The sequence below is a fragment of the Nesoenas mayeri genome, assembly GCF_963082525.1.
Source record: "Nesoenas mayeri genome assembly, chromosome: 1".
NCBI lineage: Eukaryota > Metazoa > Chordata > Aves > Columbiformes > Columbidae > Nesoenas > Nesoenas mayeri.
In genome coordinates, this window is record NC_137541.1 from 67838050 (window position 1) to 67898997 (window position 60948).

The window sequence follows — 60948 nt, forward strand, 5'->3', positions numbered from 1 at the left end:
ATTTCATACTTGACTGTATTCCTGTATGACTGAAACAGATGCAATCATCTTGAAGGAAAAAAAGTTAACTCAATGACATGCATTCAATACCCACTAAATTATTATTTCTTTATAATAACCAATATGGCTTTAATTTTCAGGGTCTGTGACAATGGAAATGTAGTTTTTAAAGAATAAGAAAAAGAATTGATCACATCATTCTCTTGGGACAATTTGAGGCAGGTTAACTTCAGTTTACTTAAATGGGTTCACTAAGAGGATACGTTACAGCATTTACAAAAGTAGCCATTGTACCCATGGGCTAGTGTTGTCCTTTACTATTTTAAAGTATTTTGTAAAAATGATGAGCAGTGCTCAAACATTATTATAAAAACCATAAAAGTTGCATGTTTGTTTATTAAAAAAAAAAAAAAAAAGCCCTCTTCAGATTCTACCAGAATCCTGGCAGAAGCCTGGTTACAACCATTTAGGAGCATATAACCAAATTAGCAATTTGGAAGACAAGCTCAGATCAATAAATGTCAAATCAGTAGGGTCTCTTGAAAAAAAATTAGATGGAAGGAACAACAGAGATGTGTCTTTTAATGGATTACAAAGGTGAAAGTGATTAGAGATAAGATTATTCTGAGCCTCCTTTGATAAATTGTGCTCAATGCCTTCTTGACAAGGTGATTACTAGTATGGAATATTATGGAATTATACTTCCAAATATTTCTAGAATATATGCTAGCACATATGTTTGTGTATGTGTGTGTGTGCATCTATATGTACAAACAGACACACACACTTTAAACAATATAATGTTGCAGAAAGTGTTGGATTCAGTCTCCAGATTCCTGGATTGTATTCACTGTGGTGCTGCCAGAGAGATGAGCAACCTTGAATCAAACTCTGTTACTTCTTTGTGCCTCAGTTTCCCCATTTGCAAAATGATGCCAATCATACTGACTATGTCATGAAATCTACTGACATCTACTGATGAAAAATATTTCGTATTAATGGACTGTAAATTGTTTACAGCTATTTCTCACAACTATGAGTTAGTCAAAATAACAGCCATGAGCTCGATTTGAAAATAAAAGTCTGTGTCAGTGGCAGTGTTTTTACCTCTTAGTCAGCAGGCTGCTTTTTGCTGTACTTATCTTTTCTTTCCATTGGCATTGTGTTACAATTTAGAAGTCTTATCAGGTCACAGCACTCGCATAGAAAACACAGAAAGGTTTCATTGCCCCAAAGAACTCAGGGATCTGTAACAGGAGTTTTCAATGCATTCATGTCAGTTGCGTTTGTACCCTTCAGCATTGCTTTCTCCATAACATTTCCAATATTGCTAAATTTCCTGCTGTTAGTGTTTTTTCCTCTGAGGCTCAGAAATATGAGGGGAAAGTAAAAGGGAGAAGAGAAACTCTCCCTCTGGATCCACGAGCCTATTCACCAATTGCTTTTCACACTCTCACTCTAGCAGTTCCTGAACAACTACCTGCCTGTCTGTCCTAATTATTTTGATGCTCATGAAAAGCTTTATTGCAGGACGACTCTTTGGTATCTTTTAAAATGTTACCATACATCTCTCTCAAAGCAAAAAGGAATCTGAATAATACCTGACAGCCAACAGATGTGCAGTCTGCAGACACAAAATGGTTTTGAAATTCTGCTACTAACAACCTGACAACTGCATAACTTCTCTTTGTTGGAAGATATTCAAAGCAAACAGAGGTTAGAACACATGCATGAAATGGACCTTCTTTTCAATAGTCAAATTTTCTGAGAAATGAAGAGCCTTTTATATCCATTACTCATCTACAGCTTGTAATTGTGGGGTTGGGGGGTGAAGGAACTAATCAGGCTGATTTTGTACCTTCTGCGTTTCGTCCATCTCATTATTTTACCAGAGAATCAAAGAAACAAGACATAGATTGGTTCATTTGCTGCTAAGGTTGAGAGGAACTGTGCCTAACCGTGCAGTTCCGTGATAGTTTTATGCCATTCTAAATGTGGCACCATCTTGCTCTTCCTCCTGGCTGCATGCTTGTACCTTTCTGATCCCATGAGCTGGTTCGGGGAAAGAAACCAAATGAAAACTTGCCCTGGAAGAAAAGCCTGAATTTCCCTGGTTTAATTTTTGAACCAGGTCACTGCAGGACCAAATGCGTGGTGACGTTAGATGGTGCAAATACAAACCTAAGATAAGGTATAGTGCCCCTTCAGCACCCTCATTACCTAAGCCATTTCTGACTACACAAGCAGTTGAACACCCTTCAGCACCCTGATCCGTGACACTTCCACAGCATAAGAACCCTGTTTCTAAAGCCAAACATTCAAATCTTGCCGCTCCTCTCTCTCTGTAAAGTCACAGGCTACTGGGAAGTGGCCTCTGACTACAACAAGCTCTTGAGCTCATGTCTTAGACTCAAATGTCTTGAAGAGTTTTGCTAGATTACAGAGCTCATGACTGCAACTGTGTGCAATCCTCAGAACAGGATTTTCTGCTTTCTCTTGAAGTACAATGCTACAGGGGTTGGCTTGAAAAAAAAAAATAAACGAAGGACCACAAAATGAATAAAAAACATCATAGCCATTATTGCAATCTCTATGAAGAAAACCTTGTGATGGCACTTTGCCTGTGTCTAGTTTACTGTCTCCTTTGAAGAAACATATTCAAATACCAGGGAAGAACATTCTTGTTTTGCCTAGTCTACAGCCTGAGTTTTGCAGCAAAGGTTATTCCCAGGGTTTCTGAGCTTTAGACTTTAACCTGTGTCAAGGAATAAAGGAGGTGGAAATGGTGAGGTAGAAAGGTCAGGGCAAACTGTCTGGGGCCCTCAGGCAGAGGGACTGGAGATAATGACGGGAGAAAAATGCTTAATTTGAATGAAAGTCGAAGATAAATTATGAACAATAGCAACAAAACAGTTTCTCCAAATAAGACTTATTCTCATATTTCTCTTATTTTTCTGCTGTTTCTACGTGTCTTTTTATTTGAGGTAGAATGGGACTTTGAAAATCGTTTACCTTGTCCTGAGGCATTCACATAATAAATAATATACCACATGCAAAATAATTATATATTTCACTGAAAAATCAGAGACTACTAGGATTAAAGTGGTCTTTTCAACTGTGCTTCTTCCCTTTGTGCAATTCTGCCCCTGCATAGCCACATAAGTTTTCATTTCATGCTTACATACTGTTTTACTCAGCAGGTGCCCTTCTCCTATAAAGAAGTGTCAAGGTTCTCTGAAGAATGTGTTTAAATGTTCCTACCAGGGGTCCAGGCCATCAACTCAACAGAGCATTCAAAATGAACTTGTTTTGTATGTTGCTACACGTCAACAGCCTTAGCAGGGCCATGTGGCATGACACAGCTGTGCTCTTCTGAATGCTATAGACAGAAGGAAAATGAAACTTTGGAAAACCCAAAACAAGATTCTGAAAGGAAAAAAGATACAGATCTGGTAAAATCTAAATAAGTGGACAGTATCTAGTAAGGCTTCACTGATTCTGGGGTATACTAATGCAAAGTGCTCTGATTGGTAATACAGCTCCAGCAGATGCACTTTGTACACTGCAACCTGTGACATATTGAAGTGCAGCTTTCCTATTTATAACTGCTTCTTACCAGGGTTTCTCTGCTAGCACAGGTCTGTTGCTCAGGGATCACACTTCCTCATAAGCCTGAACAATGCCAGCACAAATCTGTAGTGTAGATTTGACTTCTGTGGAGCTCATCTGATATCAGGTCTTTCAGGGACTACTTCAAGAAGACATGAAGGGAGAGCAGTTTAATTCCCTTTCTCCCTTTATATCTTTAAGATTTGAGTAACAGGGTAGTGTGAAAAATTCCCTAAGTACAGAAGAAGCTCCAACTGCAGCATAACATTGGTTCTTTCTTTGTTTCCTACTTTAAGCTTTGGCTTAATTCTCTTCATGCTTCAGCGGATGTGAACCATAATAATTAGAGCTAGCTTTTGGAATGAGCATCGAGGATAATTGCCTGGGCATCCTGTGTATGGAGAGAGGACAGAGGGACCATTAAGTTGTCTAAGGCTGTGCCTGTACTGAGAGGCTGGTGTGTGCTATGGTGTCTACTGCAGCTCCTTGTCTCCCAGCCTCCCGGACCTTATGTGACCCCTTTTGGCCTGAATGCCGGGATTTTCTTCTTCTTGGAAATCCATCTGAGAGGAGAATGAGAGGAGGGGCTGTTGTATAAAATGAAAATTGTTCCTAGTTCTACAGTCACCATCTGGAAATTTCAGAAAGGAAAAAGACATCCATGAGTTACTTACTCTCACACTAAGACTGTCTTTGCTTTTTGCCAGTTGTTACCTGCCGTTTCCTGTTCTTCTACAGAGAGCTGGTGTGTACTGAAGGTTCCACTGAAGAAAGATGTTAAAAAGTGGAAGAGGTATATATCTAGCCATCTTTCTTAACGATTAAGTGGACTATGTGTGCAAGTAGCTATATGATGTAAATAAGGGACAGGAATGGGAAAATAATATGATCATTTTTTTGCTAACCACTTTGCTAAACAGACATCGATAAGCTCAGAACAATATTTATTTAACTATGGGTTTCCACAGAAACCTATCCTTAGATATAAAGTGATTTTTAATGAGGCTTTTGACCCTAATGTAGGGTTCTTAAACAAAAACGGTAAGAGAAAGTGTCCTGTTCTTAGGGTATTGAACAGGTGAACAGTGAAGTCAGCCAAAGATCTGCTATGATGTTACAAATTAGCTACTATTTCTTCCAGCAACTTAATTCAGGTTCTAGGAAACATTTCCATTTACTATGATAGGGAAATACCTGAATAGTTGAGGGTTAAATTTGCATTGAATATCAGGTTAAGTTAAATCCTCAGTAGGGAACGAATAGTTACTAAGGCAACAGGAGCATGTATTCAATACCTGTTATTCAAGTCTATATCCTCATGCTCATTAACTATCACATTGTTTATTATATTCACCCTAAAATGGACATTGCCACAGCCTCTTTGCTTTGACCTAAGTAGCAAGACATGAATTAATGTGAAAAGAACTCATGACAACTCTCAATATATTAAGATGCCTCTCGAGAAGCATAGATCTTTTTATCTGAAAAACAACTTTTGCTTCCATATAATAAAACATTAAAAAAAAAAAAAAGCATTTGTAAACAGAATTATGAACAGAGTTCAGCAGGACCTACTACGAACACCTGAAACAAGCAGTACAAAACTAGCAAGAAAAGCCAGGCCAAAATACTCGAAGATCATGACCAATGTGAAGTGTTTTACGTGAAGTTGAAGCATATGTGTCTCCTTATTTTTTTCTTCTGTGATAAATAAGAATAATATGTTCAGAAAATACATGCTAGTTTTGGCTTATGATAGTTTGCAGAGGCCAGGAACATAATGAAGAGTTGCAAGAACTAGTACACATTGTACAACACAATAACACTTCACAAAGCTCTTAAGACACCTTTGTACAGCCTCCCACAAGAACACAGAATCAAATACACACAGCGATTCATCCCTGAGCTTACTCATTCTTTTTCCATTCAGAAATTAAATATCAACAGTGATAGATGCTTCAGCCTGAAACAAAGCAAAAAAATTTACAGTGATTTCTTGAGAGTGAAAATTCTTCACATTCAGAATCATCAGAGCATGTTATTTAATTTCCTTTAGATTTTTACACCATGTTAAAACATACACAATATTATATGAAGCTTACATGACACTTATACATGAGCATGGTGTGTCATTTTAATAGTAGACAAATGTGACAGTGTGACTAAAAATGTGTGCTTCTGGACAGCATGAGCTTGCCTTGCTGTTTCCTGAAACACTACTAGAGAGAATTTAGGGTCAGCTGGATCGTCTTGGTTTGTTACTTCAGGAACCTTTAATTTGGTCCTAAATGCCCAGTGCTTTTCATAATTTGGCATTAAGTTTTTCAGGCTACCATATTTCCTCATCCACAGAGTTTACAACCTATGCAGCTTCAGTGCTCCCAAGAGTAACAGAGACATATCAGTCCATCTTAAAAAAAAGATGCTATTGAAGTAAAGGATCTGATTCTTCACATCTAAATTAGTCTATGAATGCAGAAGCACTCATTTACCAAATCACCTGTTCTACATAACATATTGCAAACAAGTATAGAGCACAGAGTTGATATTACATTGATCAATCTGGCAAAAAAATTTTTCTTAAGCTAGAATCTCATATCCCACAATATCCTTGACTTTAGCTATCTGAAACCACAGTAATTTGTATACTCCATGTAACATCATTTTGGCTTAAACAGAAGAATCATTCAAAGGATTAACACAATCATTGTAGGAAAAATGTTGTACAAAGTATGAGTTTCAGGCTTTTTTTTATTTTTTAATAAACTATTGTAAATTTTCCATTCTGTAAAGGCAGCTGCCACATAAGACTTACTACACCCTAGACAACTATGGAAAAGAGATCAAAATATCCTCATAGTTAGAATGCTTTTGAAGATCCTATGGGATAAAAATAATCATTATAAATTAAAAATTAAAATCTATGGGGGGAAAGGTAGTTCTTACAGGGACTTAAGAAGTGTCTAAGTTTTTCACTTGAAGCATTTTTTACTTTTGTAATTTTTGCGAACCTCATATGTTGGCTTTCTCAGATATTATAGTGATAAGAATGAGATTAGCCCTTATGCTAAATACCCAAGCACCTCAACACGGAATCTGAAGTCTTTTGGATTTTACCAGTGATTGAAACTCTAAATCCTCCTTGGGCTCCTTTAAAATTCTTAGCCCAAATCCCAATGCCAGGAGAAGGCTTGAGATGCTGCAGCATTGTGATTCCTCAACACGAGGACTCTGAGGCTCAAAGATGCAGCAGGCATGGGTAGGGCCACCAAAGAGCATTCATACAAGTTCTGCTTCCAGATTTAGTTGAATGCATTGTCTTGTCCAGTGACGGAAACTTGTGAAGTGCCAAATTCTTGCTAACTTGATAACTGGAAGCATTTGAACTCTGATGGCTTGCCAGAGAGTATGACAGTCATCAAAGAAAGACAGAAAGAAAGTGAATATCAAATAGCTGTAATCAAGTAAATGAGGTTTCTCAATTCTATGTGATGTGCAGAGGTTTTTCATTTCCATTGAAGACTAAAAATAAATATAAACAGGGCTCAGCAGAAAGCATCACTGTTGATTTTCTTGCATCAGAGATTAATTGAATATTTAGAGCCACAGTCCTGCAAAGGCATGACTTCTATGAGTCATCCCGTAAAGACACCTAAACTTCTCACAGTGGAAATCTGTTTTGATTTACTTTGAGAGCACCAAAAAATGTCTTCTTGACATGACTAGTGCAAGAAGAATTGGTGGTAAAATATTCTGACCCTACAGCTGATCTCTATATTCATTGATTATTTTAATAAACTGAAGAAATGAGGTCTAAGAAAATAACACCAGATAGCAAGTGTTTTTTATTTAAACCAAATATCTCTCTGTCTGTTATGAAATATAGTGAAAATATTGAGTGACTTTTGGAAGGAATAAAGTATTTGGAACTTAATTTTTAATAAATATTATTGGTGAGATAAAAATATCATAATAAGTTGATAATATTTTTGATAATTTGAAAATATTTCTTAAATTCTTACTCTGGAATAGAGCACCATCTACTGATCATCACTCTGAAATTCCAGTAAGATGTTTCATTTACATGGGTTTTACTTATGTAAATATCATAATCTTCATTCCAGAAGCTCTGGATGACTCTTGAATATGTGTGAAAGAACGCTTATGTATCTTCAGCTACTAGCTAATATCATTATAATGTTTCATTTTTATTAGCAGCCAGCAATACTATGGCAACAGAAAGCATGCTTAAGAACTTCAGAATCTATGGTGATATCGATAAACCCCTATTATCACTAAAAGGATGGTAATGCTTTCCTAGAACAGTTTCTTATTACAAATGCTTGCTTCTTGCTGGCACAAGTAACTTTTTAGTCATGTGAAGAGCTAACCTAAGCAGGGGACAGGCTGGTTTCTTTTAAGGAAGATCTGGTTTTGAGCTGCCACAAGAGTTAGAGGACAAGGACTGACCCTTCCAGTCCCAGCACAGATTTATGCCAATTTACAACATCATTTAATATTGCCTTAAAAACGTGCAGCTTTTCTGCACTAAAGAGAACAGTGAGCTCTTGAGTTCACCTGTAAAGCTTTTTTTGAGCTTGCTTTTCTGCCAGAGAACCAGCTGTGACAAAGAACGTCACACCAAGGAATAGTCACTGGAGAGAGAAAGACTCATCCAATGCCATAAATACTCTCCCCACTCACACCCAGAAGATGTAGCTATACTTAAATCTCAGGTCAATACTCAGGTGTTCTGCCAAACACATTCTAATTATATTCTTTTAATTATATCACATAAGTCTTCTTTTTATAGGTTCTCTGAAGGCACTGACTTTTGCTCCACAAAGGTTGCTTGGGCAAGTTCTTTTCCTCATTTTTTTTTTTTTTTCTGTCAGGATAAGTGATTGCACTCCAGCTAGTTAGAATGAAGTAGTGTTCCAGGACCAGTGGTTTAGGCTGCCCAGTAGGTGTGGGCAGGAGGATGCTGGGCACTGAGGGTGCTGGTCCAGTGGGCCCTAGTGGGGCACAGATCTGGCTGACTAGGCAGCTGGGCTGTGACAGTGACCATGACAGTTCAGCACTTCCTCTGGACAGAATCAAGGACTGGAGTACCTGCATAGTCCCTGACCCAAGGCACGGAGTGCCTCGGGGAGGTTTCTCCCTCCCAGCTCTGTCTCACAGCCTGGCAGTGGCAGCAGAGACTGCAGAGCCTGATGGTGCACTCAGGGCCCTAACAGCAGCAAGTAAGCTTAGCTATAAATAACAGGTTTTTCTTTACTCATTTTCCTGCACATTAGATAGAACTTGAATTCTTAAAAAGCTCTAGTGCTGTTCTGAAAAGCAATTTCAGAAAATTGGTGGGCTGGTGATTGCTGTCATCCTATGAGTGATGGGGCTATTTTCTGATGTCTCAGGTCTGATGTGATTGTGACGCTTGTCTCTAAACCAGAATGTGAGGATCTGAACCAGAAGCTTCCACAGCTACAGCTTGAAACTGCCAGCTAAATCTCCATGACTGGCACTTGTGCCCTCTTCAGGTCTGGCACAGAAAGGAATTCATAGCGCATCTTTTAATTATGCCTCTCTGTGACAACAGGAGCATTAAGATCTCTCCCATGCTACTGCCCTTGTAAGGCCATAGCCCAGCAGACAGAGCTGAAAAGTATAATTCCTCCATAATTTCTTGCTTGACTCAGCATTTAGTGTTCTTGAATTCCTTGTCCCAGGGGCATGTGACCATGGGAAACTCTCAGCTGAGGTAGGAGTTGCTTAGAGAACATTCTAGATCTTGTAGCTTCAGGGAAAAACTTTAAACCATGACACATTGGCACTCAAAATGTGCCACCACCCTGCCTAAATATAAAATTATCAGTCTTTTGGGTTTAGGGTTTTTCTTTCTTTATACACTGCAACTTTTACTGGACAGGTTTCTACTTTGACTGGCAGGGTAAATGATTTCATGATTTTTGGATGCAAGGCTTGGCAACACTGAATAATCTGTCTCCTCCATTAAAAGGAAGAAGAAATGAATGACTGTGCATAGACAGAAAGCACAGTAAAATCATAGGATAGGATAATTCAAGTGGGAAATTACCTCAGAAGGTCTCTAGTCCAACCTTCATCTCCAAGAAGCAGCTTTGAGCTTAGACCAGGTTGCTCAGGGCTTTATGTAATTGAGTCTAGAAATCATTATAAGAGATGGTATAGCCTCTCTGGACAACTTGCTCCACTGCCTGGCTGACCTCATGGTGAAACAGGTGAAAGTTAAGTTAAAGTATGAGCTGCCTATACATACATAAAAGTACTGAAGGAATGGAGAGAAAAGAATAAAGCATAGCCATTTACAAGGGGGGAGCCAGAGCTACTGGGGCATATAAACAGATATTAAGCAGGTAAGCTAGAACTATCTGTAGGCTATGCTAATGCTGTATCAGTTGGTGACATAATTCAAAGGTACATGATCTATTAATAGATAGAGATTGCAAACATCCTTTTGTGGAAATGCAAGATTAAATTCCAGTGCTAGGGTGGAATGAATGGCTGAACTGGTCAGGAAATGCATTTCCATACATCTACAAGAAAGAAAAAGGAGTAGATTTTTTTTTCCCCATAGTATTTCTTTGAAATTCACGTGGTTGGTTTGGCTTTGGAGCATCTCATTATTATTATTTTGCACATAAAGAACATCCAGCTGGTATTATGGTTTTGTTTCCTAGCTATTTCTCAAATCCCTCTGAGTCCCTCTCTTTGTGCCCAGCAACTTCTAGGGTTATTTTAAGCAGGGACAAGTCTTACATTTTTAGGTTAATAGACTGAATCATGACATCCAACATCCACCATCCACACTATGCCACCAGAATAAGGAGCAATTTCTCATTTTATTGGAAAATGCAGAAACAATCTTCAATGAAGCTAGGCCAGGCTCCTGTATGTCACCACAGGACTGCAACTGACTTCTCAGTTCTGAATTGGGAGTCATGCTGACCTTCAGCTCTGCTGCTCAGGGACCTTCTGTAGGTTTTATTTTCTGTATTCCTCCTCGGGCTCATGCTTCCCATGCTCTAAAGTTTCCCTTTTACTGGAAAAGATAACTCTTAGGGCAAGAGAGAGCTCTGGAGTTCACTCTGGAGATCCCTGGGACATGGAATGTCGGATACAGTCTCCCTGTTCCAGCTGTGGCTCTGATGAGGGCCCATTGTTGCTGAGGGAAGCAAACACTTACAGGTTGTCTGTGGGCTGACAGGAATTTCTAAGCTGCTCTCTCTGCCGCGAGAAATCAGTCATACAGAGCTGAGAAAAATCAAGTGTACAGCTAACATAAAGAAGACTTTAATATTTTCACATAAATTATGAGGAAAATTTTCTAAAAATCCTTTTTCTCTTTTCTTTTTTTCTTCTTTTCTTTTCTTTTCTTTTCTTTTCTTTTCTTTTCTTTTCTTTTCTTTTCTTTTCTTTTCTTTTCTTTTCTTTTCTTTCTTTTCTTTTTTTTTCTCTTCTCTTCTCTTCTCTTCTCTTCTCTTCTCTTCTCTCTTCTCTTCTCTTCTCTTCTCTTCTCTTCTTCTCCTCCCCTCCCCTCCCCTCCCCTCCCCTCCCCTCCCCTCCCCTCCCCTCCCCTCTCCTCTCCTCCCCTCCCCTCCCCTCCTCCCCTCCCCTCCCCCTCCCCTCCCCTCCCCTCCCCTCTCCTCTCCTCTCCTCTCCTCTCCTCTCCTCCCCTCCCCTCCCCTCCCCTCCCCTCCCCTCCCCTCTCCTCTCCTCTCCTCTCCTCTCCTCTCCTCTCCTCTCCTCTCCTCTCCTCTCCTCTCCTCTCCTCTCCTCTCCTCTCCTCTCCTCTCCTCTCCTCTTCTCTTCTCTTCTCTTCTCTTCTCTTCTCTTCTCTTCTCTTCTCTTCTCTTCTCTTCTCTTCTCTTCTCTTTTTACTTTCTTTCTGTATTGAACTAGGCCAACTGTCTGTGTTTTGCAGTGTCAGGAATTATCTTTGAATCTCGTAGTACTCTGTGTATAAATTAGACTTTAAAAGAACCAATACGAACCATCATAAAACATCTACCTCTTCTACTCAGTAACTACATTTGAAAACTTGGCCTTAAACAACTACAGAGTCGCATAGTGATTCAGTCATGCCTTCTGCTTTTCTGTGAATGACATACTACACTATTGATCTGAGAACTCCAGAAGGTCTTTGGGATACAACATCTTAGAGGAGAGAGAATGGTGTGGAGGTTAGTTTGAGAAAGGTGTTTTCAACAAGTTTAAATTAACAATAAATTGCACCTCCATGGGAAAAGATTTGGGGAGATTCAGGCTGAAAGGCTGTTTACCTTTTTTTTAAGGTAGACAACTATATTTGGTATATTTAAAGGTGCTAAGTTCTGGTATTTTTTTGATGAGCTAATTGTCCTGCAATTCTGATTTCTTATTTCATATTGTTCTATATATATTATGTGTATAATACATTCTGGATCTACTGGGTACTAAAATGGTGCATGTCTCCTGGATAATTACAGCTCCTCAGAAACTGTTCATCCACATTACAGATTATATAAAAGATATTTTGTAAAAGCAAATAAAAGAAATTGGGCAGAACTGGAACAAAAATCTAAGGATTTAACATAATGAAAGGTGAACAGAAATTTTAATATATGGTTTTCTGGCTCCATCTGGTGTTCATTTTACAGAATTTCTAGCTCATGGAAATCTGATTTTCACTCTGTTTTTCAGATATCTATATGGGAAATTAAGAGTGGTATTAAAAGGACACTTAAATCTATGCATCCTCAGAGGTTATATTCAAATTTGTATTAGCTACCGTGAAGGCACAAGAATAATTATTTTTTTAAATCAGTGTTTATATACTGTGACTTGTCATATTCAGATCTGAGAAATGGCTTCTGTGGCTAACAATTTATCATTTCCCTTCATGATATCAGTTAAGACTGCTAAAATGCTCTTCCTCCCTACCAACCTTGCCTTGCTTACATCCTCATCATGGCTAACTCATCAATACTACTGCTTTGTGTAAATTGACTCTCAAACACTTGCAACACACAGTATTCACATCAAAACTTTTATTATTGTTGCTTTCAGGTCAGATAATGACATATTTACTGACTGTACAGAAAAAGCAAGCTGGAAGGAATAGTGAGAAGGTCATCACTTGTACTGCACATTGGGTCAAATATTTGTGGAGAAAGTACCTATAGAGTTTGGGACATAAATCACTTTTAGTATCATAGAATCATAGAACAGCCCAGGCTGGAAGGCACCTCAAAATATCATCTAGTCCAAACTTTTGTGGGAAAGGGAGCCTCAGTGAGATTATCTAGTAACCTACCCAGTCATATTTTGAAAACCTCTGATGATGTGGACTCTACCCTTTCTCTGGGAACGTTATTCCAGTGTCTGGTCTCAATGTAAAAAATGTCTTTCTTATATTGAGACGAAATCTCTTCTGATGCAACCTGTACCCATTGCACCTTGTCTTTTCCATGTGGCTCCTTGTGAAGAGAGACCCTTCATCCTCCTTGTAGCTGCCCATTAAATGCTGGAATACCATGATGAGGTCTCTCCTGAGCCTTCTCTTCTCCAGGGAGAAAACTCCTTCAGTCTTCCCTGCAAAACCCATTGACTAGCACCCTCTGAGGGTAGCTGGTGAGTCAATTTCCTATTCATCTCACAAACTATCCATCCAGTCTGCATTGTGGCAGTTTGTCCAGATGAGGTCTATGAGAAACAGCAGCAAATGCTTTGGTGAAGTCCAGGTAAACAACATCCACTACTCTCCTCATGTCAACAGAAAATGTTATTTTGTTGTAGAAAGTGATCAGGTTTGTCAGGTATGATTTGCCTTTGGCAAATCTGTGCTGGCCTTTTCCAATCACCTGCTTCATTTGGTTTGTAATAGTTTTTAGGAGGACCCATTCCACTACTTTCCCAGGGACTGAAGTAAGACTGTAGTTTCCTAGGGCCTCTTTTGAGCCCTTCTTGTAGATGATTATGACATTTGCCCTCTTCCAGGCATCAGGGATATCCCTTGATCTCAATGACTTTTCAAGTATTATAGATAGTGGCCTTGCAACAGTGTCAGCCACTTAACACCCTAGGGTGGATTCCATGTGAGCCCATTGAGTTATGTGGGCATGGCAGAGTAAGCTCTTCTTTGTTAGCATGTCACATAATATAATGGCATAACATCCTTCTTTTTCTACTGGGCCTAACATACAAAACTGTCTTGTCTTGTTATGTTCATACTCCAGCAAACTTATTGTAAAAAACAAGGTAAATTAAATATTATCCTTTAAGAAAGGGATTCCTATTTTCCATAAAGTAGAGTGTGTAGAGATATATATACCTGCACATGCATGTTGAAACCAGTATTGAATCATCATGAATGGATTTTCAAATATGATTTAGCAATTGACAATAATGTAGCATAGCCAGTACTTCCTGACAAACAAGATTTCTGTATATCTCATGGGCTTGACTATACTGGGAGAGCACCTGAGCAAAGTAGATAACATGAGAAAGTTTTCACCAGCAGCAAATGTATTAAAAATTATATTATGTCTTTTTGTTTCTATCTCAATTAGAAAGATTTTTTTCAACCTTACTCATTTTAAGCAGCTTACTCTTCAAGATTCTCAGTTACAAGAAACAATCTGTTTTCAAAGATGTTGCTGAATACATGTATGGGCATTACTGTAGCCTTTACAACTTGACTGCACATACTTATTTTTCAAAATTATCAGACTCTCTGTATGCTTCAAGACTGAAGAACTCACTGGACTTGACACTCAGCATTTCACCTTTGTTTATGAATGAATGCATGCAGTAGCTCCTGGGATCTCACTGGTACTCCACAACTTTTACATTCTTCTTTACACTGCAGATATTCACACTTCAGGATTCAGACCTGCTGTTTTCCTACATAAAAAAACTCAGTTTCCTAAAATATGTGTGTGTGACGGCAAGGCAGAAGGAGCTAAAGCACAGATGCTGCAAATCAGTTGTCAGTCTCATTGAGCCCAGGTTTTACTGAGGTAGTCAGTGGAGTGCAGCCAGCTTGGTATCACACAAGCTCAGTGCAGCTACTGTTGCTGGTCTTCATCCCATCTTTTTTCTCCACACACTGTTAGTAATCTCTATGGCAACAGCTGGTAGCTACAAGAGAAGAAGCTGCAAGAGCTGGCTGCCTTAAAAAAGACCCAGACAGCCTTGAGGCCCTGGCCTGAGAAAGATTATGACTAGTATCATCCTCTGGCAGGACAAGCAGGGAAAGAAAAAAGCAAAGCAAATGGAAAGCAGGCTGTGTAACCAATACATCCCCAAGCAAGCAAAACAAAACCGGTGCCATGTAGCACAACGGACTCCTTCCACCCCCTGAACATTGCCCAAAATCACATCAGTGGTGTTGGAGATGTTGAAGAGTCTGGTGCAACTCTTCCTAATTCCTTCTCTTCTCCAAGGTTAAACACATGCACTCCAACTAAGTTACAGCTAATGTATTGTCCAGGCTAGATTAAGTGCTGCCAGCTTAGGATACTCTCTAGTCTGAGGTGAAGGCATATTTGTAGGCTCTCAAAAAAAGAAAGTGGTTTTGTTGTTGTTGTTTCCCTGCCACCCACCCACAGTTAAAAAAGCATTTATAGCTGTCAGACTGAGCTCTTCCTTCCAATAATGCATGCCACCCACCATATCCACCCTCTACAGTCTCTACCTCAAAATGATTCAGCATTGGCTGATGTAAATGGAATAGATTTACTTTAAAGGAAAAAATTACTTTTGGCTGCCCATTAAATGTCACAGAGGAATTTCATGGCATGTAGGAAAACAACTGTGTACAGTACTGTTGAGCCAGGACTGTCTAACAGATGTTGTACTCATTCTAGTCTAAACCTAATAACAACATTTTTAATGAGCAGAATACAGGAAAAGCCTTAACTCCCTGTGGTGGCATGGCAGAAGCATTATCATTACGAACAGCCTTCTTTCCTTCTGATTTCTGATATGTGCTTGGGCTGGAGTCTGTAATATTATCTCAGCGCTCTGATCCTGCACACGTGTATAACGCGTCAGCATCAGGAAAATATTAATCGTTATTACCAAGTGATCTGTTCCTGTTTCCAGAACCAAGCTCATTTCCAAGAATCCTGGGACTGCCATTCCAGAAAACAAGGAATCCCAACCATGGCTCTTGTGTCACATCCATCTGAAGTGCTGAGTGTCATTTCCATTTGTCAGCTATGGCTCAGGAATGGAAACACATACAGTACAGCAGCTTCAGGATAGCCTGAAAGGTAGGACAAAGTTGTCTCAAGTTGAGCTCCTTGCTACAGAATCACCTCACCAAAAAATAAGTTACTTAGTATCTTTCTGTGGTTCCCTTCCTAGAATGGGTAAAAGATACTTCCTACTCTAGAAAGGCAGGAGCTACATGTTTTCTATTAGATGGAACATTTTGGTTCTCTGAGAAGAGAGGCTTATTTGGAGTTAACTTGATTTCAGAGTAGAGTTGCCCAATAGCTCCACAGAAGCCATGTGTTTTGGTTTGGTTTGGTTTGTTTGTTTGATTGATTGATTGTGCTTTTGTGGGCTTTTTTTTTGTTGGTTTGGTTTGTGTTTTTGTTTTGTTTTTAAATCTGAACTGGGATGTGAAAAAGAGGTTTGTAACACGTTACAATAAAGTCTCCAATCTCTTACTGAGTCTCTGCAGGAAACTCCCTGATATTTGCTGCTCAAATCTCAATGAAGTGTAGCCATCAAACGAAAGTAAACCCAGAGCATTTCACAAAGGACAACTATTCTTCATTTTCTAATCTTGCTAGGAGGAAAAATAAATAAATAAATAAATAAATAAATAAATAAATAAATAAATAAATAGGAACCAGGGTTTTTAAAGCTCTTGTGATATCACAGGGTGATTCAGGTGGGAGGATGCCTCAGTAAGTCCCTAGTCCAACCTCCTACCCCAGGAAGGATCAGCTCTGAGCTTAGAGCAGTTTGCTCAGGGTTTAACCCAGCTAAGTCTTGAAAACTTCTAAAGGTGGAGAAAGCACAATCTGTCTGGGAAATCTGTGCCATTGCCTGCCTGCCTCCCTTAAGTGACAAAACAGCCTGTCCTTAAAATTCAGCCCAGTCCTCTCATTTCATCATGTCCCTGCTGTCTCACCCTCCCATCTTGCACAACTATGAAGAACTTGCCTCCACCTGACCAGGCACTGGAACAGGCTTGCCCAGGGAAGTGGTGGACTCACCATCCCTGGAGGTGTTTAAAAGATGTTTAGACGAGGTTCTTAGGGACATGGTTTAGTGCTAGAGTTAGGCTATGGTTGGACTCGATGCTCCTGAGGGTCTCTTCCGACTGAAATAATTCTGTGATTCCAATACCCCCTCGTAGGCCCTGCGGGGTTGCTGTTAGATCCCCCACATGGCTGCACAAGCCCTGCTCTTTCAGCATCTCCTTGCAGGGAGGTCTCCAGCCCTGACCAGTTCCTGGGCCCTCTGCTGAGCTTCCTCCAGTTTGTCCACGTCTTTTATACACTGAGGCCCCATACTGGCCATGGGTACCATAGACATGGCAAATGCGGAGTAGGAAAAACAAACAAACAAACAAAACCACCTTTCTTTCAGCCCTCTCTGGCATGGGAGGCTCAGATTTCCCCAAGCACAGAGGCAGGGAACACCCAAATCACACAGGATTTCATTTGCCCACATCTAGTCTGTTTCCCCCAAAATAAGACAGGGTCTTATACAATTTTTGCTCCAAACAATGCTTTTTTTTTTTTTTTTACATATATAGCTGTCTGAACACTATTTATTTGTTTGTTTATTTATTTATTTTTAATGAACTGTAACTAGGGCTTCTTTTTGTAGTAGGGCTTATATTTCAAGCATCCTCAAAAAATCCTGAAAAATCCTGCTAAGGCTTATTTTCGGGTTAGGTCTTATTTTCAGGGAAATAGGGTAGGTATCGATTTGCCCCGAACCTTCCCTGAAGACCACAACTTGAAATTACCCGTAGTGTAAAAATCCGGACACTTATTTAACCCCTGCGGCCGCTGGGGAGCCGGGAGGGAAGCCTTAACAGACGGCCCGCCGCTCTCTTTTGCGCGGTTCCTCACCCCAAAAAGGGCCAGGGAGCGGGCAGGAGGGGTCCCCAAAGCCGTCGCCCTCCGGGGAGTCCCGGGCCCGGGGCCTGGCAGGGCAGAGGCCGCCCGGGGGCGGGCGGCGCTGGGCGGACCCCTCCCCGGGGCGGTGGGGAGGGCGGGTCGGCACCCGGAAGAGAAGGCGCCGCCGCCCGCCTGACTTCCCCGGTAGGCAGGCAGGCAGGCAGGGGAGCAGGCAGGCGGGCGCCATGCTGCAGTTCTTGGTAAGGCTCCGCGGGGCGGCGGCGCCGCCATTTCGCGGCGGGGCGGGGCGGAGCGGGGCGGGGGGGACGGTGGGGCCGCTCCTCGGCGATGGGGAGTAAAGTCGCTGTGTGCGGTCCCCGCCCGCACCCGCGTCCGGCTCCGGGGAGGCCGGGCGGTGGGCGGCCTTTCTTCCTCTGTCCGGGGGGCTGGCGACGGCCTCGCCCCTCAGCGCAGCGCTCGTTGCCGTGCTCAGTGCTCCTGCCCCGCCGTGTCACACGGCCCCATGGCTGTGAAGCTGCTTAAGCGGGGCGGCTGCGCCCCATTTGGGCTCTGTAGCAGCGCAGCATCCTTGTGCTTCAGTCTCTCTCCCTTCTCCGGCTCCGTGGGGTCGCCTCGTCCCGCTTTTCGATCCCCGGTGCCTTAAAACTGCTCTGAAAATTAAGCTCCTGGTTTGTTTGTTTTTTCTCCAACGTGTGCCCTTAGTTAGCTGTGGAGGTTCAGCAAATGTTGCTTGCTCACAGGGATGCTGCTCAAGTAGTTTTGTATTGGCAGACATACCTGCCTCCTTTAGCGAGAGCAGGGGTTTTCAGTCCTTCCTCTTTTGTGCACCCTCAAAAATTTATCTCTGGAGATGTGGAGTTTTATATATAGAAGTTAAGGCAAGGGATCATGTTTCATTACTGCCTTTCATTAAATCCCCTTAACAACAGCAGAATTAATGCACTAGATCTTCTTGTACTCTTCTAATTTTAATAATCCTTTCTGTGTGTTCCCCTAAAGTCTTATGGTTGTCTAAAGTTAGATGCCTACCTACTCTTAATTAAATAGATGCTGGCATTTTTACTGCCAAGTGTGGAAATAAACTGTCTGACCAAAATGATGCTGGTTTCTGCGGTAGCAAAGCATGGAAACAGTCTCTTGTTTTTCATTCTAGTGATGTGAGGGATACTCGAGGGTTTTAGTTATGTTCAGATATGTCCCAGTAAGGGTGGACAAAAAGAGATATTCTTTCATCTTTTGTTGAGGGAAGAGAGTCTTATGTGTTTTTATGAAATGAATAAATAAGGCCTGTTTCTTATCTCAGCTTCAAAATAACAAGTATAAAAGCCTCAGTCATTTCTGTAGCTGTTTAGTCTCTCCACTCTGCTGAAGACAGTAAAACTATAGACACTCAGACACTCTCAAAGTTAGTTTATCAACACTAAGGCTTGCTGCTAATATTTTTTTGTTTGTTTGTTTTGGATGAAAACTTCGTATTCTTGGTTAGTGCCTGAAAGTTTGAAAAAAAAGATATGCTAATTCCGGGTTTCTTGCCTCTTGGGGTGTAGATTGGGTGTTGGGCTCTTGCTCACTCTTCTTAGGGCTGTAACAGGGAGATAAAGGGATAATCTCACAAACCTTGTATTTTGCTATCCAGAGTTAAGTGTTGAATAAACATTTGTTTAAAATACAACTTGAAATGCTGGGTATAAATTGGAAGACCCTGAACTCTCATCAGCCCTGTTTTCCTTACTTAACATGCACATTTTAATTTGCTATATGTTTTGTTTTCCACATAATTGAATTCTAAATAGTGATATTTTTTTCTCTGATTGAATTGTCAGCTATAAAAGTAAATGTAACTGGGTGTATTGCTCTAAAATGCAAGGCTAAAGTTTTCAATAAAGGAGTACACATAGAGAGAGTACTGATCTCAGTACTATCTGTACCAAATATGTCTTATCACAAAGCAGAATATGATAGTTGTCCCATCTTTGGAAATGTTCTAGAGTGAAAGCCTAGAAAACCACTAATAAGCAAGGACTGGGTTTATGTTTTTAAGTGAGTTCTCAGACAGTGCTAAAGATACAGGAAATTCTCCTCTGGTGGAATGGTGTTCTGCACTGAGAGGAGTTACAAGTCTGCTTTACCTCAGTGTGCTATTTGTTAATATCACAGAGTTGGAAGGGACCTCTGGAGCTCACCTAGTCCAGCCCACCTGCTAAAGCAGGTTCACCCAGAGCAGATCTCACAGGAATGTGTCCAGGCAGGTTTTGAATGTCTCCAGAGAAGGAGACTCCACAACCTCTCTGGGCAGCCTGTTCCTGTGCTCTGGCACCCTCAAAATAAAGAAGTTTTTCCTTATATTCAGATGGAACATCTCATCCTTCAGTCTCTGCCCATTGCCCCTCATCCTATTGTTGGGCACCACTGAAAGCACTCAGGTCCCATCCTCTCGACATCCACCCTTCAGATATTTATAAACATTGAGATCTCTTCTCAGCCTTTTCTTCTCCAGGCTGAACAGACCCAGCTCTCTCAGTCTCTTCTCATAAGAAAGGTGCTCTAGGCCACTCATCATCTTTGTAGCATGCTGCTGAACTCCCTCCAGTAATTCCTTGTCCTTCTTAAACTCGGGAGCCCCGAAGTGGATGGAGTACTCCAGATGTGGTCTCACCTGGACAGAGTAGAGGTGGAGAATAACCTGGTCACACTGTTCTTAATGCACCCCAGGATACCATTGGCCTTCTTGGCCACAAGGGCACATTGTTGACTCAAGGTCAACCTGTTGTCGACCAAAACTCCCAGGTGTTTCTCTGCAATGCTGCTTTCTAGCAAGTCAACCCCCAACCTGTACAGGTACCTGGGGTTATTCCTCCCCAGGTGCAGGACCCTACACTTGCCCTTGCTGAACTTCATCAGGTTCTTCTCTGCCTGGACCTCCAGCTTGTCCAGGTCTCGCTGAATGGCAGCACAGCCTTCTGGTGTGTCAGCCCTTCCTCCCAGTTTGGTATCATCAACAAACTTGCTGAGGGTGTGCTCAGTCTCTTCATCCAGTTCATTGATGAACAGGTTGAACAAGACTGAACCCAGTACTGACCCCTGAGGAACTCCACTAACTACAGGCCAGACTGTACACTGTTCATCAGAACCCTCTTGAGCTCTGCCATCCAGCCAGTTCATGATCCATCTCACCACCATGCATTTATCCAGCCTGCACTTCCTGAGCTTGCCTATGGGGAGGTTGTGAGAGACCATGTCAAAAGCCTTGCTGAAATAAAGGTAGACAATGTCCACTGCTCTTCCTTCGTCTACCCAACCAGTCATAGCACCATAATATCTTGCAGAGTACTTCTTTAACTGATAATTAAAACCACAAGAACAAATGATAACCAGTGCAGTAGCCACCAAAGGAACTCTACTTTTTCTTAAATTGTTAAAGCAAAGCTCCTTACATAGTAATAATAAACAAAGTATAAGACGAAGAATCTGTTTAAGAAAATACTGAATTATCTTGCAGTCATAGTTCATTTGGCAGTTTTCAGCCAATTTTTGTTTTCTATAGCTAGCTTGTCACCATGGACAATCTGAATCACTGAAAAGATGAGCTGTACTCTGTTCTGCTTTGGGCATGGAAAAGATGTCAAGTCAGTATGTGATGGCAAAGTTGCTACTGTGGACAGTGGTTTTATTTTTCTTAAAATATTTTGACAACAGTGTCCATAAGCAATAACAATTTTCTTAAATAGAACTGGCCTTAGCTGCCATATAGAGTGATTTGTCTACTGACAATGAATAAAGGCACAATATTAAGGAGTTACTGCCTTTGAGAGTGTGCAAAGAATTTAACAAAGATCATCATAGTCTGATCCAAATAGTCTTGGAGATGTGTATTGATAATGCGATTCTGCTGTATTTTGGAAAAGATGGTATGGTTTTCCTGGTGCACCTCTCTGCAAGAAAGGTGAGAAATTAAGTAGGAGTGGAATTGAAACTCTTTAGACTTCACATGACTTGTAATATTACTTTTTCTAAAATTTTATTTTAACCAATATGCTTTTGATGGAAGGATGTTAACTATTCTTTTCTCCCTTTCTTTTTAGGTTGGTTTTACTCTTGGCAATGTGGTTGGGATGTATCTGGCTCAGAACTATGATGTAAGTATCCTTGTATTCTCAGAATTGAACCTATTCTAAACTGAAAATAAAGAGCTGTTTTCACTTAATTGGAACTGAATCAATCTTTATTTTGATGGTTTGTTTTATTTAAACAGAATGTGGATTGTAGTGACTTTAGTTATAGATGAACTCAAATGTAAATGGAACCAAAACATCTACCTCTATCATAAAGATTATGTCAATGCTTAGAGCCTTAACTGGTGTTGTGGGCCCTAGAGCACAGGTATGGTAAACAGACATCTACACAGATAGAGAGGAGAAACAGAAAAGGCTTAGCAGCTCCTCATAGATTGTGTCAGCCCTAAAATACTGTTTTCCTGACTATGATAGCCTGTCTGCTACAGTGTTCTCCACTCAATACACCTGTTTGTTACTTAAAAATTCTTCAGAGCATCTGAAATTTATGTCGTCTATACCGACAATGAAAATAAGTATTGCCAGCTTTTGGGGAAAATTCAGCACCTGCTCTTACTTCAAACAATGTATTGACCTGCAATCTTTCCTTTTCTTCTTTTCTGACTGTGAGGAAGTGAACTTTCTTTCCTCAGTTCTCACAGTGGATGGAGGTTTTTCACTGTGGGAGTCAAAGTAGAAAAAAAAAAAGCTGTTGATGCTCAAATGTCTAATGACATTTATGTTTTGCCTTCCTCTCATCTTCAGTATGGAAGTAATTCTACTTGCTGAATTATTTATTTTTGCTGCTTGCTTATGTGCAAACTTTTGTGATGCTTCCTGTTCTGTTGAGTTGTAGTTGTCCTATTGAGTTGTCCTGTTGAGTTGTAGTTCCTCCTAAGAGTTGTAATGAAAGGCTGGTGTTTCTTTCCAATATATGTTTTACAGTGTTATGAAAATGTAAGCATCAAAACATATTTAGGTGTATTAATATGTACTGTAAGTATGATATAGAGCTTTGTTGGCAGTCCTAACAAGGTATTGCCACAAGAGGTGGACTTCTGTTTTTGGTTTGTGGGAGATGGTTCCCTGGCAATATAACACTGAGTTGCAGGATGAACATCCTAATTTTATTGCTGTTTTTAAAGGTGATTTGTTTCAGATGACTTCCAAAATAAACTTGTAATAATGAGGTCCTAATTCTGCAGCTGTACACAAATCTGCTTAGTTATAAGCACATGGAGGGTTCTGCTGATGGCAATGGAGTTCTCTTGGTTTAATTTAAATGTCAGGTATGTTACAGGCTGGGCTCTTATTTCATTTGCTCAAATAGAACTTAACTCTGAAAAGTAAAGAAACAAACATATGATATTACCTATACTATCAGCCTTAAGCCATCCAATAGGAGCACTGCAGTCTGTTTGGATTAACTTCTGCACTATGGTCAGGTTATATATGAAGTCAAAGCCCAAGATTTTTTTCACAGCTACCAATGGGGAACTTTGCTTTTATTTTAATCAGTTAGTTTGTGAAATCCTACATTGTCAATTTCCAGTTTTACCTAGAGTCATGAGATAATCTATTCCTTGCCCTTAAAAGTTACTTTTTTTGTAAAGTTGTCGAAAGTTACTGTTTGATTACTTCATCAAAATGCTTTTGTTTGCCAGAGAAAGCTGAAGTTTTGAAGTCCATAAGCAGTAAATTGGGTTTTCATTCGTGTGTGAAACCACAAAAGCTTGCCAATTTGCAATGCAATAGAATTCCCCAGTGGGGAATTTTCATTCCCACAAAATGGACCAGGAGAGGTATTTCTTCATAAATTTCTTGATAACATATTTGCTGCTCTTGAACACTTCTTTTCTCTTGGTTTATGACCAGTATAGTACAATCTAGTTTCTGCTCCAAAAGTCATTATTAAAGTCTGTGCGTCAGTGTTTAAATTGACTTATTCTTTGGCAGTTTGTCCTCTTTCAGTGAGGAAGCCAGACTGATCTTGCTAAATTTCTTGTGAAGTGATCTATTTTCCTCCCTCCTGTTCCCATCACCACTGGCTGACTTTTGATCTTAACAACGTGAAATATTTCATTAAGCCCTAAATGAGATGCTTTCATCTGCTGTTTACTTGATACTGCTTTTTTTTTTTTTAACCTCTGTGTAAGATATCACATCCTGGAAGCAATTATATTTTAGAAACTGATTTAAACTTCATAGGATTTCTTGCTGTGTTTATGATATTGTTTTTCCTACTGAGACTCATGTAGCTCAGGATTTTTTGTTAATTTGTGTGATTTTTATTCAGTTTTTGGTTTTGTCTTTAAAGATTCCTAACATTGCAAAGAAGCTTGAAGAATTTAAGAAGGATGTGGAAGCTAAGAAGAAACCTCCCAGCGACAAGTCCTAAGAGAGCAGTGTTACCCAGGTCACCTCTGTGCATGCATCAAGGATGCAATTTACCTTTCAGGCAGAAAAGACCAAGCAGAGGGTTGGAATGGGAGGTTCCTCCACTTCTAGTCTCCTAGAACTGGAATGTCCTTCTTTTGAAAGAGTAGCCGTGAACTTTTCCTGGGACTGATTTTCAAGGGTTTCAGAATTTGGATTTGCAGCTGATATGTGAGTGGATAAGATTGTTTGTATTTTTTTGTTACTGCTTTTCCTAATATTTTGTAACCCGTTTTTACCTGATCAAACTGGAGTCCTGTTAGTCCTGTTACTATGTGTACCTCACACTTTGTAATACCCTGGATCTTAGAACATCGCAAAATAAATTAAACGCATCAAGAAGTAACTTTCAGGTTTTCCTGTCATTTGTTGTGAGTAGTGGTGCTTCACTGTCCCTAAGATTCACATTCTGTTATTTGAGATGGGAAAGTTCATTTGTCAGACTATGAACCTAGGAGGGAAGGGCAGAGTTCCTGCTTTTTCCATTATGTTAAGTGATCACTTCCTGCAGTGTAGACTTTGCACAAATTACGCTTTACACTGATTTCAAAAAGTGTAAAAGGCCATCGACTTTAACCTACATTTCAAGTTCATTGTTTCTTCTGTTATTGTCTCTTCCTCTTCTTTCCCTTCTGCTTGGTTTCTTGAGGATGTCTCTGGAGTGATGGGGAGGATGAGAGGGAGGAGAGTTATCTTCCATAAGTGGTAACGTGGAGGTCAGCAGTTATGCTGTGAATCCAAACTATTCAATCTATGTACTTAGTAATCCAGTTTGTGTAATTATTGTAAGTATGCTTTTTATTTACTACCTCCTGGTGTGGAGCAAGGACTAGAGCTCAGTATTTCTATCAAATATGTCTGGTATTCCCATTGCTTCTTCATTCGTGTGCATGGTCTTCAACCCATTGCCTTTGCATGTTCAGTAGTCTATCATGCATTTTCTTGGGTTTAGAACCATTTATCTGCTGTCCCCCTTATTGTCTGTCTTGTATAGTCCTCTTCAACCATTGCTGCCACTAAAAACCCCAGTGTATGAGAAAATCCACATCATGCTGCAGCACTGTCCTCTTCTGTTTGAATGGAAAGCAAAGTCCGCATTTGGAAATTATTGTTTTGCACAAGTTCTGTTGTAAATTCTGAAGAAAATCCTGCAGTAATTTGAATAGATGTAAGTTTTATTTGTTAGATTGGTGAATTAAGATAATTTTTTTTTCCTGTAAAATAGGAATAGTCCTATGAACTCTGTAAGGTGACTTAAATCACTGAGTCCCCTTGACAGCCTTTTGCAGAACATGAAGGATAAATTTTGTCTTTGCAACTTAATACATCAGTCACAGTAAAATTGCTATGGACTGTCTGCTTTCATCTGATCTACTGAAATTGGGTTATTCTCCTTCTTCTCGTTGCTAATTTCGAGGATAGGAACCAGAAAGATATTCTCCTTGCTTTTAGTAACAATGCCTGGTGATGGACTGTTACAAACAGGTAGGAGGAACAAGGACAGGGAACAAACTCCTCCACTCTTTCAGACTCTGATTAAAGCATACTTAGAAACATTCTCCATCAGTGTTTTAGTTAGGATAAGGACTGTGGCTTCCAAGTGAATTGTCCTTTTACCATGTTTTCCTTCTCATCACAGGAAGACTGTAGGGCACGTGGACTGGATTCCTTTTAGAATAAACTAAACCAGAAGATGTGCTTTGATCTCTAATGGGTGCCTAGTCCATGAGACTAGGTGCCTGGAGACATTTAGAGGGAAAATATCCCAAGCTTTAGGCATGAACTATTTGCTTTGTAGACCCAGTGAACTGTGCTGATTGAGATGTATGTAGCCTGAAAGCTTTTAAGTACAGGACTCCCCATGTATCTTCTGTAATTTTCACCCTATACCCCAAAGCCTTTAACTTGGTCATATCTGGGTGGATTCCAGGCTCAAGAGCTTTCACTGAATCAGAAAAGACACATTTACAGAATAACATGTGGAACTTTTACTTCCTTTTTCAAAGTCTGATGATGGCAGAGTTCTTCTACAATGCACTCCTGCAACTGAGGAAAGTATTTCTCATCTAAAGATTCTTCTTAAAGAATTTATATATACATGAGAAATATTTCACTTGTAATTTCCCATCCTTCATTTCACCATCTGCCCTGAAATGTTTAACTGACATAAAAGCTTTTAGTCTTTGCTGATAAATATTTGGCAAGTTTAAAAGACATATCAAGTCAGACAATCCTAGTAGCTATACTTCCAGCTCTTCCTATGGTAAACACTCAAAAAATATAAACAGGGAGAAAGAATTTTGACCACCTACCTAACATTAGTTGTCATCTTATGGTAGCAGCCTGTGTCGATGATGCAAGAAAGTACTGCAGGGAAGGAAGTTCAGAAATAGAGACACATTTAATTAATACTGAAGCAGTAGTGTATGGTCTGGTCTTTCAAAGGGGTTTCATCAGCTTTCACAGGCTTCAGACCAGACTGAAGGAACTGTCTTCCACACACAAACAATTTTCCATAGACCAGGACAGCACTGCACAGCTGTTTTAATGCTTTCATGAATGTGACTAACTCAGTTTCCTCCAGCTCTCTCTTTTTTTTCCTCCTCCTCTTCTTTCTTTCCTATTCTTGAGCAGACTATTGAAAAATACTGGCTCTAACCCATTCATATTTCTTTGCTTGTCATATAAAATTATGTTAGAGTTTAAAATTAGATTATTTCTTTCCTCAAACATGCTTTATATTCTTCCTTTTCTTTACAGAGACATGAGAAGTGAAATAATACTCAACATTTATGTATTTTTTGCCAAACAGGCATGTGTTACTTTAACAATGTAATTTGGAGCTGAAACTTTCAGCTGAGCATTCCAAGCAGATGTTAAGATTTAATTTTTTCTATCAGATTATGAAGTGAACCACCTACAGCTGTAGTGCTCTAGAAACAATATATGCTCATTAATATTAAAGACAGGACTTCATAAATATGTCACACTGTTTGCAACACTTTCCATTTTAGCTCAAGCTGTCTTTTTTTGTCCTGCACAATGAGCTGGAGAGAGGGGTAACACTGTAACACAGTTCTTGTTTACTTTGCAACTACTGTATAACATATTTTGCCTAACCGTTTCAGCTTGATGCTATCCTATAGGATACTAAAGGTTAACCTTGTATTTCAGAGGGCCGAAAGTCCACATGGATAATGACTGCTTGATGCAGATCTTGCATCTGAGGGCTTAGAGGAGCTTTGGATGCAGTGGTGTTGTGGCAGGTGAAACCAGATTAATGCACCTTCAAGATACCTTGGAGCAAGTTTCCGACTTAACGTGGGTATTGTGAATTTCTGCATGTTCAGAATGCCTAGGTGGATGTCTGTAATTGCCAGCTAAAATATGCAGTTTTCCTTTCTTTGGTAAGAGCTCTTAGGATAAATGTAGTTGTATCAGTTTTCATATATTGATTCCTTTAAGATGTCCTAGGAGCTGAAGGCTCAAGGCAAAAAGAAGGAAAGGAATATATGAGCTACTAACAAACTTCTAAAATATCTACTGTGGATTGCTATCTTGTGATGGAAAATGCTACCCTAATGCTCTTGTAAGCCATCTTCCATTGAATACAGTAGAGTTAATACTGAAAATACACAGAATGCCATATAATAGAGCAAATTATTAGTTTATTTGGCACCAGAGCTCAAATAAAGATGGTTGATTTACCTCACAGAACTTCACTAACATGAATGTTCAGTGGTGTCGTTTTATGTCACAGAACCACAACCCCTTGTCTTATGATGTGTGCTGCATCCCTTGATCTTTGTGGCCCTTGGGTATGATGCACTTCAGTATGCCTACATGCCTCTAGTACCGGGGAGCCCAGAACTGAACGTAGCACTGATGAAACACATCCAAACTGCTAAGAGGGAAAGGATCACCTCTTCTCTCAGCCTGTGGAGGGTGCTTTGCCTAATGCAGTTCAGAGTGCTCTTGGCCCTCTTTAACCTCAAGGGTGCATAGCTGACTCAGGTTCAACTTGTCTAACAGGACCACCAGGTCCTTTTCTACAAAGTTGCTTTTCAGGTAGTTGGCTACAGCTTGTACTGGTGTGTGGGATTATTCCTCCTCTAATACAGGACTTTGCATTTCCCTTTGTTGAAATTCATGGGATTCACGCTGGTCCCTTTCTCTGGCCTGTGAAAGTCCTTCTAAATGAGAGGACCACCATCTTGTGCATCAATCACTCCTCCCAATTTTGTAGTGTCTACAAACTTGCCAAGGGTGCACTCTGTTCTATTGTTCAGGCCATTAGTAAATATACCAATGTTCAATAATTCAGTATTGGCCCTGATATTTTCCCCTGGGGTATACCAGTAGAGAATGGCCTCCAGCTGAACGTTGTGGTGCTGATCACAACCATTTAAACCCAGCACTTCAGCCAGTATTTGATCCACCTTACCATTCATTCATCTTGTCCATGCTTCCTCAACTTGTCTGTGAGATTGTTGTGAAAGGCTGTGTCAAAAGCCTTGTCAAACAACTATGGCTCTTCTCTCATCTACCAAACCAGTCATTTTGTTGTACAAGTGCCAGACTGCTCAAGCATAATTTCCCTTTCATAAATTCATGCTGATTACTCTCAACCACCTTCTTGTCCTTCTTATGTTTGGAAACAGGCTCCAGGAGGATTTGCTTCATCACCTTCCCAAGGACTGATGCATGACTGACCAGCCAGTAGTTTCTCAAATCTTCCTTCTTGAAGATCGGAGTGTTATTTGCTTTCTTCCAGTCCTCAGGAACTTTCCTGGATCACTATAACCTTTCAAAGACAATAGAGAGTGGCCTCACAATGACATCAGCCAGCTCCCTCAACATTTATTTAGATTTCCTTTTGCAGCTAATGTGCTTATAGTGGACCTTGGCTCCTCATTTTGTGACAAGGAGGGCCTCTGTAGGCCTCCCAAGTGAGGCTGTTTAGGGCCATTAAGGCACTCAGGGCTCTGGCATTGGCTTTCCTAACCCCATCTGACTCAGTTGAATCACTAGTACTTCTAGCCATCCTCTGTAAAAATGGGTTATACTGGAGAAGAATTACTGAGGACAGGGAAAAGTTTAATGAAACCAACTCTTTTTCTTTATGTTTTTACATTAGGTAGCACCATCAACATCACAAACTTTTATTATTAATTCAAGTAAAGATACGTGACTCCTGTTAATGAACAGTATCACGCTTCACATTGTTTTCTGATGACTAAAGTAATGTAGTAGTGATCTGGCAGCACAGGACATTTCCCAATGGTGATGCTGTGGGGAGCTGTGGTTTCACTCAAAAAATTTGTTTCCTTTGTGAAAATTTATTTCTTTTACCACTGTGGTTTTTCCTTCATGGTTCTACTTTGTCTTGTGGTGCTTGCAGCTGTGTGCATGAACAGCTGTTACAACTCCTCTATGGGTGCTTTCTTGGAGGTATTTATTATATATACTGAGCATCTGGAAATGTGCTTTGAAGGACCCAGACTACTGTCAGCCCAGATTACAGGTGGCCATTAGGTTGAAATTGAAATGTTGCAAAGGAAGAAATTGGAAATTTCAAAATTAATAACAGGTTCATTTCATAAGCCTAGATTATATCCGTGTTTGCAGAAACATGATTGTGCATTGGTACTTGTATATAAAAATCAGTGTCTGCTGGATGTGAAGCAGAATTATTTTGAATATAAAGAAATGATGGTGGATATCAGAGTGCAGATATTGCCAGTAAACACCATAGAGAAATTTCCTGTACAGGTCTTTTAATTTTTACCTCAGAGGGACAGGAAAGAGATACATAGTTCTATTTTTCACATTTCTCAGTGGTATATGCTAACCTTTATTTTACAAAGTCCTAAGCCAAGGTTATTTTTATTGAATTTGTAGTGAGATAAAATAGCTGTGGAGGTTATTTGCTTTGTGACCTGAAACACACATTAATCACAGATGTTCAAATTTAGTTTCTTGAAAAAAAACAATAAACCAAAAAACCCCGGCTTTCATAAATTGCCTTCAGAATAGATGTTCCCGTCAAAGTCGATTCTGGATTTAGTCTTTAATATATAAGAAAAATACCTAAATGCTCCATTCCCGTAAATTGCCAGCTGAAACCATGACTACACTGCTAACTTTCCTACCCTGTGAGCCTAAGTGCTGGAGTGGAACATACTGTTGGTTTTCAGTGTAAAAACAGAGATTCTGCAACCTTTCATCAGACTGATTAGAACCCTTCTCTGACAACTGCACCTTTGGGTTCAAAGATACAACTTCAGTAGTAAGATACTAATCAATGCATGAAAAAAAAATGTATATATATGTATATAAAGGCCTGCTGTAAATTCTATTATTCACATTTTAAGCAAGCCAGAGAGTACCGAACAACCCGTATGCAAGTATTAAAGTACAGCTATCATGCTCTGCATTTTTCCTGAGAAATAAAACTATGCTCTATTAGCTGCAGAATGAAGAACTGCTCACTGTAAATCACCTCAGTTTACTTCATTGCAATTATTCAGGTTTTTATATCACTGTGAAAAAATATATATATAGCCTTAGTAGGATTCTAGTAAAAGGTAATATAAAATTAAGATAAAATAGTATACTGCTACTAGTTAATCTGATTGTAATTTTTGGATAAGTATATTAAATTCTGGGCTGAAACAAGAAATTTTGTTTTCCAGACTTGATGTATGTGGTGAGTATTGAAAGCATCTGGAGACCACTTAGTTTGAAATCAAGGTTATCATCTCCCCACCAAAGAAAACACTTCAGCTTTGGTTATTGGTAGAGACAAATCTGAAGCTAAGTGACAGTAAATTACCAGTGAAAATTTCCCACTTCTTTGTCCATTTACCATTTATTTTAAAGCAAGCAAACAAACAAACCAACCAGCAGTCAGTGCCCACTGCTGTCACACTATGAGTCATGCAGCTTGTTCATCTGCTGGCATTTTCCTTTGTGATATTCAGATTCTGCCACTAAATACTTTCTCGTGTACTTTCTTATGTCTTCAGTGAAATGAAGGGAATCATACATGTATGTATAATGGCAGAATCTGCTTTTGGTGCATGCACCAACTGATCTGACATAGAAAAGGGCCAGTACAGTGCCCTGCCCTTCTCCAAATGCTTGGTGGGACATGGCAGTGACAAGTGACAGCGTCTGTGGATTTGTAAGTGTGCTGAGAGCACCAAAACAGGAAAGAAGGTAACTGGAGAAACTTCTTGCCTGAGTCCAATCCAAATTTCTCCATACCAATCTCATGAGACACAAACTATGCCAAAGACTCATGGAAACGTTTCTGAGTAAAAGTTGCTTGAAAAGTGCAACACAGCACCAAGCAATTTCCATTTACCTAGTGCCATTGGTGTTATTACTAAAGAGTGCTTATTTGATTTGTGAATAATCCTACATCTCCCAAAAGCCAATTGGTCTGCTAGGTGCTTGTCTCTCTTGCAAGTGAGAATATCCCCAAGATCATATCCCATGGGAAAGGTGTGGGATAGCAAGTCCTGATGGGAGCTGGGTTGAGCTGAGAAATAAGTTTTATGAGGGTGGAGAGTGATTTGTTGCTAAGCAGTCAGGCCATTTGAAAGTAGTGGTGGATGAAGTTTGATGGGAAAAGGATTAGAAGAAAAGCGCACAGTAAAAAGCCCAGAGCAACTAAAGCCGTGGGAAGAGAGCAAGCTGGAAAGAGAGTTTTTTGGCAGGGGATAACAAGTAAAAGTAATTTTGAAGATTGCAAACAAAGAGATGTCCTGCTTGTTGTGTGTGGGGTCAGAACCCTTGATACCGCAGACACCCCCACCCACTGAAGTGCTTGTGCCTGGAGAAAGTTGCCCGTGTTGGTGGACAGGCATTGCAGCCTCTCTCTTCTGCTTCAGCAGCTTCAGTGCTAGGTGCAGCTTGCTGGGGGGTTACAGCTCACGTGGGGAGGGAGGCTGAAGCGCCTCTGCTTTGAGAACCATTTTGGGTATGTGCCCAGCAGCAGCCACTTGCTGGGGAGCAAAGATACCCAGGGAAGGGAGCAGGAGTGGTATGGAGGATTTGGATCCCAGAGGTAGGCATGAGTTTTGTGTTCTGGGGTGCAACAGAGCAGCAAGCTCAGTATAGGGGGAACACAGTAACTGGGGAGGTGAGAAGAGTTGAAGAAGTGAGGCTGAGGTCATGGACTGGGAGTGCATGGGGATGGACTGAGCTGTTGATTCACAGAAATACCTTCTTCTTCAAAACCAAGTTTACAGGAACTACTATGAACAGCAATTGTTTTGCTAAAGGATGCTGCCTCCTTCTTTTGGTACAAGGGCTGAGACATGCTTTTCCAAGACAAGTCTGTGGGATCACTCTATTCTGACAAAAGCAGTAAAAAAGCATCACCTGCTGACTCAACACTGCTTCCCTGAGGGCTTGATGGGATCTGAGGTAAAATATATCCTATTTATAGTTTCACAGAGCACCAGATTATGCAGTAATGAATACTTTATTTTATTGACATTTTATTTTTTGCAGAATAGACATTAACAGTAACATCTGTAGAGCCTAAATTATAAGTGGAAATCATAAAAATTCACTGAAGTATAGATATCTAAGGGATTACATGGGATCAAATCATCCTAATATACAGTTTAAGTGCATCAACATCAAAGAAATTATTTAAAACAGGACATAAAACAAGAGAAGGTTTACTGAGTATTACAGGGATCCAGTCAGAAAAGCAGGGCATTAACTTTTGGTTTGGTAGTTATCTGCTCTGTGTCACAGTTTCCTACATTTGAAGTTCCCGTTCTCTGGGCTGCAAGAGAGCAGGTGGGTATGATGTTAAAGTGAATGTGCACAATGAGGAGACACACCAGCACCACTCCACTTCAGCCCTCTCCCTTCTTGCTCATGGAGCAGCACTGAGTGCCACCTCGGATGAGATTGTCCTTTCTCTGTCAGAGGAATCACAACTGTGTAACTGTCTAAACAGCAGCCAAAGAGAGAGGAGAGCAATGAGTCTGTTGGCCTGGTAAGGTTTTGCTGGTTGCAGCTTCCCCTGCTGAAAAAGCTCCCACTGCAGTGCAATGATAAGGAAAGCAGTTGTTGAACAAAACTTTCCATCTATCTGCTTCTGAAGTTCTTCCTTCCAAAGCAGAGATTGCAAGTACTGCAATATTGGAAACTATGCTAGCACTGTGGGAAAAAACATTCTCCTTCCCAGAAGACTTCTTCTTCCTATCTTTTTGGTGGTTTCTATTATTCCTGTGAAGTGCTATAGCTGGTAGCTGGTAGCTGTATTTCTGTTCAGACCATATGGGTTAGGTGGGAAAGTATTTTTTTCCAAAACAGCGATGTCACCTCAAAAGAAGAATTTGCCTTTAAATGGAGTAGGCTTATAAAACTCTGGGTTTGGGAGTAAGACTCAGCCTTCATTCACTGTAGGAGGGAATGGTGGGACTGAATATTCTACTACTGAGTAAACCACTGTATGTATATATACTTGTCCTCTGTCATTGGAGTCCTATATCCCCTGTTTCACAAGTCCTACGTAACTGTTCAAAGGCATGAAAAAGTTATAGGCAGAGAATTTAGAAGAGAGGTTTTTTTCAGAGGTATGCCATGCCCAACGGGGAAAGCAACAATAGAGCAAAGCTAATCTCTCCTTTTAACTCGTGCTGATTTTCAGAACTGAAAAGCTTACACAGAAGACCTCCCTGTGGATTTTCTTCATGATTTTGCTATGGATCCTGGTTCTATGCATACACAAGTTTTCTCCTTCCTTTCATATGTGCAATGTAGGTTTAATATTTTGTCCCAATTTGCTTTGGTTTTGCACTTTTTTTTTCCTTTTTTTTTTTTTTCTCTTTTATTTTCTTTTTTTTTCTCATTTTTTCTTTTTTTTTTTTTAATTTTTAATTTTTTATTGGAGATTATGTTTGGCGAGTGACATTGCCAACTGCTGCCCATTCTGGAAAAGTGTTCAGCTGGAAGAGTCTAATTCCCCAAGTGTTGATTGCCACCGTGACAACAGCCAGGCCAATCAGGTTTACACCAAGGCCAGCTTTTACCTACAAAAGCAAAATGCATCAGAGCAAGATCAATGACAACTTGATAAAAAGTAGTTAACATGGTAAAAAAAAGAAAATAGGGTGTGTGTATATACACATACTGACTTACATATATAGTGATAAATTATGTATACTGATTTCTAAAGCCAAAAAAGCACAAAGAATATTGTATATTAGAGTATACATTGTAGAAATACTCAGAAGTGATAGTTGGAAACTGATGTATCTCATTGGAAAGTTGCTCAGTTTGTCACTTAAACTTCTCAATCACATAATCAGAATGGGGTCTTATACCATATATAGCAGGGTGATAACTATATGACTTACTGTGGAGCTATGTGATAAATCTACTTTCTCATGCTCTCCTGTGCTTAACAGGTCAATGCAAAGGATTGTGTAGTCCTGTTCTTTTGATACCTCTTTAGACAGTAACATTCATAAAATTAAAGATGAGAAATGTGTGTATCCTACAGCAGATGTGTGTGTGTTCTTAACCTGATAGATCGGTCGCATAACAGCGGTGCAGATCAGCATGAATTTATCTTTGCATCAGTATCATAATTATTATTATTATTGGCTGCTGGATGTGGGGACAAGGTATTGAAGTCTCATGAAGCATGGGAGAATATAGTTGTTCTCAAGACTCACCATATCTTTAATCTGGCAGTGCCCATAACTGAAGACAATGGCATTTGGTGGGTTACCCACTGGCAGCATCACCGCAAATGAGATGCACATGGTGACAGGAATCAGGGTGTACAAAGGGTTGATAAGCAGGGTTTCTGACTGGAATGAGAGAAGGAGAGAGATGTTTCACTTAACCAATAAAAGCCACTGCTTACAAGTAGGATGCAAGGGCCCTCTCTGTTTTATTTGTCATGGTGGTTTTCAGGTTGGTTGGTTTTTTAGGAGAATAGTGCTATAATTTGGAGTTAGTTATCCATGGAGTTAGAAATCCATGGATTTCTCTTGAGACATGTCACACTGAGGGATGATGGAGATTGCTACTATTAGGCCGCCTTTGCTCTTTCTCGCACTTGTTCTCCGTCTCATTCTGTGTTGTGTCTTCTGGATCTTAACACTGATTGCCAACATAGTCTTCAGCCAAGAGAGGTCACAACACTTCTTCCTGTTGCTGAAGATACTGAGACCATTGTGTAATGTCCATCTGAATGGTGGTCAAGAAAACTTGTTTCTCGTCATCCGAACTCATGTGGCAAGAAGGCAATGATGAATATTTTTTACAGTGGTCTAAGGAATTGTTCTTCCACTGCAGCCTTCAGCGGTGGTGAAATTTCACATTTTCGTTTACATTGCTATGGTCTGGTTTTATGTTAGAGGGAAAGGGAAGGATTCACAGAGCTAAGTTCCTTTTGGAGATGGGAGTGTCTCCAGGTTACTTTTAGAGTCAAAAAAGAAAAACTGCCTTAAAATGGCAGTACAGACTACTTAAAGTAGATTACTGCTCTAAATTTCTCTTTAGGGGAGTCTGTTTCCACATGGAGCAGAGGTAAATTTGAACTCATAAACCATACAAACATAATTATTTATTTTCATCTGACCATATCTTTGTATTATTTCAGAGCTGTTCACAGAGTGCAGTTTGGGACAATCCTATAGAATTGTTATAATAGGGAAACATGGTTAATGACCTGCATTCTTAGTAGCAAAAGCTTCATATTATTTAAAAGAAAAGAAATTACAGTTCTCTGTAACTGCTATTCCAATACAGAATGAAATCCGTATCTCTTTCCTCTGTCTTTGTCACCAATCTCTTGATTTTTTCCTGTCCCTTACTAATATCTCCGCTTTCCTTGTTGGATGATAGTACACTTTTCAGATCAGCCCCTGATCTGATTTTGACCTGATGTAAAATTCACTACTACAGCCTTTTCTTACAAATAATGAGTGGGTGACTACTAACAAATTAACACATTTAAAATAACATTTGTAAGAGTGTCTCAAGCATTATGCGGACTTCACCTGTCTTCTTGATTGCACCATCACTTTTTCTTGGACTATGGATCCCTCAGCACAGAAGCTGTATTTTTACTTTGTTCAAGAGGTATTGAATAAATTTCTTGGTGCTAAAATATGCTTTTGGCTGCCCAAGTTTATTAATTTTCCTAAACCCAAGACTGCAGAACAGTAGCTTGGGAACCGAGGCTGGGTTTCATGCGATCAGAATGCCAATACGCTGACATATTGAAACATTCCCATGAGCCTGTTAGGAAATAAAAGGCTAAAAGTGTCATTGTTTTTACTCACCATGCTGCATAAAATAGGCAGAAAGATGGTTATAGTTGCCGGATTACTAACAAACTCTGTTACCAGGGACACCAAAATGCAGGCCAGCAGAGTTACAGCCCAGTAGGGAAGGCTGCTCAGGGACAGCATTTGGCGTCCAATCCATGTAGAGAGGCCAGAGGTCTGGGGAAAGGACAGAAGTACAAGAGTGACTAAGCACTTAGTTCGTAAAACACATTCTTTTTGGGGCAGTGTGAGAATCCCACCAGCAAATAAACAAAGTTTAGGTCAATGCTTATTGCATTTCCTTTTGTTCGGTAAATTGGATTTCAGTGCAGTGCCTAATAAACAGTTGTCCATACTAACAAAGAGATACATTTGGCAGTTAATAAAATGAATAGTTACTAAGGCTGATATTCCCTTTTTCCTTAGCACGTGTAGTATTGCAAATTGGTGATAAAGGATTGCGCAGACTGGGTAGAATTAATTTTGAAATTGAAATACACAAATTTAGCTGCCTACATATAGGAGCCTATAGAAGACCTACATGTGTATTCACAAAGTATACTGAGTGTGGATATAGTCAGCAGAGCCTGGATCATGATTTTTCCAATCAGTGCAAGGAGCTTGACTCAGTTGCCAAAATAGGAGAATCCAGTGGCGGCTATGTCGTCCCCCCTCTGTCTGGTTAGCTGCTAGTAGAGAAAGTATGAGGTCTCCCTCAGATCCTGTGTCTGACAGGTTTGTGGGAATAACTAGATATTCTAAAGTATCTGAGATGGCAGTAGATGCCTATCCTTACACAATTAACTTGAGGCCTAACTATCTTCTTGTTAGCTAGATAGCTCTCCATTGAGTGTAGGGAGTAAGGGCTAGGTTATATATACAAACCTGAAAGTATCAACATTGTAATTCCAAACTGGGGAGCATACAAAGGAATAAAAGTCCAGGTTTATATATATATATGTATATATATATATGCGTATATATATATATATATATATTTAGGAAGGAAGATAAAATCTAAATCAGTACCTTGCATCCAGCTGCTAAGGCATAACCCCCTCCAACCAACACTACAATCTCCCAGGGCATGGTCTTCTGGAAGTCCTTCCAGGTAATGATGGGATCCAGTGTGTTAATTTCTGTTGACCTTTCATTATCATCTCCTATATCAAAACAAAGCAAGTTAGTGACCCATATCACACTGGTCTTTTTGCAAAGATCTTCATGTTTTCCACACTAATAGGAACAATGTAATATCCATGGGAGTTATTGTGAGTACCATCTGTGAGAGAGGTGAAGAAAAAGTGTGTAGCCAATTTTGCTGGTTAGCTTGGCCTCAGAGAATGTAGCATATTAATCCCAAATTCTCTGATTTCCCCTTGGCTGCTCTATTGATGGGAATAGTTATATACATCTGTGTTTTGTTCTATAGATTTTTGAGGGATCATGGGATCTGTTGTGTATATGCATGTGCAAATTATCTGTAGACTACAAAAATGAAGTTACAACTGGATTATTTCCTCAAAGAAGAACATTTTCTTTCTCCAGTAAACTGTGAAGCTTGATTAAGTGCATTTTTGTTCCTAGATTTTATATGCAGTCATTATTTTTTTTAAATACCTGAATATTTTCTTGAAGCAGGAGTTACAGAGCAGCATTTTTCCTAAATGTTGCTTTACATCAGTATTAAAAAAACCTCGGTAACTATATACGTTTGTAGTTGCTACGTAAGACCCTGTGCAGGCAATTGTATTTTCATATGTGACAGCTGAAAGCCTGGCACAGCAAACTGATCAATACCTCTCAGTGCTAGCCAAAAGTGAATGTGAAATGACAATAATTGTTATTATCAGGAAGACTGTGAAAGAAGCATTGCCCAAAATTGGAACTTTGTCTGACCTTTACTGACCTCTTTTATGTTTACTTGACCAGTGATTTCTGCTGTATAAGTGACGACCAAATTATTTACTAGAGCTTATCGTCAAGTGATTTTGCAAACATCTGCATTATACTTCTCCATATGCAACTGCATCTCAATCTTTCCTAAAGCTCAATCTTAAATTTTGATAACTCTGTAAACACAGAGGAAATGGTGGCCTCAGATACAAAATCTGTTTGTAATCTGCTAGATGAGACAATACAAGTTAAATCAACAAAAAAAAAACCAAGGGTATGATGTAGGAAGGGCTGGTATCAGAGAAGCAACTGAACCCTGACCTTCCACAGTAAAAATTTATTCTTGGAAAGCTTTACAGACAACAGAAAAGTGTCATTAAAGGCACTGGAAAACATACCAGATCTCTTTCTTGCTGCATCCTCCTTGCCTTTTTCCCTTTTTCCAAAACATGGCTTTTTTGCTGGAATGAGGAAAAGGAGAAAACCAAGAAATACAGAGACAGTGGCATCAGTCCGGTAACCTTTCCTAGGAAAGAAATAGAGTGAGTGTTAAGGTTTATAGATTCAAGCAAATTATTGTAGCTGAAGTTGTATTTCCACATCTGAAATCTTACTAACAATCCACCAGAGAAATGTTTGCATATCAAGGATACCGTTTGATTTTTTCCCATTTATTAAACCAACTTCAATCACTGCTCAACAATTGTAAACATTCCAGTGAAAAAAAGCAATCCCTTTTGGTTTACAAATCTATTAACTCAGAGGTACAGAAAAAATGTTTATTTACTAGAAGCAAGAAACAGTAAACACATACTGGAGAAAGGCAAACCCAAGTGGTCTTTTAGAAATGAACTGTAGATTGATTTCAAATTAAATATTTAAAACTCAGTCTGAAACTCGGAGATCCTCAGGAAATCCCAGTGTTAGAAATCGTTTTTCTGTCAAAATTAGGAGGAAAAAATAAAATAATTTTATGCAGCAGAAACTTAAAAAAAAATTAAGTTTGAATCACTTGTACACTATGCGTCACAGTTACTTTTAATATAATCTGTTTCAACATTCTTTAAAAGAAAATTTATTTGCTTCAGTCACCATTCTGTGTAATATTTGCTTGAAATAGACATTTTTGGTTAAAGTTTATCTTCACAAAAATACATTTTCTTGTTAAAAATTATTCTTTCAAAAGAATTTTTTAAATTTTAATTTGAATTGTAATTGCAATCTGTTCCAGTAGTAGCTTCTCTATGAATGCATTAAAATGTTTTCACTTCAAAATCTGACCCTCCTTTTTTTTTGCATTTGAAATATGTTTATTTTACTTTCTCTAGTTAATTCACTCTGCTTACTGAGAAAGAATACAATTTGCCACCATGTGAATAGATATGATTTAAAAAGCAAGAAATCCTAATTTTTTAATAAAGGCTTCATTTTTCACCACCTTTTAAAAAGTGGCCAGTGAGGTTTTATGGCCAAAATTATTACCAAAAGTCAGAAGATACAAGGCCATATTTCTCTGCAGTTGTTTAGGGAATTTCACTTACTTACTTCTCAAAAAAAGAAGACCATCCTGGTACAAAGCCAGGCTCTCGAGTAAACCAAAGCAAGGTCATCAGAATGAAGAAAAATCCAGTCACCATCTCAGGATAGCTAGAAAAATAAAATAAAATAAAATAAAATAAAATAAAATAAAATAGGAATTCAATCCAAGGTGTGTCTGAAAACCCAAGAGTACATTTCTGAAGTAAGAAAGTAGAAATTTCCTCCAACTAAAAGAATAAAAAGCAGACAGAAAACAGAAAGGAAGATTAGTTTGAATTAAAGAATTCTACATTTAGCTACCAGCTGAGAACCATCTAAACCCAGTAAAGAACAGTCTAAAAATATCAGTCTGTATTTGCAATTCAGTCATTCCTGAGAAAGACCTGAAGGAAAATATTTATAAATACTTGTTTTGTATTTACATCATTATCTGATTAAGTGTGGTAACAAGGTAAAGTTCATGTTACTATTCCACTGTAAACACTTTATAATGCATTTTTTAAAAATGCAGAAAGCATAAGAGCAAATTGCAGTTTAGATAAGCACAAATATTTTAAGCACATGAAGTAAATATAAGTTTAAAGGTGACCTGAGGATTCAGAGTGTTAATTTACGATATATTTAAATTAAGTACGCTTTCATATTTAGACATAGTCTGAACAGTCTAGATTCAGAGTTGATCATAATTAGCAAGTTGATCTGTGAAAATTTCACTTGAACACAAAAATGTTGTGGGAAGAATGGATTTTATGAGGTGTCATCCCTTTTGAGAGATGAAAATCTTGCAAAATCTTCTTTTGAAGAGAGATTTCTTGCCATCATAAAAAAAAATATCATGGGCAACTGAGAGGGCTGGACATCTCATGACATGGGAGATTGCTGCAAAGCCTTTGCCAACAGTGAACTATCCACCAAAATAAGCATATGCCTGAATTAGGAAGGGGGGTCCTTTAACGATTTAGCCCAAAGGTAGACATAAACTTTGACTCAGATGACCTTTGGACCCTGGTATAAATATGAATCTTTCCTTTTATTTCATTTTCCTTAAAAATAAATAATCGAGTAAATAAATGCATGCTAGTAACAAAGTCTTTGATTTTAGTTCATTTTTGCATTTAGTTCTACCCCTATCCTGGAAAAGAAGACAAAAAGCTGACAGGTTAAGAAAAATGAGCCAAAGGCAACATGGAAGGCAATATGAGAGGATGGTCCAGCCTAGAGAGGCATATTACCGAGGAAAGCAGGTTCTCTTTACCTAACATTTCCCAGTTTCTTATATTCTTCTTGAATTCTTCTCTCTGACATTTCTTCACGTTTGGTCTTCTTCTTCTTGCTCACAGAACAGGTCTCCTTAAAACTGAGGCAGATAATGCAGTAAAATTAGATGAAGACACCAAGTGGGAAAAAAAAAAAATCATAAAAATAAAAACAATGAGGCAAACTGAAAATTCCTGTTGCCAGTGGATGCTGGGAGAAGATGTGACTAGGTCAAGACCCGATGCAATGCGAAAGGAAATTATTGCATGTGATCTTTGCATAGTCTAATTTTCAGGTCTTCTGAGAACCAATTCTAGACACAGTAGGAAGGTCCCCAGGGTGCTCTGACTATTCCTGACTGGCACCACAGAGCCATCCCAAGCTGTGGCTTGGCTCCCTTCATGTAGGCTTCCTCAAACAGCTGGCACTGGCCAGATTTTTCTGTGACAGAGGCCAGCTATCAACAGATTTTTTTCATGGGGGAACTGTATGCTTTTCAGTCACATCAGGAGTATCTAACACATAAGTGAACCAATCTGACTTTTGAGCCCATGTTTGACTTGAATATTCAGGGTTCACTGTAAGTAACAGACGAAAGCTCTGCTGAGGATCCCAATAACTTTCATGACCTGTCTACTACTAGTAACAACAGCTGTTTCTAAACCAGGCACAATCAGTGTGGCACCAAATTGCCTCTGCCACAGAGGCCAAGGCAATCAGCCTAGTGTTTTGTCCTGGTGAAAAATGCCTGTATTTCTGCTGCGGACACGTATCCACAAGCACATTTCATAGCTGAATACATTTAAACCTGATATACATTTATATGAAAATTAGGTGAAGTTCTTGCTTTATTCAGATTGCCTTCGTACTAAAAACAGCCTGGAGAGTCCTCATTGAAATTAAGATATGTGCAATTCACTTTAACCTTTTCCTTTTCTTCTTTCCAGTAGCACTGCTTTGCTGAACTTTGAGCCACAGATTTCTGCTTTTCTACTCCAGCTGTCCCACAGAGATACGTGGAGTGGATTGAGAAAGCTCTGCAGCTAAGCCAGCATAAAACAGGCCGCAGCAGCAGGCACTTCAGTGACTGAAGTATCATGAGAGCACAATGGCCTGCTTTTATAGTTCCTGCTATTTTAATACCTCATTTCGTACCCTGGTTAGATATCTATACCATAGTCCTGGCCAAACCATGGACTACAATCTCTTCTTTCTCTTCCTCTGCTTAAGGCCAGTTTATCAAAGGAATTTGCTTAGCTCAAGATGCAGTCAGTCCCTGTCTGCTTAACAAAAATTCTTAAACAGGCTTTTCATTTCACTTGTAAATCTGCATCTATATGACACTTTTTGAGCATACATAGCACTGCTTTGCACTGATCAGTACTTAAATTTCCTTGCAAAGCTTGCTGTTAGACTCCAGTAAAATCCAGCAGCACTAATGTAGCTGCTAGAAGAGAAGAGCTATTTGGTTTATAATGGCCAGTTCTGTAGCAACAATTCTAATCTTAGCTCTGCTTTGTTGGCAAAATTGCTTGGTGGGTCCATTATCCTTCCCTTTTGACTTAGTTTAGATCCTCAAAAGCAAGTCTGGTGTGTTATTCCAACTGGATCAAGTAAGAACAGATTGACAACACTCGGTTCCCTAAGAAAAGAACATGAACATTACGGGAATTCAGTAAACATTTATGTACAGGCATTCAGCAGCTGTTTCAACATGTTACAAGTGTTTTTAGGCTTAAGAGGATGTGAAGGCAGAGTATTGTAGCCAAGCTCCTAACATAATATGTTCTTTAATGAACTACAGTGAACAGGAATCAGAGATTAAGGAGACTTGGAATCAACCAGTACTTCTCAAAAAGCTGATAATGCTTCAGTCTCTGGTATTACTTAGAACAACAATAAACAGCATGAGGTCTTGGATGCAATGTGGAATTTCATTTATTACAAAAAAAAAAAAAAAAAAAAGCAATTGAGGGTCATGTTAGGGCCTGTTTTCTCTCAAGATTAAAAAAAAAAATAGACTTATTTTAGCCTTTTTATTTGGAACTAAAAGGCTGCAAGGCTCAGGAGACTGACTGAGGGAAGAACATGGATCCATTCACCTCTAAATTACCTCTTCACATCTAGTCAAGGTCAGCAGCAAGCAAAAGTCATTATCATTTTATTCATTGTCTTAGGTGAAATAAATCAGTGATGTCAGTTCACCTTACTTTTAGGAGTAAACTAAATCGAATTAAGGCCGCCTTAATTCTGAGTAAATGTGTCTGCACCACAATTTAATGCAGATTAACTAATCTGCTCTAAATGCACACATTTAGTCAATTTTCATTAACTTTGCTGAGTGCCTCTGCAAAAAGAATATGTAGTACAAATGAACTAGAAGGCTGAGCCTTGTTCTTAGTTTGGGGCTAAGAGACTTACGGGTATCAAAAGGTATTTGTCTCTTAGGCTGAGAGTCCTTTCCACTTTAAATAGAAATACATAGGGAGTCTGTTTACCTTCAATTTTAACTGGTCTTACATTAATTTCATTGAGCTGGGAGCGGATCTGAAAAGTAACTCGTTCACTTGCAGTTATTTTTTTTTTCATCTATTAAGCTATACTTTCCCAAAAGAATTTTTAACAAGACTTTTGGTCCACAACAGGATCCTCATGGTCATGAGTGTAAAACAACTGGATGCACAGTGAGGCTTTCCATCAGCAATACCTAGGCACTTCACTCTCAGGCAGCAATACTGTACACCACTGTCTGCCTATGCCATGCAGCTAAGCAGTAAGATTTCCCCCGATAACTGTTCTGGCAAGAAGAAGGAGATTGTGCCTTAGTTTTTGTCATTTGCAACTTGAAACATCTTTATGAGACATGTTCTTGACAAGCCACAGATACCCTACTTTTGTAATTCATGTGTCTTGAACAACCTGCACTCACTTGCAGCCCAAGAACAGCCAGTGCATCCAGAACCAAGTCAGGATCAACATGATGAGGGAGACAGGGAAACTGAACAAAAACCAGGTTCCAAAATTCACCACTTCAGCATCTGGGTAGTGGCTGTAAAGGGGAGAAAAATAATAATAATAATAAAAAAAAAATGCATAAGAAATTAGAACAGTAAAAGGGCAAACACAGACACCTCTGATACACACAGACCCACACATATGTATATGTACATATATTTGCCATAGCATGACAGAAAAAAATACATCAGTACTTATTTGCAACAGTTGCATTATGTGTGCATAGTGAAACCAGCTCCCAAAGGCCAGTCACTGACCACATCTGATGAACAGATGAGCCATATAGCACCTTATGCCTATAAGACCAGATTGTCTGGATTGTCTAGCCTGCTTCAAAAACCCTTAGAGTTACCAGGAGGGAAATTTTGGCCCTACCTGTTGTTTTTCTTAAAGCTCTTTCTAGCATCGGCAGACTTAAGAATGGTTTCACCCAGAATCTCTTTGCATGCCTTATTGTGGACCACACAAATAATTGCTATTAGTTTGCTGGGCTCTGGCAAAGATGTCTGATACGTGCATTTGATGGAACTGTCATAAAAGCAAGATCTTTGGAAATTCTGTAAAATCCAAATTTTTGAGTAAAGGATGGTTTCTGAAATTAGTTTTCTTTCCTACCATAATTTCAGAGAGAGAAATGAAGGATACCATGGCAGCAGTGGCAGCAGCAGCTAATCAGAATCAGATTTGACCTTGGACATATCGGTGCATGAGAAGTACCATCAGTCTTTTGACAGAGGTAACATTCATGTCTTTGAGAGCTCTGGGCATATATAATAAACACTTAGCCGATCAGAGAGTTGCTTCCCATCTTCTCTGAAGCAAAAATGTAAGGCTGTGTAACCAAGTTTGTTTATTTTTGCATTGCACATTGAGCAGCCCAAATACCTCTAGTGATATCTCCAGGTTCACCATAAGAAGTTGCTTTCTAAGAACCCATAAAACAACTTAAAGATGATTTTATGAGATTTCTTCTTTTGTGAGCATTTCTCCTTGTCTTCTTTGTTCTATCTTTATCACTTTGATTTTTACTTTTCCAGGGTGCCTGCTGCCTGATAATAAGTTTGTAAAACCAAAAGAAGTTGCTGAAGAAACTTAAATGATGAGGAATTTTTGGTTTGCATGGGAGAAAGACACAGATACGTATTGACTTAAGCTCCCCCTTTCAACCATTAATGATTAGTAATAACGTTAGAGGAGGAGAAAAAATTGCCCTCAGAGATACTGTCTTACAAGAGTTCCTTGAGGTAGTAAATATCCCATGGGGAAAGCCACAGACATGATAATGACCCCACCGCCATTCTCACACAACCACAATATCACTTACTTGTTGAAGTGCTCTAAGAATATGAGGCTTGTGGAGGTCCCTATGATGGTTGTCAGTCCCCCAATGGTTGCAGCGTAGGAGATACTCAGTGAGAGGCATTTACAGACCATGTGGTCATGTCTGGTCTGATACCGGTATTTAGTGCTCAGTTCCAGTTCTGAGGGCTTAGGAGGCAGGACCAGTATCTGAGTCTATGAGGGGATACATTGAATCAAAGAAAGCAGGTGATCAGAACAGCAGCCCACCTTGTTCTAATGCCATGATGATACTGGTCCCAGAGAAACAAGAAGTTTTTGTAAGAGGGGGCAGTTTTTTCCTCACAGGGTTAACTGGCATCAGAATGAGAAATCTGTCCAGGGGCCTGAAATTGCCTGGACTGTGGCAGAAATGTAGGACAAACAGTAATAGGACTTCTGGGTATGGTTTGGGCCGGCTCCAGTTTTGACTGGAATCTCAGTGGCGTACTGAAAGCCTTTGTGGGCTGCCGGGCAGGATGCCAGCACTGCAGCAGTAGGAATCCATAATCTTTGAGGCTTATGAGCAGCCACCAGACAAATACTTGGTGGAATTTTTTTGCATGTATACTGGGTCAGGGCTTCTAACTAGGAATAGAGTGCTAGGGATCTCAGAAACAGCTTGAAAAAGTCTGTGCAATGGGAATATGGAAGAAAAAGCTGCAGGAAAATATTTCGCCAAAAGCAGTTTCTTAGTAGTGACAGGAAAGTCTCCATGTTAGAATCAAGAAAAAGACAGCAAGAGGTTCAGATTTGTTGAATTTGTTAATTTGGATTTGGGTTTATGTAGTAAAATGAGAAATGCTATATGTTCATCATCATCCTGAGGGTACCTTGGCTAAAATCCCTGTAGGTTAAAAGTGAAGTGAGTACATTTGTTAAAAAATAACCACTGAATGCCTACGGAGAATAGGTATAAGAGGAAAATAAGCATTGGGAGCAGCCTTTTTTGAAACGATACACTCAGATTCTTTTGAACTGCAAATGCAAATTCTTGTGTATTGATTTTAGTCTAATCTTTCCTGGACATCAATTTATATCATTAAGATACTATGTCATTGTAGTCCAAATAGAAATCACATTCTTGGGTCCACTTAAGACAAGTAGAAATACTAGAATGGACTGATGTAATGGAGGATTTTGAGTGTGAACTTTTGGGAAAACAGAAAGGAGGTGGATACTAAGACTACCTAATGAACTGGCTGAACAATTACGTGGTCCATGCCTGATGCTAATTTAGTTCTGAGTAGGATATTGTGTGTCAGAGGTTGTTATTTTGGGGTTGGACTATTTTCCAAGGAGGCTTTGCAAAAACAAAGAAGGTAGAACTGCCAAATAAGAAGGGAAACATGATCATATTCCTGAATGCAAAGCCAAATGAATAGTACTAGCCTTTGGGGGAGGATCTTCTGAAAATATATGTGCTGGGATCATCTAAATGGGAGTAAGAACTAGCAAAGGGCCAAACCATGACTGCTGTAAGATGATGGAGCACGATTCCCTGTAACACAGCTTACAAGGAACAAACATGAACCAGTGGGAAGCAGGTGATGTTCACATCTGTCTTTTCCCTCAAACACTGGGTCTAATATCTTCTTACCTGAGGTAGGTGCTGCCCATTGCTCTTAGAATTCATTGTTCCAATAGGGTTGGCTATCATGTGTACACCATTCATACTCTGTAAGAAGGCAAATGCCTTGAGATTAGCCTTTCTTGTGTTAGTAGGAGCACTTAGATTAGAATTGATGATGTTTGGTCATAGGATTTGGGGATCAAAAAAAATCCAAAACCAAACAAACAAAACCGAAACAACAACAACAAAAAAAGGAAAAAAAACCTCAAACAACAAAAAAAACCCCAAACAAACAAACAAAAAAACCCAGCCACCAAACCAACAACAAAACCCACCACAACACAAGAAAACCTCAAATAAACAAAAACCCAAACACTAAAATTTTAGCTGTAAACTTTACACTGGGAGGAAAACAAAACAAAACAAACCAAAAAACCAACAACCTGATTTTATTTTAAAGTGGTCTTAAAAGTCATATTATAATAAGTTTAGGTCTTGTCCCTCTGCCATGTAACAGAGTCTAGTAGATCACTTGATAGAAGCTATGACTTTGTGATATATGTAGATTGTTCTAGTAACTGAGGTGCCTCAGCTTGAAGAAGTTAGCAATACCTGGACAATAAAAGATCATATCTGAACTTGCTAGAAACCATATGTAATTGTTAATTTGCTGACTGGATTTCAGGATCTCCAGCAATAAGTATAACAAACACTACAGAGTTAATGTTCCCCAATCTGATTTGGACTGACAGGTTAAACACAAAGCAGGACATTCTGTGATACACACTCTCTGCCAACAATCACTACTTTTTTCGAAATAAAGGAAGCAGTAGTTCATTGCAGAGCTGTGTGGACACTGCTCTGATAGTTCCTACATTAGAAGACAGCATAGCTCAGAAGATACTACCTATGACAATACCTTTGGGTGCATCAAGGAGCTGAAGTCAGTAGTAGTGGCACTAAAAACAAAGAAAGGAAAATATACTTTAAAAATGCCTGTTCACTGACCTCCCTCAAAAGGCACACATCATGAGTAGGAGGAGCAATATCTGCAGGAGAACTAGTGCCTACTGAAATGGTGAAGAATACTATATATTAACACCTCTTATGTGGCATCTTGGCCAGATACTCAAGAGTTGTCATTATGTTTCACATTTCTACCTCTAGATCTGTAGCAATGGTGTTCCACCTCCATACAAGAAAAAATTTATATTCTGGGTAGTGTACACTCCATTCTAGGAATGGACTCCATTCACAGTGGAGTGAATCACCAGACAATCCAGCACTACCACTGTTCCGTTCTACTCAAGTTCTTCTCCCACCAACCTCTTCAATGCAGTTTCTCAGCACCTACCTGTACCACATTAAAACCTTTACTAAAATCTGTCATGTTTGGCATGTGGACCATGCAAATATACCACTGAACTTTTATTTTGACATTTAGTGCAGATCTAATTTCTGAACATGTGCTACTTTTATTTTACCACTAAGTTTCAACCTCTTATTCAGTAATACTATTTTAATAATAGCTCTGTTATGAAATATTCCACACATACTCTTCAAGAGGCTTAAAGGGATTAATGGCACAATGTCAAACTGAAAATTTGATTCTATATTGCATAGAAAATATGGCTTGGATAAAAAGAGATAATAACAGAGGGAATATTGGTGAACCCATTAGTTTCTAAACTAATACAAAAGTATTTTGCAAGTTAAGTTCAGGTCATCAACATGTGCTGTTTGAATGACAGTGTTTGTTTTAAAGTAAATTGTTTTAAGTGTAGCAAGAAATTGGTTCTCTTTGATTTTGATTACTTATGAACAATACAGAAGGAGCTCAAGAAGGGACTGTGCAATTTATTCTCACACCTTGTAAGAAGATGCTACTCAGGATTTAGCCTATAACATAGTTTTAGGACAATAACTTTAAATATTTTCCTTTGTATCTTAAACTGCTGGTTAATTTGATAACTTGGCAAAGTAGTCCTTTCCTTGACCTGTCCATTCCGCTTTACTAGATTTTACCCCAAATAGAGACCTGTTTGAAACTGTTAGTGTTTCAAACTTCTGAAGAACTTTGCCTCTATTGAAATAAATATTTTAAAGGTTGGTTTTTTTGGGGGGGAGGGTTGGGTTTTGTTTGTTCTCCCTTCTCCTGCCATCCATTCTTGACTCTTGACAGTTCAGACTTTCCTCAGGAATCCTCTCTAAGTGTTTTCCCTCTGGATATGTCCTGTGGGCACTCCATATTGTGCTTCGATCCTCTTCATTACTGTGCCTTCAGAGGAACAGAAATAAAAATCTGTGGGCACCACTTTCTTATACAGCACAAACATAGGCTTCAAACGAAGATCTTTCAAACCCTGAGAAACATTTTCCTTCTCTCTAAAATGCCCATAGTGTTAAAAAATGAATTAATCCTGGGAAGCTTTAATGAGATCCAGACCATTACATTAATCTCATTTCTCATATAACCCTTCCTTGTCAGTCATGTCGAAAACATTCACTTATAAGCTTCTGCTTGCATTTCCTGGCTCTACTGCTTGGTTCATCTCATTGCAACCTGTGTAGGGCTCAAATCTCCAGTCGTGATGTACAGGGTTCATTCTTACTCCTCATTGATGAAGATAAGCTCCAGTGAAGGGTGGCCATGCTTTTCGCTGAGACCTGCAACAAAAGAAGAAAGCAGACCTTAGGGTAAGAACTGCACTGAGCCCCTGGGCTACTTCACTGAATGTGGAGAACCTACTGCAGACAAAAGATTGTCTGAACCCTCTTAGGTAGTCTGTGACCCTTATGCATAATTTTATTGTGTCATATTGTCCTAATCACATGCCTCTGGCAATTAAACCACTATCATACCTATTTATAATAGACAAGGTTAGATGACAACATTTTCAGCCTGGAATCTGTCAATTGAAAGAGAGATTCTTTTCTTCCCAAATTCTTTCTTTCTAGGAAGGAGTGAACAAAATGTACCTTAGAGCTCTTGATTTTTTCTTTCTTTTTTTTTTTTTTTGGCATCTGCTCTGACCTGGGCAGCCTGGAAGGGCAGGAATAGAAAGGGCAAGTGTGAGATTGTCACAGAGCACACTTTGGGGCCTCTTGTACATTTCTTCTCAGAAGTTCCTGTAAAATTCTATGACCTAAGAGTTTATAACACACAAACTCTAGTACATGCCCTAATTCAATATAAATCGTTTCCCAACCCCACTTGTTCCATCACATATTGAAACCTTCTTTCATTTTTTTGAAGAAATATCAGAAAATGAAAAGAAAGAGTATGAACCAGCATCTTTGGCAGTACAAGTCAGACAGCTCTGACCTCAACAGAGTTTGAATAATGTGTATCAATGAGTCTAGTCACTGACAAACAAATGAGAAAAAAAATGGCCAATATTGACAAATACCTATTGGCTCGTTTTCTTCAATAATGGTGCTGCCTGCAGTACTGATGACCTCATGCTCCTCCTCAGCATTCACTAGCTCCTGGAGCACTGCCTCCACGATTGGCATCACCATGGCTGTAGTAGATGTGTTGGAAAGCCACATGGAGAGCACTGTGGTACAACACATAAAGCAAAGAAGCAACCTGGAATACAACACAGGAAAACCTTCTTGAGGAACTTTCAGAAATATTAAAGGCCTCCTTGCCTAATATTTTCATTAGTCAAGTGATAACTACACAGAGTATTTTTCTTTTTGTGGGTGCCAAAATATCATGCTATGTGCAGATAAAGTGCTGCCTTGTGCTGAGAACTGTCATAAGACCATGTACCACCGGAAGCCATTTGCTGAGCCATGTGGAAATCAGCATGTGATGTGAGAAACAGCAATTTTCATCATAGTCAGGATTTAAACTTCATTTTGTACTTGCTAAACAACAGGCAATGAAGGAATAGGGAGACTAAAATCAGTGTCAGTAAAAACCAGAAAACAAAGGGACAACAAGCCAAAGAATAGGAGGTGGCAGAAAGAGGATGAGAAAATCTGTAAGCTTTCAAACTCTAAAAGGAAAAGTGGGCAGGAAAAAGAGCCCAAACCAAGTTGGCTTCTGCCCATGGATGGGAAAGTCAGAGTTATTATTTGCTCTTTCAAGCTGCTGCTGTCAGCCAAAGTCAAAGTTTCACTCACATGCCCGGCTTTGCTCCAGCCATCATAACCATACGCAGTGCAATTCGCTTGTGGAGATTCCACTTTTCTACAGAAGCTGCCACACAAATCACACCCATGAGGAGCAAAGTTGTGTTCTTGAAATATTCGGCAGCCACCTGCATTAAAGGAAAGGGGAAAATAATCAGGTAAAAAACAGTAACAGCCCTACACAGAGAGAATGCTGCATGCGAAGAAACACGGTAGTGTGGATTATTTTTCCCCTAGAGAAAGAACGATATGGAGCTGGAGAAAATGAAGAATTTATAAATCAAAATGTTCTCTTTTATCTCTTTCATGTTGTGTTTACAACTAACAAGTCTCTACAGCCACTTGTTAGTAGGTTTCTCAGCTTTGAAGAGTTCAAGAAAAATTTTGCTTCTTTGAGCAGAATGTTCCCTGCCTGCAGTTAATCACACACAGCGAGGCCCAGCCTGAAGTGGCCACAGACAAAGCCCTGCACTGAAGACAGCTAATTCATGTGCTTCATTTGCTTTTTTATTCTGGAGGTGTCATTGTCTATCTTGTTTGTAGCTCTTATATCTTGTTCAACTGTTGGGCAAAATGTGGCATGCCTAGAACCTACAGCTTCAGGAAAAGTCCTTTGGACCATACTCTCTACATGCAATTAATAAAGGTTGGGATATTGCTGTAATGATCCACAAACCCTGTGCTAAAACTTTTCACAATGGAAATCCACCTCTTTTGCATCAGGAAAATAAGGCAAAGTTTCAAAAAAGATAATTTTAATTTAAAGGGGATGAGAAAAAATCATCAGCTGGCTCAGGAAAAAAAAAAAAAATCAGAGACCACACATGGTCCTCCAAAGCAGAATTCTTGAATGTGTGGCTTGCTAAGATACAAGAAGGTGTTCTGTGAAGTGACTGCAAAAATAACAAATGAAGTAAACCAAAGCATTTGCACCCACATGTATATGTGTGTGCACTCTCTCTTATGAAAGCAAACAAAATGGGTGAAAATAAAAGTTCTAAACAGATGCTTGGAGTCCAGCTAATTTTTTCATTTCATTCTGATGCAATCCTTTCCAAGCTATTGCTGGAATATCTTTCCAAAAATATAGTTTCTTCAGTTTAAAACCATCCCTTTAACCAAACATAGGTGCCAGCATTTAAAAACAATTAAAATCAGCAGAAGCAGTATTTTTTCCATTGTCCTCAGTTATACTGACGCCCCTATGTAAAAGTGGAAGAACAACACTAATGTTATTTTGTGAAAGCTGCACCAAGTTAAGGCTTTCTATTTATTTAACAAATCCCTTGGTGACCTAAATAGACTTGACTATAATAGTTGTGTGCCAGAACTTTTAAATATCGCTTTTCTGGCTTTCTTCCACTGGTTTCTTTCTCATTAACTTTCTTTATTTTCCTGCTACCTTGTTAAAAAAGATTTTGAACTGAATGAAAGGAATCCATCAAGCCAGTAACACAAAGAATCTGTTGTTCTCCTTCATTCATTTCACAGTCATTTTGGAGAAACAAGTGAATACTAATATTCTTATTAATACACACATACACATATATGACACAATGACTCATGTTCTTAAGCCCCCATCATTTATTTGTAGTTTAAACTGCTCAGCAAGAGGCCTATGCTTCTTTGGCACTCCAGATCAGCAGACTGGAAATACTGCAGCAGGATGAGAGTTGTTTGTTTTAAAATACAGGGTATTATTTCTGTTGTTAAAGCAAATATTACATTATCTGAAGTAGTCTCACTAGTCTAACTGTCATTTAATTTGATACTACACTGAATTTCTGTCAGGCTGCCCTTAAATTTTTCTTCTCCAGTATGCTGCAGAATTTTTTAATGAAAACATGTAACTACTTTACCCTTATGTTAGGGAAAAAAAAAAAATTGAAAATATTTAACTGTATTGGTATGGAAATGTACCTGATTATATTACACAGTTGTTATACCACTGGGAGGAATAAGACAGGTAATAAAATTCTTGGTTCATGCTTGACTCCATCCATTTATGGTTATGCCCAGTGCTAGACTCTGTTAGAAATTCAACAATTTTATTGTTGCTATATATTCTTCTGTATTCTTGTCTTTATTTCTCGTCTTTGTAAATCAAGAGTGATACCCCCTCATTCCAGGATTTTTTAAATAAATAAATAAATAAATAAATAAAAAATTCTTAGCATATCATGAAAGAGAATAAGAAAAAAAATAAACCCTCAAGTAAGCAAATTCATATCTGATCATAGAGAAGTTTTTGTACAGCTATTACAGCTATTCCTTTGCCTAAAAAGCATGACTACAACGTGGCACTAAGGTTACAGCTTGGCAGAAAGACTAGACATTCACCTGGATGACAAAATTATTTAGTCTTATAATGGTAACTGGTTTTAGAATATGTAGCCTCTTGCCTTGTACACAATCTATAATAAATACAATTAGAAGGAAACTTTACATTATATCCCAAAAGTGCTGTTTACAGGGTTATGGAAGAGGGAAAAGGTGGGATTCGTTGATGTAATAGGTTTTGGGCATTGTTTGCGATGGAGTAGCTGACAGGATGCACACCCCTCTTGGCTAATACATCCTTTCCTATATCTGTCTTCAGAAGAAGGAAGAGCTGCTTCACCCTAGTTACACGTTACAAGATTAAAACCTCTCCCTCCCGTACCTCTTAGTCTTGCTAGTCTACTAATGTTAGCTTTATTCAAATAATTAACTGAGAATAAGAATATTAAATTATGAAGAAGTGAACACTGGTCTGACCTCACTGGATTTCATGACTCCAAAAAGTGGGTATAGGAAAGCAGGAACCAAGGCTGCTGCACCAAGAGGTACTGCTTCAGAGACCCAGTATACAGCAGTCACAATCAGCACATAGGCACATGAGGCTTCCTGTAGGGAGAAACCATAGAGGTTAAGTGTTACTGCCCCACCACCTGTTGTGGAAGCCTTGTGAATATGTTCATAGTACTCATCAGACTGAGGGTGCCTGGACTTAAAAAAAAATCAATAAGGACTGCATAAGGACCTCCTAAGGTACAGCTGTTTGAGTGTGAAATCTAGGACACCACCTGAAAGATCAACTCCAGAAGATGATCCTATTGAAAGGTGTCACATATAAACTAGGGCAAGGCATTAGGATAAACATATTTAACAGCAAAACAATGATTCCAAGTGCATTTACAGATTTGTCTGATTTCCATAATCCAGTATTTACCAAATGTTCAACCATGGCTCTTTAGACTGCACATGTAGAACTGGTATTTCTACAGAGTTTTCTCTCTAATATTGGTCAAGAACAGGAACCTTTAGTTTCCATGAGCAGATAAGAATGTCCATGTTTGCCATAGCATGAACAAGGCTACATTGTGGGTCTGTTAGAAAATACTCTTAAAGATTGTTTTTTATAAACACTTTGCAAACCTACATTTTTTTGTCATCTGATTTTATTATTTCAGGTAATTTCCACAGACTCTTGGAAGAAGACCAAAGACCTGAAGGACTTAAAGGTCATGGGTTAATAGAGTTAACAAAATTTGCTGCTTTCTAAGGTCCTGGTAGAGAAAACCATGATAACATCATCCTGAGTGTTCATGGAGAGCTGGTATGTGACAGAGAAAGGTGCTACCTGATGAATGTTTTTACGGGAAAACATAGGTAGTCCATTAAGTCTTTGGGTCTATTTTTTAGATAGATATGTCTTTATTTATGGTATTCAGTGCAGTTCTCCTTAGGTTCAGTTTGTTAGGCTTAGAAATCTGATCATATATCCTGTTAAAAATTACAGAAATTACCCTCAACAAGTGTCTTTTCCTCAAATTTGAAGATAGCTCCTGTACTGAATGTAATTGACAGTTCTATGGAAGCTAGTAGGTCGACACTGATTTACACCAGCTATAAATCTACCTGTTTTTCAGTATTCACTGGATGTTCCATGTAAACTTATTGAGCCATATGGATTCATAGCTCATAATGTCTATTGTTTAGAAAATTCACTGTTCACAAATATTATTTGTGTGTTAAAATATAATTTCATTACTTTTGTGTCCTGATCAGATGACTCCCAAATTAAGCAGTTTCAAGAAGTCACACAAGCAATTCCCACAGATCCCTGTGCAAATTAATGAGCATGTATTAAACTTTTTTTTTTTTCAATCAGTTTTGTTAACAAGGTGACAAAGCCTAAAGTAAGGCTACACAGGGATGTGCATTCAATTGAATGAATCAATAGCTCGTATATAAATTCATGTTTATACATGTCCCTTTTACATTACCCTTAGCAAGCTGTTCCTCTTTTCTAGTACAGCTAATTGTAATAAAAGGCAGAACACAGTCCAAATAAAAAGTTAAGATAGGTTGCTATGTGCCATTTCCTTTACTTGCTTAAAAGTTGCAGCCAAGCTTACTCAGAAGCTTGGGTTTAAATTAGCTGCCAGACCTTGCTCTGACTTCTATTTCAGAAAAGAAATGTAATATTAAACAGTTCTGATCCAAGCAAGCAGGGCCACCAAAATAACTGAAAATGTTAACAGGCAAATGCAATTTCCGTGAATCAAATAAACTCCAATTACTTTAGAGACTATAAAGGGTATCTGAAAGGCTATTGGAGAAATTTAGCTCTGGATTGTTACTTTATGAATGGACAAGTACTCTGAACTACACAGAAATGTGTGTATTTGTTTCTCTTCATTCAGTATTATAGAAGAGTGGTTTCAGTTTTAAACTCTCCAGTACTGGTTTCACTAGTCCTCTATGATCAGGTCCTTCAGCAAAATATTACAATGAAAGGTTGTATTGTAGTTGTAGTTTCATTGCTACCAAGAAAAAAAAAAAAAAATAAGAAAGGCTAGAGAAGTGTGGCTTACAATGGATGAAATGAAAGGTGTTTTGTTGTTGTTGTTGTTGGTTTTTGTTTGGTTGGTTGGTTTTTAATATTCATGGATTATAAAGTATGCATTTTATAAAATGGAATTGCTATGCTGTTTGAAACTCCAGATTGGTGTTCAGTTTGTAACAACTTCAAGTCGTCACTTAAAAATTGAAATAATTGTAAAAGTTAGATGACAGTATCAGAGATTTTTAGTAACCTCTATTAGGAAGACAAAACTATTGTAGGTGAGAGTCACAAAGCTGATGGATTGGCTCATAAACATTAGCAAACTTGCTGCTCAGTCACCTTTAACTACACTATACTTCATGGTTGATATTCTGCAGAGAGTAGAGCATAGAGTCATTTTTGTGACCTAGTGACTATTTGACACTTTTTTGTTTAAACTCATTAGTTTCTGCTAACAAACTACTATGTTTCTATGGGCTCTGTATGACATCTAGCAGCTGTCTGGGGAGAAAAATGCCTTTTAATGAAAAAGCATTGATTTTTACTTTAAAGCAGTGCAAATATAAAATCCAAGAAAGGTGTTCTGCCAAAATTCATAAAATTAATTTAATCCTAGCCTGATTCCAAATTATTTTCTCACTCCAAAAATGTACTTCTCTTTAATATCATTGAGCATAGATAGTTATTTTCTATTGCTCCTCTGTGTGTACCAAGAAATCAGACTGATAGTAGAAATAGAATAGGACAAAGAGGAGTTGCATCTCTATCAAAACCTAGCTGGGATGGGCACTGAGTCTTTGTATTTCTGACAAACTATGCTGTAATCAGTTTACAAACAAAACTAAAATATAGCACATTTTAAAATAGTATTAAAGTGGGTAGTAAGTACCAGAAAAAACAAGTTTAATAATCTCCACTAAAAACTTAATCAGCTTGTCTAGCAACTTTCATTATTTATTTTCTCAGTGCTTTACTCATTTCCAAGAGAAACCATATTAATCTCTTCTATTTAAGTAAACTGAATTTATATATTTAATTAACAGTTATTGGAGCTACTAAGTACTGGACTGAAGTAGTGGCTGTATAATTTTAACTGTATAATTTTAACTGTATAATTTTAAATAATTCTCACTTCTTGTTGTACAACTCAAAATTACTGTTAAGCCCACATCAGGGCTTGAAGTAGGTAATAGGAAAACTTGATATTGAAGGGACTAGCACCTATCTTCAGTCAGTCCCTTAGGGAAAAAGAAAAGAAGAGCTGAAAGGAAGCCATGGATAAAAATTCCATAATAAGAGTCATGCATAAAAATGTTTTAACTAATAGATCAGAGGACCTCATCGTGATTAAAAAGAATAAACTCTATGTTGGAACGTTGCCCACTTGAGGATGTGCTTTGCATATCTTACATGCTGGCACGTGTTTAAGCTGTGTGAAGAAGAGGTAGTCCAGGCTCTGGACTAGCATCTTTGAACCGATGGGTTTACACTACAGTTCTCTCCCTTAAGCTTGTGTAAATAAAAACAAATGTGACTGGAAGTATGCCATCCGTGGCTGTTCAGAGCAAGTTCTGTGCTTTAGGGTCCATTCTGCTGATTTGGTATGTCAAGGTGTCAACATCACCTGAAGTTGCAGGTCTCACAGCTCACAGCAACTCTTACTGACTTTTGAGGATTAATCTAGGTCTCCTTGATTGGGTCCAGTGTGGCCACAGGATCAGAGGTCATAGGAAACTGTGCCCACAACAGAATGAATTCATGTGGCATGATTTATGGTATCACCAGTGGCTTTGTGAAAAAAAGTGGATGAAAATGAAGAGAAAAAAAAAAAAAAAGCAGGAAATGCTCACATGTTACTATTAACAATGAGAGAAATAAGAACAGAATGAAAAAGACCCATGGCACAAAATATTTTTTCTGTATATGTCATGACTTGAAAGGCACTTATGCATGTCCTGAACCTGCTGTGCAAGTCATAGTTCAGGTATAAACTTCAGAAAGGGAAGAATTCAAGCAAAATTTATTCAGTTTGGTTTTTACTCAATCATTTATTGTCACAAAATAATAGAAAATAAGCTGTGAACATTATTCCCATAAGCCATATCTACAAACAGTTCTCAGTCTTCATGCTGCCTTTGACCACTGTTGCCACTTGCTACATATGTAATGCTCCTTTGACATTTCCAAATTTATGCTGATAACATGAAAGTAGCTGCAAGCCGATTCCCTGAAGAAATGCAAATATAAACCACCTGGTAATTCTGATCTCTAAAAGACAGAAATCTAACATAATTGTCTGAGAAATGAAAACATAAGCAAGTCAGCAGGCAATAAATTTAATCTTCAGGTTTAAGAAGTATAGATAGTGAATGGGTTGTAATAAAGTAAATACTGCACCAAAGCATTTGAATAGTGTATTGTCAGCTTACTTTGAGTAGATGTTTTCTTAACAGCATTACAAACACTAGTCCAACTCAGGGTCAGGTTCACAACTATATTTTTCCATCTATGGTCATTCATGTATATATAAAGTGGATGTAAAACATCTAATGGCTTTTCATATCACTATGCAGTAAAGCAACACCATGAGGTGCAGAGTAATAGTGCAGAGGAGCTTGTACTGTATTAATATAATAGCAATTCTTGCAGCAATACTGTTATTGAACTTCTGACACTCATATTAAAGAGTTACTAAAGAGTTTCCTTATTGCTTTCTGTGCTTCTGAATCCAGTAAGGAACAAACACAAGTGACAAATTTTAGTGCAGTGAATCTCATGTTTCCTAGCAGAGGTTCTCAAGGGACATAGAGCATGCTGAAGTTACAGTGCCACACAGGCACGTCAGGGAGTATCTGTTCTTACGTTGCCATTCCAGTGTCACAAGCAAGATTAAACCCTTTTTAAAAAAAAAAACTCTGTGAAATGGTGAAACTTTCAGTTCTCTGAAGAAGAACATGATTACCAGTCATTTATGATACAGAAGAGATGGAAAACTACTAAATGAGGACAGCTGAGATATACATTGAACTTCAGAGCAGGAAAACTCACCCAAAGTGCATCATAAAATTCAGTGGTGCAGGAGCATTTCCTTTCTATGGATCCTGTTTTTCTTTCCAAGCAAAATACTACGGTTTCATTTTTGAAAACTGCTATATGATTTCTAATCCTTTGCATGTCTATTTGATAAAGTAGTAGTATTAATAAATCCTTTGGTACCAGAAGGAATAATTAATCTTTAACAGGATAGAGGAAGGAATGGAAATTGCTACATTATTTGGCCAGATCTATATCTAGCATTATAGAAGCACCACCTGCAGAAGTTTTGATTCATTGCAAGTTTTGATAAGTTAAACATCACCATCTCTGCAAGGTAGGAAAACATTGTTATTTTATTATTTACAACTGCAGATAAATGCACAGAGAAGAAGTAACCATGTGGCCAAGGGCACTCAGTAGCTCCAAAGTAACATTGGGAATTAATAACTGCATTCACATGTCACATTCCCTGGTCTGCATGTTAAGCACAAACTATTCCCTCATTTGGATTGTTGTGTATATCTCTAAACTATTGTTTATTGGCCACTGCCACAGCTGCAATGTTTCAGTAGTGTCTATAGCTGCTTTAGAACAATGGATGCCATATATGGTCCTACATGTCTATCACTGAGTCTTAGCTCCTTCCTCACTTGAATTGCTGCTCTATAAACCCTCACTAAATTGACAGTCCCTCCATGCATAAAACTAATGACACTAAAAATATTCTTTTAAAGACCTCTACTTAAAGAAAATTTTAGTGGTTATGTTTGTACTGCTACCCCTTCCACACACACGTTATGTAGAAAGAGATACAATATTTCTGCTTTAACTAGCTTTTACTAGCTTCACCTAGCTCTTCGGCTCTTCTTGTAATGTAACTCGGGGTGGCTATGGTTCTTACTGTGCTGACTTCTCAGTGGCATCCCCAGTCCTTCAAAGTTTAAGTCCTTGATTTTTCTAAGACCAATGCTTGCTTAAGTCTTTCCATTTCTTTTGCACACTGCAGGTTTATCCAGCATGACTATGTACTGGACTCAAAGCTTTGTTATAAAGAAAATGAAAATGTACTTACACTGCTGGGGTATAAAAGTGGCAGAGGAAGCAGCAGAAGTGGAATGAGAACAACGAGCAAAAGATTCCTGGACCGGAGAATGTCCTTGATCATTGCCATACTCCTTTATTTTCTGGTGGCTTTCTTCTCCTTGGGTTGCTTCTCTGGTTCCTCAGATACTCCAACTTCCACTCCACGTTTTCCTTCACCTGTGTCTGGATTTCCCTGAAAGGCCTCTCACTGCTTCATTTCCTGTCCCCACCCAGTCATCTAAAGTAGTTTTCTTAATTTGTTTATTCTTTAATCTGTTGTTTTTAAAAGAAACCTAATGAACTTTCAATTAAAAAGACATTCGGTTTAAGTAGGGCTCACCAGCACATCCAAAACCTTATCACTCCATAACATGCAGAGGTTTGCAAGTTGGATCATAGTGATCTTTTGACAATTTTTCTATTTAATTCAGAATCACAGGTGTAGGCATGTTGCATTCTTATCCCCATGTTTTAGAAGGCTTTTTTCTTCCATCATCCAGCAATGTAACTGCTTTTTTTGCTAACTGGGTGAGATCTGTTTGAGGCTGCTTCTTTTCCTCCTGTTTGATAGTCTGAATGTCTCAAATACAGATTTCTTTTCCGCTGGAAAATTATTAAAATCAAAATTCTATTGTTCAGTGCACAGAAACACAATTGCAGGTATTTCTTCTAAAAAAACCAAACCAAACTAAAACAAAAC

At 38.9% G+C, this 60948-nt stretch overlaps 2 protein-coding genes across 2 annotated transcripts; one reads left to right on the forward strand and one right to left on the reverse strand.

Annotated features, from left to right (window-relative positions):
- Positions 1 to 17765: 17765 nt before the first annotated feature.
- STMP1 (short transmembrane mitochondrial protein 1) lies at positions 17766 to 24563 on the forward strand. Its single transcript, XM_080362428.1, has 3 exons — positions 17766 to 17974; positions 21818 to 21871; positions 24105 to 24563. Exons 1-3 carry the CDS (start codon positions 17960 to 17962, stop codon positions 24183 to 24185), a joined length of 150 nt encoding a protein of 49 aa, XP_080218554.1. The 5' UTR covers positions 17766 to 17959; the 3' UTR covers positions 24186 to 24563.
- A 9100-nt stretch (positions 24564 to 33663) lies between these two features.
- SLC13A4 (solute carrier family 13 member 4) lies at positions 33664 to 60351 on the reverse strand. Its single transcript, XM_080353307.1, has 16 exons — positions 60238 to 60351; positions 54056 to 54184; positions 51290 to 51426; positions 50566 to 50747; positions 49768 to 49822; positions 48075 to 48114; positions 47183 to 47260; positions 45569 to 45759; positions 44159 to 44278; positions 41228 to 41329; positions 39979 to 40080; positions 38862 to 38959; positions 37567 to 37697; positions 36553 to 36714; positions 34933 to 35070; positions 33664 to 34284 (listed from the first exon to the last, which is right to left on the reverse strand). Exons 1-16 carry the CDS (start codon positions 60334 to 60336, stop codon positions 34147 to 34149), a joined length of 1902 nt encoding a protein of 633 aa, XP_080209433.1. The 5' UTR covers positions 60337 to 60351; the 3' UTR covers positions 33664 to 34146.
- Between the last annotated feature and the right edge of the window lie 597 nt (positions 60352 to 60948).

Excerpts from the sequence above, each read along its gene's own strand:
- STMP1 (XM_080362428.1), top strand. Across the intron at positions 21,872-24,104 it reads ATCTGGCTCAGAACTATGAT|ATTCCTAACATTGCAAAGAA; the intron begins GTAAGTATCCTT and ends TTGTCTTTAAAG.
- SLC13A4 (XM_080353307.1), bottom strand. The coding sequence starts at position 60,336 with ATGGCAATGATCAAGGACATTCTCCGGTCCAGGAATCTTTTGCTCGTT. Across the intron at positions 44,279-45,568 it reads TTCTTAGAGCACTTCAACAA|CCACTACCCAGATGCTGAAG; the intron begins GTAAGTGATATT and ends TCCCCTTTACAG. Across the intron at positions 35,071-36,552 it reads TGCCTATTTTATGCAGCATG|TCAGAAACCCTGCTTATCAA; the intron begins GTGAGTAAAAAC and ends CTCTCATTCCAG.